Source organism: Galleria mellonella, unplaced genomic scaffold, assembly GCF_026898425.1.
Source record: "Galleria mellonella isolate WM207_F2 unplaced genomic scaffold, CSIRO_AGI_GalMel_v1 utg33, whole genome shotgun sequence".
NCBI classification, from domain to species: Eukaryota; Metazoa; Arthropoda; class Insecta; order Lepidoptera; family Pyralidae; genus Galleria; species Galleria mellonella.
The window spans coordinates 4,156,544-4,228,632 of NW_026442079.1; the positions used below are offsets into that span (position 1 = coordinate 4,156,544).

A 72,089-nucleotide genomic window follows, 5' to 3' on the forward strand; every position below is an offset into this window, starting at 1 on the left:
TATGACCATCATTATCATTATTTTCTCCATGGTCAGGCTCAGAATCTGAATTGATACTCACAGTATCCTCAGCTCTTTGTTCATGGGATATTTCAGATTCTCCTTCATCTGAGGAATCCTCTTCAGAATCAAGTTCATCAGTGTCCTGAAATCAAACATAAAAAATTGTAATGGTAAACAATAAGAAAATGTAATATATCATTATCAATTTCATTTTTATATGTCCAACTGTAATGTAAACTTAATACATAAAATGGATAATAGTCTGCATTAATAAAACTATGAGACAAAAATATAATAATATAGTGGTAAGAAAATATATTTTTCATTTTACTAAACATATAGCTGCTTCAACAATGACAAAATTAATGTGAAACTAACACAAGAGTACCATTTACTTCCAATGAAATATAATGGAAATGATGAATTTGAGTTCAAAATTGATCCACATATACAATGTTATGTAAAGATATGAGATAGATTTTATATCATCCTAGAAGGATAGTCAGAATCATTAATTTAACTGTTATAGTTGTATTTACAATATGTTCACATTTCACTAAACAAATTTAAAACTATATAACTACATAAAGCAATCTTGATGTAATTTTTTTTCAATTTGGCCTCAATAGTCTTGAATATTATTTGAGTTTTCAAGTTTAAAAAAATTAAGGTTAAACCATTTTAAAAATAAAAACAGAACTTTTATTTAAAAAAAAAAAAGATGTATAGATGTCATTATAAATTATGAAATATTATGTTTATTTATAAGTTATAACCATGTAGTTGGTACAATATGCATAATGACATCATAAAAGAGATTAAAATTCTCAACTGATAAAATTCCTATATAGTATTATCAGTTCAATTTTGAAATTGAAATATACTGGACATAAAAAACCATGGCCAAGTTCTGACAAACAGTATATATATATATATATATTCTTTCAGGGATTACAAACATAGTATGCATTACATTTACTGTCTCCAAATAGGCTATAATTTTATTTGTCCACAGGAATAAACAGGTTTATAATATAAAAATAGATATCATTTACAATTATTATTTAAATTATAAAAAATAATAATAATAACAATAAATAAAAATAAAAATAGCAATAAATAAAAATAATAAATAAATATAACAATAAATAAAAATAATAAATATAATAACAATAAATAAAAATAATAAATAAATATAACAATAAATAAAAATAATAAATATAATAACAATAAATAAAAATAATAACAATAAATAAAAATAATGACAATAAATACAAAAAAGGAAAAATAATTACAATTAATAAAAAATAAATAAAATCCGAAATAAAAAAACAACAGGAATTCTATATTTTCTAAGTTATGAAAAAAAAAAACAATATTAAATATATGGTAGTTATCTAATAACATTTAAATATCTAACCTTTATATTTAAAAATTATAAAAGTTAATCACAAAAATAATGTTCTGAAATTGTAATAAGCTGTTAAATGAAAATAATTTTACATATCAAAAAAAAAAAATTACAAAAGAATTATGAAGATGAAGATTTATAATAATGAGTTGAATATGAAATTTTGTTTTGGTTGATTGTTCACAATCATGAGAATATTTCCCTTTTTTATTTTATATTAACTAAATAAATAACAAAAATACCTCTTGATTTGTATCTGTGCTTCTAGTATACACTTTTTCAATACTCTCCTGTTTACTGTTTTCATCCATGGTTTGTAAATTCTCCTGCCCAACTGTCTCAGACTTAGTCTGAGAACTAGATACAGAATCTGGGTATGATTCATTGCTGTTCACATTATGATTCTCAATAGGAATATTATTGCTGTTTTCCCTTACAGGCACATTTAATAAGCTTCCAGTAGTGCAGTTGTTTGTCTGGGCATTGCCACTATCATTACTATTGTCATTTTCCAAATACTCAATATTACTACTACCCACTGCACCTTGACTGGATTCACTATCTACATGATTACTGCTCTCTGTATTATTGCTATTCTCACAATGGTTTGAAATATCATCACAGTCCTCAGAGGTAACTTTCACATGGTTATGTTTGTTTACTGGAGAGTTGGGTAGAGATGTCTCAATGGGCTCTTCCATAGTGCCATTCATACTGAACCAGTGCTACATTCCATGTGTTACACCTGCCAAAACAATACAATCTTATTTAGGTTATATTTCTAATACTATCACAATCATGAGAGTAAGATAGGTACCAAGTGTCTGAGCGTCACATTTTTTATAGTGAACACTCCCCGCCCCCTCCCGCCTGCCCTCTTCCCCCTGGCAAGGCGCTAGCAATCAAAATGGCGGTTCCATGGTACCGCACTGAGGAGCTACGTGTACACTAAATACCTACTACTATCACGAAGGTCAAATATGCATAACACAATTAGTGGATTATAAAAATAAACTATAAATATTATGTCTTGCAACTTTGTTTACGTACTGACGTCGCTTAAGCGAAATCAACATGTAGATTCAAACTTTCGCTATAAATTGAGAAAAAAGTGTAGTCTAATTTGCATCTTACCGTAATAAAGTTTATCGAAAATAGAAAGTTACAACGTTAAAAAATTGGGGCATCCGAACACAAAATTTTACACTAGAATATGATAATTTTATTCTGTAAACAACCAAAGCCGGTATAGTATTCATTTCCACTAACAAATCATAATGTAGAGGTTTTAAAGTATTTTTGTTTAGAAGAAATAAATCAGACACTTCACCCGCTCCAGTATGAAGTGCGTTGTCGCGCTGAACCGCTTTCTGGTTCTCGTTCACTACTTGGTTAATTCAATGGTGGACTCCCAAAACAATTTTCTTCTTTAAATTTGTATATACCATTCACTCGATCAAAATTATTATTAGTAAATACAAAAGCACAATATTTAAAATAACAATTAATAGGCAACCATGGGAATTTTATAATTCTAATCATCTAATTACTATAAAAAAGCTATACGACAAAATTAAGGTCTTTATAGAAGAAATGCAACATGGCGGCTAAGAGTTAGTCACGTGACACATTCAGAAGGCGCGGGTAGGGGAACAAATGTTACCAACTTAAATATTTTTCTCCTGTATTTAGCGGTAATTAGTGAAGGATTTACAGAAGATACGCTAAGAAGGTTGGAGCCTAGACAGATTTTAAGGGCTACAAGTTTGGTGCGGATTTTGATTATCCATAAACTTACAATTTCATTGTAAGCAAAAATTTGTAAACAAAAAATTGCAATTAATGTGATTATTATTAAAGTTGATAACAGAAAGTTATAAAAAATATTAAAATACGTATATTATGCAGAACAAAATGTTACAGCAAACACAAGATACTTAGCCATCTGACTGTCTTAACGACGTGTATTCTTTTATATAGAAATTATTATGAGATATAAATATCGTACTAACGAATTCTTAACGCAAATTGTTTTTATACGGATCTCATAAAATTTATATTAGACAGTAAAAAACCTGTAAAAAATCTTTGGCATTGTTATAATATTCTCTACTACTACGGTTCATCGACAAGCTTGAAATTGACAGCAAGTTTACATAAATATCAAATAGACAAGCAAGTTCTTATTTGTTAGTTTTTTTTTTTTTTTATTTTTGAGTACTTCTTTCCTTAAAAATCCACAAGTCGGGTGGGCCCGGCACTATACCTCCAATGGTACTTAAGATGTGCGCACCAGAGTTGGATCCAGTCCTCACGCGACTTTTTCGATTTGGTTACTCATCAGGAGAAGTTTCACACTTTTGTAAGACTGCTATAGTATATCCAATACCCAAAAAGGAAAACTAATTAGATTAGTCTAATAGCTAACTATTGCTATGGGACATAGCTATTACTTTCTTATTATCGAATGTTATGGTGTTCATCGTCAATTATCAACTCCGGTACCAAAAAGAGCACTGACTGATCGTTAACGTGATATATCGATGAACAGTGGCAGTCGAGTCGTAAGGAAAAAGTCCAAATTGCTAGGCTGGAAATTGTGAAAAGTGTTCGATCAGGTATGGTATAAAACTTTGCTTTCAAAACTACTTTCATTGGAGTATTTGCAAGATTGGGCAGTTTAGTGGCCAATTTTTCTCACCAGGCGAAACATTAAGGTCGTAGTCGACAGAACAAACTCAAATTTAAAACCTGTAAGCGCTGGTTAATTGCATGGCTGTGTACTATCTCTACGATTTTTTTTTTCTTTTGCATATCTACAACATATTGGAGTACAATAATGGATATCACTGATCTGTAACATATTACAGATCATTAATATCAAATGTGAAACGTCACGAATTATAGTATACGGAATACAATATAAACCAGTGAAGCAAAAAATTCAGGGGCACATACCAATGAGTGTCAGAACAGTCTTGTATTTAAAATTGAAACGTCGTTTGTTATATCACCTCAGTTTCAAAACACTCCTCTTGATTTAAGTTAAGCCTGAGGATCGTTTGCGTTGATATATCCAGAGGCGTCCAGTTTTGCGATCACTTAAAAAATTGGGAGTGCTTAATAGAATGAGACGGTATTTCACGCCGACGCATCATTTGTCGTTAACATCATCGTCATCATTTCAGCCATTATCCGTCCACTGTTGGACAATAAAAATGATAATAAATGGTGCATTGATAGTGGGTGCACATCCCACATGTGCAACCATAAAACTCTTTTAAACTCATAAAACTAATCTAAAATCAAATCAAATGGACGTCACTACAGCGTATCTTAATAGAGAGCTACTTAGAAAAATATGTAATGGGAATTATGGTTGACGAAAGTAGTCAAAATGACATTCTTTAATAAGGCTAAACAGATGCTAGAAGATATTAGAAATATTAAAGAAGAAAAGGTTTGCAAGCTTCATGAAGCTTTATACGGATTAATAATAATAATAATAATAGTCAGAAAATTCTTAGATATAGATGAGGATGAAGTAGCCACCCGACATACACAAACATAACCTTCCATTCAAACATACACACTGCACTTACTTGGTCACGTACCCGTAAGTGTAGTATAATTACCAGCGCTAAAAGCTGAGAAATAAACAATTCAATGTAAATAATAATAATAATATTTATTAGGTCAAAAATACATGTTTCAATTTTATATTTGTTCCCAAAACTTCACGCTAGGATTCCCTGTGTCGTGAAGTCTTGGGCCCTCTTCTACTTACAAAACTTATTAACTAATATATAAACTTTAGATACATAAACAATTTAGATTTATACACATTTTTACATATATATTTTGTTACATATATATATATACACATACACACATGCATATACATACACATACACACATACACACATACATACATACATATTTACACATAAATATAATGGTAATACATAAAAAATAAAACTTAAAGGAACGTATAACATCGGTAAGTACTTCATTCAAATTTCGATTCAAAGACAGTAGGGATGACAATGATTGGATAAAGTGATATGGGTTATAAATTCGTAAACTTGGCCAACCCAAAGCGATTTATAGTTGCTCGTGATGCGATATTTAATGAAAAAATAACAGAGTTCTATAGGTCGAGAAAATAAAAATCCTTTTAAATTTGGTCCAATAACATTAGATGTAGTGGCGGTTCCATGTGAAAATAAAATACTTCGAAATCTTGATAATATAATTATATGTGCCTATTGACATTACAAAGGTCACACAACAATTACACACAGAACCTGTACGCCAAGATGTTTCAAGCACAACAGACGTGGATGAGGTATTCCATGATTCTATTTGTACTGAACCAGGTGAAATTATGGTTGACTCTACAGAATCAGCTGAAAGAGATATAAATAATCAAAATAATATACAAGAGGTGGTGACTCAAGAAAGAAGATATCCATTGAGAGATAGACATTCGACTAGAGATCCAGATATGGTCTATAACTTTTATATGTCTGATGGTACTGACCTTGTGTCTGTACAAGATGCTGAACAATGTTCAGATAGAGAGCTGTGGCGAAAAGTCATGGAAGACGAATACTCAAAGGTACCATAGATGCGAGGCTCACTTTCAAGAAAAGCAAAAGCGAGTTAGTTGCTATGCAGATGCTGACTGGGGTATTAACGCTGATGGACATTCTTTTACTGGCTACACGTTAATTTATCCAAGTGGTAATTTCATGACAGGCTTGTAAACAACGGTGTGTAGCACTAAGGACTGCAGAGGCTGAATACATTGTGAACTGTTAAGCAGCTAAAGAAGTTTTCAACTAGCAATAATCGCACCTCGGGAGACCCTCATCGGTTACGATATTGCCACTGCGCAAAGTTCAGCTAAAGATGTTATGTTCATTAAAGATCTATATGGACAGTTAACTGGTCATGTAGGATTATTTTTAGTGACAAAGTGCCAGATTATTGATATATTCCCCGGTAATTGGTAAACGGTTTAAACACATAAATATTAAGTTTCATTATGTTAGAGAGTTAGCCGAAGGTAAGGACATTAAAGTTGAATATTGCGATACAGGCTCTATGCCTGCTGATGTTCTGACTAAATCCCTTGGTGCTATTAAACACAGTTATTGTGTACAACGCATGGGACTCCAGTGGGGGTGTTGAAGTAGGTTTTATGTGTTATGTTGGTCTCTGGAGCCCGCGCGTTGCTAGGTTACCTTTTTACTGTTACTTTCAATCTAAAGTTAAATAAAATATAATACGCTATATAGATTTCCCTTATTTTATTTCATCATAATTTATTACAAAACATAATAATTTGACGAAATTACAGAACAATTGTTTTTTTTCTATCGAGGCAATTTTGTTATATATGCTGGCAAACTATAAGAAAGAGACAGCATATTCACATTAGATCTCTTTCAACCGTCACGCATTTATAAATTTAATTAAAATTGCCCTGTAACGTTTGACGATAAGATTCAATTTTTTTTATATTCATTTTCGTGTGCGCTTCCAGAGTAATGTACTCTCTTCAATGTAATTCTTTGTCTTGTAGTCTTGTTGTCAACTAATGTCAATAAAATAAAGTCAACCAGGTCCAAGTGTCATGGTGGGATGTTGAAGACTAGAACTAGAAGACACATCATACTTAGTAACCAGAAAAGCAATAGTTTTCACTTTCATATTGTAATGTTATCTATAACTATAGTTGAACTTTTTAAATGCACCTACATTGTAATTTTTTTTAAACATAGGTTAATTTATACAGTTTTCACATTAGTTATTTATTATCCATAAGCTTGTGTTGTTTGATAGTTGAAAACATTGTGATATGTTGATAATAATGGCATATCGAGTTTTGTTAGTTTTTATTTATGCGATATGTGTAAAAACAGAGGAAGAAACATTAACCTCACGTATGTCCAAATCTGAGAGACTGAGCTTGAGGTGAGTATTGAATAAATACAATTATTCAGAAATAGGCGGAAATAAAATCTCAATAGATAAGGCTCGTAATGTAGATAGCATTTAATTTTTTTGCTTAACAAATAATACACTGTATGTTTATTTGCCACCTTCCTGATGTGACAAAAATATGGTGTGGTTTCCTGCAATATTAGAGGTTTCTAATAATAACAATGCTCTATAATTAATTACTTAGCATTATTTTATTCTATGGATACTGTTAATATTTGTTATATTCAGTCAGTAGGTGGATATAATTCTACATAATAAATGGAAGAAAACAGATTCAATGTAAAAATTTGGAATTAAACTAGCAATATTCACAGTCTTTCATTCCACTAATTCATCCATTGCTATTAATAGGTTTTTGACTGGAGAACGTCCATACAGAGCTTAGTTGCTCCAAAATGTATTTGCCTGACTTTGTTCTTACTGTATCAGGTTGCTACACACAGGGCTTTATTTCCAATTGATTACCTTTTTACCTATGTGGCTAGCCTACTATCACTTTAGCTTGCTAATTTCTTAGTATAGATCTTAACAAAAAATTTATGTGTTGTATCATTCTATCTGCAAACCTGAATCAAGTGAATATAACATTAATTTTTACACACTTTTTTCAAACTTACTTGCTTTTTCACCTGAGAAAATATATTTTATTTTCGGCATATATTAGTCTGATTTTCACAATTAAAATGTTATTTTAATTGATCACATTTATCTTACATTATACTTGGTACCAATAGAGAAATAGGCTAGCGGTACCCAAGTACTAGATTAGACTTCTCTAATTTATTGTATAGTATATAAGAGATTGGAATTAATATCCTGGTGGCAAAACAATGTATATGCTATGTCACAAGGTGACTACTAAGCTATATACTATACTATTATATACTGCCTTACATTACATCATAATTGTTTTATTTTCCTACTGATGTAGTCCCTGCAAAACTATGACTATAATTAAGAAATTGAAATGGTTAATTTACCAATTTGTAACATAACTATTTATGTAATATTATATTTGCTTCTCAGGGAGGAAGCTAGGCAAATGTTCTATCATGCATATGATGCATATATGGATAATGCATATCCTGCTGATGAGTTGATGCCTCTCAGTTGCAAAGGAAGATGGAGAGGCATTACACCAAGTCGTGGCGATATGGATGATGTTCTTGGCAAGTAAGTATACTACATTTACAATTATTGTAGTAAAAATTACACTCTATTTAGGGTATAAAATCTTCATCATAGGGGGATGGACTAATATCATAAATTTAAAAGTGAGTTTGTTTGTTTTTAATGTTAATAAACAACTAAATAGTTTTGTTTGTTATTTCTTGGCATCTTAATTGCTCAAATTATCATGATATTTGGGAGTACACATGGTATTAAAGATAGATCCCCAATGAGCAATATATCTCTGTTACTCAAATTAGTTGAGTGGATGGGTATATTTTTTTAAACAGGGAGCAAATGAGTATGTGGTACACTTGATGTTGAGTGATTACAGCCATTTATAAGCACCCACATATTTGTTTTAATATAGGAAGTATTAATAAATACATAACTGAATTAATATAATAAAATTGTACTTGAATCACTGACTTGAGTCACTGAATTACGTGTACATGAATGGACAAAAGGACTGAAATGTTATTATTTATAAAATGGAAGAATAATGATAATAAAGTCTTGTATTGTTTATTTTATACTAAAATTTAACTTTTATAAAAAAAAAAAACTTTATAATAAAAAAAATTGTGAAGTAAATTATGTATATTTTACAAGTTGCTTACACTGGATTCACACAGGTGTACAAATGAAGGAAATTAGACCAAATCCTTTCTTTTGCTTTACTTTTTTATATGATTTCTTTACCTAAATATTTCACTATTTTTCAAATAATTGCCTTCATATTAACCTTGTTCTGACAATTATAAATACAACAAAAATAATTAGCTAAGTAGGTACAGCAGTTCTGAAATGTTGCAGTTACATATATTCGGCGGTTTAAATAAGGTGTCATAATTTTTTTTTTGTATGAACTAAGATTATACATATATATTTATATTGACAAATTAAATTTTTTCAATTTTTTGTGTATTTATATAACTGAGAGCACCAGAAAAAATAAATGTTAATTTAAATAAAAAAGAATATCAGAACTGGACCCTTACATTCTAGTCAGTTGCTCAAGTTCATCTGCTTTGTCTTGATTATAAAAAGAGACTTTATTAAGTTTTCTGGCTTAATCTTATAAAAAAATATGGCTAATATGTTATTCATTAGCAAATGATAAATTTACTATAGTTTTGTTTTACAAACTCATGTTTGAATAGGTGATAACAATGATTAGTCACAAGGTCGCCTTCACAACACTAAAAGTTTGTTTTATTCATTTAAATTGATGATTTTTATTTTATAAAGAACTATTTACTTATATACGAACGAAAGAAAAAAAACTAATTCACTTTCAAATTTATAAAATTGGTAAGAATACATTTTGTATATTAATAATGTTGTTTACGATGACATATGTTTATCATATGATAAATATTACTTTGTTTTAAGACTAAAATAAATTGAACCCGCACCTCTTACTATGCGGGTGCCAAATGCCTTCCAATTTGTCAATCATGATTATGTATGCCCCTTAGCTTGACACTATTCCAGAGACGTATTATGTACTTATCTATGGATGATATTATCCACCTTGGGACTATTCAATTGGAGTGAGATCGACACAAACTCCTAAGAACTATGTTAGACTATAACATATGGTTATCTAAGAAAATATGTGCAGCTAAGTCTAAAGCGACCATATTACCATGTTGTAATAAAATATATTATGAATATGAAAGAAATTACATACTAATACTTATAAAATTAATATGAATTAACAGCACATCTGTCAATTCATATTAATTTTTTTAATGCTAATGTCTGCATGTCTCATCTCAAAATATTATAGATATCTTATTATTTGTCTATATGCTTTGAAAATCGCACTTCAATGTATATAGGCAATAACAGTAGGTCAATAAAACGGCGTAGATCGTGATGATATTGTTAGGCATTTATGTAACATAACATTTGTTAATATATTTTCAGCTTCTCTCTCACCCTTGTGGACAGTTTAGACACATTAGTAGTGATGGGCGACTTTTCCGAGTTCAATCACGCTATCAAACTCGTCATTAGAGACGTAACATTCGATCATGACATTGTGGTTTCGGTTTTTGAAACCAACATACGAATGCTTGGGTAAGATTAATTATATTTACATTAACAACAAGAACCATTATCTTATACAAATTGACTATAAATTTTTAAAATATAAGTATAAATAATGCACAATAAGAAATATGCATATAATTTAAATTTGACTGAAATATTTTTTCTGGTTATCTATTGTTCCGACATTACTTATACAACATTTTTTATTATTATTAAGTCTATATTTAATTGTACATAATTTAAGATCTTGTACATAAAATGAACACTGACTTCAATAATCGCCAAACCAGTTATTTTGATTTAAAAAACTAACTACTAAACTTATTTTGATAAAATCTCTATGGTTCTAATCTGGAAGTATATACTGTAAAATAAAAAAAACAATTTTCTAAATTTGTTTTTAAAAACAGAGTTCTGAGGTAACAAACTTAAAAAAAATATTGGAACTGTCTCCTGAAGTCGGTTAAAAAGATTATACAAAAAACGCAAAATAATATCAGGAAATCGAAATACTTAAAACTTTCCGCTATTTATCGAAGCGAAATGTAACGTCACATACTGCGCATCGGTTTTATCGGTTTCGATTTTCATGTGTAAATAGTGTTTGAGAGAATATTCGTTATAAATCGTGTTTTTCTAATGATTTTCATTAGCTGGTATTAAGTATTCCTATTGAGATTGGTAATCACCTACAACTGTGTCTGAAAATGGTTTACCGATTCAAAGTATTGAACAATCTACAAAAGTCCTTGCCACTCCATTGTCAAACTTGTGATACCATCGATGATGTGCATCATATTCTATTAGAGTGTCGTATTAACACGAAGAAAAGAGAAGAATTCATGCGCCACTTTAACTTAAATAAATTTAATGTTGGTTGGTTGGTTGTTTATTCAATCAATATTAGCTAAACCTAAACCAGAAAAATTTTAACATCTCTGTAAATTATTGATGCCCATTAATTCTTCTCTTTCTGATGAAATTTTCTAAATGCTTATTGTTTGCCCTAACTTGTTAGACAGGCTACTGGATATTTTTTATTACTATAAGATAATACATGAGTCAGGTACGTGATGGACGTAACAACTTTTGTCGGGTCAGAGTGTATATACAATAAATATCCATATATTAGAACCATATATTATGGCCGTGTGGTCCCGGCATAGAATAGGCCACCCCCTCCTTTCCCATGGATATCGTAAAAGGCGAATAAAAGAGGGCGAGAAATGGGCAGCAGCGTCCCTCTTAAAACATCTTTAAAGCCCTGACTGCGGTTGTCAATCCGCCTGCCAAGCGTGGCAGCTACTACTTAATAAATAATCGTTGGTAATTAAACTCTTCTACGTCTATATTATGATATTTTAAAATATTTACGTACTTTTATTTACGTTTACTAAAGTGTATACATCAAAGTTTGACATGAATTATTAAAATAATAGTCTTATTGCATCTAAGCACAAGACAGATCTATAAAAAAATTTTTAGTTGGTCTGTATAGCAATTAAACGTAAAAATCTATTCGAAATAACTGGAATGCCTATAATATATAATAAACACAGCACACGAGATCTTAGTCATCCAAAGCTTGACAAAATGGCGCCGTTTAAACTAATTGAATTTGTAAATGACAGTTAATAATGTTATTTTAATTTGGACATTTCCAAGAGTATTTACATGTTTTAGTATGTTATAACGATGTAAAGAATGAATAGAAAATATAAATATGTGCATGCATATTCCTTATTGCCTAGTTAACATGTCTGTAATTTATGCTATATTGGTGACCGCAATACAATAAATAATAAAATAGTAAATTGTATAATATAATAAGTAACTAATATGAAAGTATGAACGAGAGAAAAGTACTGAGTGGAAGATTATAAGTGAAGCAAATTTAAACATATTTTAAATTATGGCTGTAAAAGCGTGATTCTTTAAGATGTTTGTAGAATATTTAATAAATTAATTAATATCGTATTACACTATAAACACTATTTATTTTAGTGGTTTACTGTCAGCGCACGTTCTAGCAACGGCTTTAAGAATGGAAGTATCAGCACTGCATTGGTATAATGGCGAGTTGTTGAATATGGCGGAAGATTTAGGAAGAAGACTTCTACCAGCCTTTAATACATCCACAGGAATCCCTCACGGAAGAGTAATTATTTTATAGTTATTATTAAATCACCATAATAATAAACATATTAGTAATGTGTTTAATATTTGCGTAGATTAACATAATATTTTTTTATAATTAAACAATCCGATTAAATTTTTCAAACACCGACATAATTTTATTGCAGTCAGTACGTTCCACTCCAGTATGTATTTAAGTGTATGTATATAATATTATGAGCAATCAGATTGTCACATTCTATTTAGTTTTATTGTGAGTAGATTAGCATTATTATATAATATCCAAATAAATATAATTTTTCTATTATAAATATTTCCATTTTTTTTCTATTTAATACATGCCATTTGAAATAATAATAAATGAATTTATTTAGGTGAATCTTCGCCATGGTATCAGAGGGTTATCAGAGTCAAGAGAGACTTGCACTGCATGTGCAGGTACCATGATACTCGAAATGGCTGCGCTATCACGTCTTGTTGGCAACCCCATATATGAACAAAAAGCGCATAAAGCTATGGACAGATTGTGGAAAATCAGACACAGGTAAGTTAATACTTCTTAGTATTGTATGCTAAAGTCTGCAACCTACATTCGCGAGTAACCAAATCGAATCAACCCTTGACGACGCACATATGCATTGATTTTACTAAAACGACAAATGTCAATTATAAAAATGATATGGTATTCAAAAGCTTAAAATGTCAGCTTTAATTCAATATGATTATCATTGAAATCCATCAATTATTTCTTAAGTAAATGATGTCTGAACGTAAGAGTAGGAAAAATAGGAATTTAGGAAAAGAGTCTCGTATTTTGGAAATTAAACAAAAAATGGTAAAAATAAAAAATAAAATATTAAATCAATAATTCGTATTGCCCCTTCTAGTTCTTATTACAGCCTGCAGTCTGTTTTTCATTGATTTTATCAATTTTTTGACATTTTCTTAAGGAATGCCACTCTTCTAATAATGCTGCCTTTAGCTCGTCTACGCTTGAAGAGACTGGATTCCTGGCCCGAACTCTTAAGCTCGTTCCATAAGTGCTCGATGGGATTCGTATCTGGGCTGAGCGCAGGCCAGTCCATCGTGTGCAATTCGACCTCTTCAAGAAACTGCCGAGTGACTCGTGCCGTGTGACAGTGGGCATTGTCGTGCATTAACACAGTCTTCGCTGACAAACCCTGCGTAGGGCACGATGTCGATGATGTACCGATCAGCTGTTAACCCGCCCCCTCAGCCGCCCCCAGGCACCAAAACAAGCTCAGTTTTTCCCTCTAAGGAAATACCAGCCCACGTCATGCAGGAACTGCCGCCATACGCCACTGTTTCAGCAAAACAGGATTGGGAAAATCGTTCCCCCGGACGCCTGTAAACTCGGCCTCTCCTGTCACTGCCATGCAGACACATTCTGCACTCATCAGTAAACAGTACCGACCGCCAATGCGCAACGCTCCAATTGAGATGCTCTCGAGCAAATTGAAGGCGCGCTTGTCGGTGGCTTGCAATCAATTTGAGCCACCCCTCGTACACGTCTCAGTTCCTGCTGCACATCAACACCCGTAAGGTGTCGATTGCGCAGCGAGGTTGAGACAATGAAGCAGTCGTCTCTCTTTGAAGTGCACCGGTAGCGGTGATTCTTCAGCTTTCGAATGACATATCATTTTTATAATTGACATTTGTTCTTTTAGTAAAATCAATGCATATGTGCACCGTCAAGGGTTGAGTCGATTTGGTTGCTCGCGAGTGTCTATTATTATGGTAGGACTAGCCCCTAAATAAGGTGCATAGACATAACATAAAAGCGTATTACGCGTTCCTGAAATTAGTTTTAAATATAAGGAAGCTTTGCTCATGAAATAAATTTTTATGTTTTTACAAACAAAATAATTTAATGAAATAAATACCTGTTTGTAATTATTGTTGATGTAGTTCTGGAGAATTCTGTTATAATTAATATATGATTTCAATATTATGAAGGCAGTATCAATCGTCTTATTATACAATAGATATTAATTTAACAGATGGACGTAACAACGAGCGACACACAGAACTATTCTTTACAAAAGATAAACCTCACAACTTGAAAAATAGTACCAGCATTTTTAATATTTTATCTTAATGTAGCTCTCTAATGTATTTTTAAATAGAATGATAATACTAATTTCTACGGCGCTTAACCTTAATTGGAATGTATATTACATTAGTTTATTGACCCAAACAAACTTCAAATTTCCTAGATCTAGACAACGATAATTTCATAACTGCTTATTACATTTCCAGAACATCAGATCTTATGGGTACAGTTATAAATATTCACTCTGGGGATTGGGTTCGCAAGGACTCTGGAGTGGGTGCGGGAATCGATTCTTACTACGAATATTGTCTAAAAGCTTATATACTTCTTGGAGACGAAAAGTACTTAGCCAGGTTTAACAGACATTACAATGCAGTCATGAAGTACATCAGCAGAGGTCCAGTAATGTTGGCAGTTCACATGCACAGGTAATGTTATTAATATTAGTTATAATGATCATGTTTTTAATAGACATTTTAAAAGTATCATCCAGTACGGCTTCGAGTATTCTATATTTTTTGGTTGTATATTAAACATTGATCAATTTTGAATTAAAACTAACATTTGTTTATTATATTTATAGTAGTAACAAAACATTTTTAGTTTTTAAATGGTTTGTAAATTCCTATTATGTGTTCATGAATGGCATTCACACAGTATAATCGTAAACGTATCCAATAGGAATTTATATAGAAATACGTATTTGTAAAGCTTAAGTGGCAGTGGAAGGCACATTATATGTTATATAAAAAAAGTTGTTTTGTCTATGATCATAGGCCACACTTGCAATCGCGCAACTTTATGGACGCCTTGCTAGCATTCTGGCCTGGCCTCCAGGTTCTCCTCGGCGACGTGCGCCCTGCTGTCGAAACACATGAAATGCTGTATCAAGTCATGCAGAGACACACATTCATACCAGAAGCGTTCACATCAGACTTTCAGGTATTTAATAATTATCTATTTGGTAGTGTAGCAGTATAGTATTTTTTTTTAATGGATAACCATGGATTGATAACGCCGCCTGCGCTATTGCAGTGGAACCGCATGAAGGTCGACCTGATAGGGAATCGGTCTGATACTGCCTCACACTGATATCTGCGGGTTCGATCTCTGCACAATACAATAATTTGGATTCTTGTATGCCTGTTTATTTTTGCCTGTGTTTTTCTATATATGTACACATTAAAAAAAAAGGTATAACTATTTTGATGCCCTTCGTCTAGGGCATTTATTTTTATTATCCAATCAATTTTCAAGTTCCTCGCCCAAAAGTTATTATTATTTTATTTCGAGAAAATTAATCGAAAGATAAAACGTAATAATTTAATTATACCATCGTTATCTATCAGGAATTATTTCTATAATAATAATATTGTTACCCATATAAAAATCTGATTTATAATACAATTTAATAAAGCAGTAGGTAAGATATTCATTTGGGTACATAAATTTTTTTCTTAATTTTAAATTTACCTTAATGAAAGTTGCTTAAATAATTAATAGGCAAATCTCTTTAAATTAATGATTAATTAGATATATTGGTTAGTAGACTTAGGCTGTGCAAAATGAGAAATTTTGTCTAACAGAAGCACATAGAAGCTTCCCTTAGACAAAATTAGTATTTTCTAAGGTTCATTGGGGTCAACATCCTCTACGGCCAGAGTTCCTAGAATCTACATATTTCCTTCACCGAGCTACAGGCGACGATCATTATCTTAACGTCGGCAAAACTGTTTTGAAAGCATTACAACAATATACCAGAGTTCCTTGTGGGTATGCCGCCGTGAACGACGTGAGGACTCGGCTGCATGAAGACAGGATGGACTCGTTCGTTCTCGCTGAGACTTTCAAATACCTGTATATGCTTTTTGGAGAAGATAAAGATTTGCCCGTGAAATTAGAAGATTACGTTTTGACTACGGAAGCTCATTTTTTGCCACTGTCTTTAGCAACGTCGGGCCGGAATACGTCATATTTCACTCTCAAAATTGATGATGAAGATGAAGATAAATATAGAAAGTGAGTATTTTGGTACCGTAATATCTTGTGCGATGGGTTTAAAAAAAGTAGATTTAAAATAAGTAGATTAAAAGTAATACTGTGTATTATTGTTTACAGCAATGGTAACAAACAGCTTCACTGCATATACAAATTATGTTTGTTCTTGTTAAAATACGAAACTTCGAAATTTATCTATGCAAAACGTTACGAAAGTGGCTCGAGTTAAAGTTGTATGTAAGGATACGAGTGTAAACTATTACTAAAAGTAAACAAAGAGCTGCTTACTTTTATAGTGAGCTAGTGTGAATGTCAATATCAATTACGCCTGATGACGTTATATCAAAATCGGTTGCTTATCTAAATATCTGAATTTTAGCTGATTAAAGAAATATTATAATCTACTGATTATAATTTATTTAGTAGTAGATTATAATGATTATTAATAAATTATGAAGTCCGTTTAAAGTTTACACATTAAACTTTAAACGGATTTCACATTATTTATTCATACTACTCATTGTCATTGCACGAATACTATTTAATAAAAACATTATATAAAAATAGAGCTGTTAACAATTTAAAACGTACTACAAGGAGATTGTCTATAAAAGGTGTCTAAATGGGATACAACATAAATACACACAGAGATGAACCTCTGCAACACTAGTGTGTCTGCCGCCGAACATCTGTTTACTTGGTTATATGTTGATTTACAGAGTGGGATACAGCAATCAAATTACAGATATATAGCATAGCAACACACCGTAGACTGTGGTACCATGGGTATCACAGTCTACGGTGCTGTTCATGTCTTTAGGCGACGGTAACGTTTCCATAACGTTTCCTGAGGGGTCAGTTGGATTGCCATTTGCAGTTACATAGAAAAAATGAATAGACACAAGGCATATTCATTTACTTCAGAACGTGTCCAAACACGGCATCGCTGATCGCTGAGAAGGTCCGACAGCCGCTACGTCAGTTGCTGGGGTCGACGGCGGCGCGCCCCCCGGCCCGTCTGCGTCCTCTTAACGACCCTCGTCAGATACACGCCCTTTCCGATATGGGTATATCTGTCCTTACGTTGCCAGATGGAAGAGTACAATTACTCTATACTACTTCGACGGTAAGCTTAAAAGTTTATTATAATTCCTTCAGGAGCTTGTACCGCGGAGACTTTATTTACAACCAACTAAAATGAAGAAGTATTAAATTTAACTGTGTTCATTTTTAATATTTATAATTTAGCTCGCAAATTAATATAAACTGATTTTGATGATTACCTATTAAAACTTTTACTCTACACGTTGGTTCCATGTTTGATACTAATTTTAAAAAATTTATGATTGTATTTTACAAGAAGTAACCTGTGGAATGCAATCTTAAAATTATTGCAATTTTTACTATATTTTTGTGAATACAGACGATTATTTAGATCCACTTGATAAACTGGTGATTAAATCTTAGACTAGACTAGAGTACTAGCACTTTAAGTGTATAATTGTTTATGTTTTAGTTGTAATTGTTATTGATATGCGACAAACAAATATTTTTCTTTCTTTAATTAATCTTTACCTATAAAATTGAACAAAATAGCATTGATACCCAATATTTTTTGTGCCCTCTATGTTGCTGAGAAGTTTTATTATCTTATTTATACTATTGAAAATGGTATACAAGCTGCTAGATCAGTTGACGCTTGCTTATAAAGCGCTTATATAAAGTGAAATAGAAAAATCGAGTCAAACAAAAGTTTTCTAATTCTGTCATTTTGGTTATTTATGGTGTTATTTTTCAGGCTAAATCAGCAAAAGATGCAGCAGAAGGTTTAACGTTCATGCGCGAAATGTCCAAGTGGAATTCCTTGAGCGATATAGAAAATGGTGTAGTACCTGCGGGCGTGAAAGTGAATGATAAAATACTCCCTGCTGGGCCCGGACACTTCGGGAAAGATATTACAGGAGATGACCGCCATTCAGGTACCATTGCACTGGCTACGCCAAAGGATGCCTGTACTACAATATTAAACACAGCTGAGGTCGAAGGAAAATTCGCTATTGCCAGGCGAGGTCACTGTACTTTTGCACAAAAAGTTCGCAACATGCAGGCCGCCAACGTAAAACTTGCAATCATAATTGATAACGTGCCAGATTCAACGCAAGAAAATACCGCATTATTCGCGATGTCCGGTGACGGGAAAGATGATATCGAGATCCCAGCCGTGTTTTTGTTCTCGCAGGAGGGTCAATATTTATTAGACACATACAGTAATAACCCTGAAATTGTAGTCACCGTCGGTGAACTAAAATCTTTAAAAAGACAATATGAAAATATTTGCGAGGATGGCAACTGTGATTCGGTACTCGACTCCCCTGACGTGCCTACGGACAAGGAAAATTTTGATCATTTAAAGAAAGTGCTAAGTCAGTTAGTCACACAGTTCGAGTTAACACTTTCAAATGAAGAACAAGCAATCCAAAGGACTTGTAGTGAGGAGTCTGAGGATGTTTACGTATCAAAAGATAAATTTGTGAGCAATGATAACCAGGTGGAGGGCCCACCAAATGTTTGTGCGATAAAAAATGAACAAAAAAAAGCTGTAATAAAGAAAATAGAGTCATTAATAAAGGAACCGGGCGAGTTTTGACATCACTCTTGTTATGATTGTAAATAATATAAACATTGTATAATACTACCAGTAATATTTTTTTTCTTAGTAAGCGTATTTAGTAAATAATTTTAAGATTTATTTTTCTCAGAAATAGTAATATAAATATATAACTTAGATGGATAATTAAATCATTAACAGTGTATTATTATCCTTAAAGCTTTATTTAATTGTATGAAACAAAATTAAAACAATATATTTTATAAAAAAATATTACTGATATATAATTATATATAGTCAATGCCTTACTTAAAAGTATATTACGTTTATGTTAATTATATTTATTTTGTTAAAAAAAAATAAAACAAATTGTTTACTAAATACGCCATGTAAGAAAAATCGGAATATATAAATATGTATAATAAAGTGTACATATTGGATATAAGAAAAATTAATAAATTTTGTGCCTTTTATTGTTTGTTACTGGGTTTATTTAGTTCATAACTTTATAAAATATGGAAATAACATGTTACCTATGTTTTCAATTACCCACAAAATGTGAATCCATAATCATTTATTTGTAATTTTGTAATCTTGCTAAATATTGCAAAAAATCGCATTAGATTTGTGTATATGTGTATACGTTTATGACATAAATTATGTACATAAAATTAATGCAATTTCCTGAAATATTTATTTATAAAAATTAAGAGTATTTTTTTCAATGAGCTGTGTGTAAATAGACTAATTATTGTAAGTAAAAGTTCAAAACGTGTTCCATTTTTCCGGCTGGCCAGATAAACCATTGATTATGGGAGAATCCCTAAACATATTTTACATAGTTTAATAATAAAAAAATATGAACGAATTTATATAATTTTATTTTAATAAGTAGTCGTATTAAATCATTGCATGCTTAAATAACATTTAAAATAATTATATAATTATTTTAAATGTAATATAAACAAAGATCAATAGTTGAGTTGTATTGCTCTATGTATATTATATCTGACGTATATTTTTACATAAAAAAGTATCACAAAAGTAACAAATCATTATAAAAGTATACATGTTACATGTAGGACGATTTGAGAGCAGATTTCAGCCGTCGAGGCGCCTCGGGACTATAGTCTGGCGCGGGAACAGGCGGCTGCCAAACATCACGGTCGCGTTGCCATTGAGAGATACCGTTCATAGGCGAGCTTGTAAGGTTTGATTCTTCCAAGTAAGAAAACGGTCGAGGCGTCATCGTCAACGACTGGTTTGAGTACGTACGATCGAACGCAGTGCTGTAAAAAGATGTCATAATATCAGTTTTGTCCGAGTCTTAAGTGGTTCATTTCACAATTAATTCTAAATTAGGAAGCATTAGTGATAATCTTCATTATGAGTGGCCACAATAGAACATATAAAATTGCATGCTTTTTTTATAACACAGGGGGGCAAACGAGCATGCGGCTCACCTAATAGTAAGTGACTACCGTTACCCATGATCACCCACTACATCAAAGGCATTGCAGATGTGCTGCTAGCCTTTTAAAAAGGAATATGCTCTTGAAGGATATGATGTCGTATCAGTTCGGAAATACTGCTGCTGGAAGTTGATTGCAAAGAGTGGTAGTGCGTCGAAGAAATTGCCTTGAAAAGCGCACGGTGGAAGATCGCCACTTGTCCAGATGGTTGGGATAGAACTTTAGTTTAAGGCGGATTGTATGGTGGTGAAAGTCAGCAGCGGGTATCAATCTGAATAATCCTCAGAGCACTCCCCATGATAAATTCGGTAGAAGATGCACAGAGATGCAACATCTCTATGCAATTTCAGTGGTTCGAGTTGAACAGTAAGGTGCTGATCATTAATAATTCGTGCCGCTCGACTTTGAATGCGGTCTAACGGAAGGAGCTTGTATTGTAACGCTCCCGCCCATAGGTGATTGTATTCCACATGTAGTATTCCATATGTAGCCCTAATTTGAGCTTTATTCAATTTCAACTAGTGTTCATGAAATACCGTCTCACTCTATTTTTTTTTATGGGTGATAATGTAATAGTAACCCCACCCGCGCTATTGGTATACACCAGCGGGGCACCAGTGAAGGATGATAGATGAGGATGAAGTAGGTCAGTTAGCCCATCGTGATGAATTCAAAAAGAATTGTTTACGATGGTTTCCAGGGTGAACCATGTGGAGGTCGACCTGATAGGGCATATTGCTAGCAATGGGGTTGTCAAACTCCATTGCTAACAATCCCTTTCCCTCCATCTCACTTTGTTAGACATTCCTAACTTTTTGGAAGCCATCTTAGCCTTTTCAACATATATATGTATATCAACGCCAAGGACTCCTAGATTCGACTTATTATCAAGGGAAGTGCACTGCAACTAAGGAGATACGACAAACTGCGTCTTTTTTGCGGTGAACGCGCAGACTTGTGTCTTCTGAGGGTTGAATTGGACAATTGTGTTGGCCTCAGCTCAAAACTTGATCGAGTGAATTTTGGATTTCAGATACAAGTGAAAATTGGCGACCAAACTGTATAATCTTGCAAGCAACCCAAACGAAGGTAGTTTTGAAATCAGCGCTTTATGCTACATCCTATCAAAGGCTTTCGCAATATCCAGACTAACAACTAAGGTCTCTCCCTTATTCTGGACTGCCACTGCCCATCGGTGTGTTAAATAAACCAAAAGATCACTGGCCAAGCGCCCCTGTCGAAAGCCGTACTGGCGGTTACAGATCAGGTTCTAGGTACCGGAGCAGTTGATGGTTAATGATAGATTCTATGACTTTTGAAAATAAGGTAGTGAGAGCTATAGGCCTATAGTTAGCTAACTATAGGCCATAGGATCTGAGCGATTTTTCTTTTTAGAGATAGGATGTACCAGGGTAATCTTCCAAATCTTAAAAAAAAGGACTATACCTATAAGCAACAGAGCCGAAAAAGACGCGTAAGAAGCCAACTCTGGTGCGCACGTCCTAAGTACAAAAAGAGGAATACCATCGCGCCCACTCGACTTATGGATTTCAAGAGAGAGAAGTGCTCTACGCATTGTGCTTTGCATGAATTTAATATCAGGCATAGAGCTCTTACAACACGGGATGGTCAGCGGTGGTTTCTTCCCGTCATCCAACGTCGAGTTTGATGCAAAGAAGGATACAAGTAGATCGGATCAGAAGGACCAGCAGTGAAGGCGAATAGTCCACCACATCAGGTATTCGCGTAGGCGAGGAAACAAGCTGCGTCAGACTATAAGCCAAAGCAAGGTCATGAACAGATCTTCCCGCATAGTCGGTTGTACGCGAACCAAGCCATTTGGCACGGTGGGCATTAAAGTCCCCTAGAATTACGACTTCAGCTGAAGCAACCAGTTCGAGCAGGGAATCTGTAGACATTTGGGCGTGCTAAATGAGTTGGTCGATTTCGATGATATCGCTGTGGGACCTGTATAGGCATGCATAGATGCGAGAATGGTCATTGCAGTCTACACGCAGCCATTGAATGGACAGGTCCGTAACTTCAAGTGTTCCAAGGTGGCGACAAAGTGGGTCCTCTCTGACATACGTGCATACGCCGGCACGCGAAACAAAACGTTCTAGCTTATAGCCTAAGTAGGTAAGGTATAAGGTTTCGTTTGGAAAGGATATCTGTGTCTCCGTGAGAAAGAGCAATGCCGACCGCGCTATTTCTAGGTGATGGTGGATAGCACCCACGTTGGAGTGTTGCAGAAGCTTAGTTTTGGAACAGAAGTAGAGTTTTGGAACCAAATTTTGCCCCCCCCCCCCTCATTCGGAATTCGCAGGGCAGCTCGAGCGTAGTTGCTCGAGGGAGGATTCTCCTGCAACATGGTTACTGGTACCTCCCTGGAGTATATTATTTTTTCTAAATGCCACTGCTATGGTAGTATTAAAAGATGAGGGACCGGGTTGGGGGAAGGATTTTAGGATTAGGAAAGGAATGAGTATATGATGGGCTTCCGGACTCCCTCATTCACCATACGGAATGTGGTTGCACAAAATGTGCGGCCACTCAGCGTCTGTATTTTGTGAGGGTGGTACTTCCCCGGTCGAGCCGGCCCATTCATGCTGCAATGCCATACAGGATTACAGCGTGGTTCTACCACAGTAAATGCTATAATCATGTCCGTGTTCTACAAATATGGTTACAAACTTTTACATTTTTAATATCAATAGAATATAATACTTACTTCATGTAATCTGATCGTGGAGTGTCACGATTTGGACTGCGATGTTCTTCATCATTAACGAATAAAGGGTTTGTATGATTGCTGTAAATTTAAAGTTATATGTATTATTTATTATATCGGCCGTTAACTGTCCGCTGCTGAACATTGTCCTTCCCAATAGTAGAGGACGAGGAGGGGCTTCAGTAATTTATACGCTTGTTCACATTTATGTTTTTGATGAGATTCGCTTTTACCCGATGTTTAATATAAACAGATTTGAATAAATTTAAAACTATTATTTCTTTCAAGGAATAATACAGATTACAAAGATTAATAATATGTATACATACATAAAAAAAATATTATAAGAACTTACAAACAGTGCGTAAATCTATAGATTCGTGGCCAGACAGATTAAAAGCCTGTATAAAAGCCAAAGGTGTCCATATCGAATAGAATACTATTTTAATTTTTACTGAGACTTTAATAAATATGTAGGTATAAATTTTGCTTTTTCATTTGTAACAGAACTTATGGCCGAATTAGGGAGAATGAGTAACCTTATCCCTAAATGTCGATATTCTGCAGGTAATAAACAAACAAACTCACTTTCTATATCTGTAATGTGAGTAGGGTTGTTTTGAAATACTGACAGATAACTTCGGTACAAACAGTATTAATGAGAAGGAGGCACTCAAATCGACTGTATTGTTTGTGTACTACTTTGTGTTTATCTTACAAATCCCCCAACTTCTTTATTCCATATACTATTCCAAATTTTATAATACATGTATATTAAAAGTAACTTACTTTTTGTAAGACAAGAACATTGTTTCAGGTTGTTGTTGCGGTGGATCTTCATTACCCTTTTGTTGCCTGTAATTCAAACTTTAGTTTTTCTTTTTACATAAATCAGTAAGTATAAAGTAAATCTGACCCGTTTCTTTTTTATATGGGCTATCTAATTTAAAAAAAAAAATACTGTAGAAATCATAATACGGTTTTTATTAACCTGATTTAATTTATAAATTTATGTACATATTTTATATATTTATATTAGCCAACCTGTTAAGTCGGAAAAAGCATGTTTAGAAATGATTTATCACGTATGCTGCTTAAATAGTTTTTTTCACATCTGCTGGTATTCTATGCATAATACTTGCATATTATATGTATAAAATATAATGGGCATATATTTACAGTACAAAATATATCTGTCAAGTCCCTAGTTTCCATTATATACCTAAGCTTTCTTTTGTACAATATTACTTAGTTGGAGCTATATAAAATGACCAATAGTTTATGTATTTTAAATAATGATTGTAGGTTATCACCTATCATCATCATATCAGCCGTTAACTTTCTAATGCTGAACAAAGACCATAAGACTAGTTTTGCCAATGCTGCCACGCTTGGCAGACGGGTTGGAAACTGCAGTTAGGTTTTTGTGATGTTTTAAGAGGGACGCTACTGCCCATCTTTGATTCTAAGGGTTTTAAAACTTATTCATTTTTTATACATTTAGTACATATAATTTTATATATAGGTATATATAATTAAAAAACGATAATATAATGAACTTCTTATTGTACTCATTCTGAAAGGGGGGAAAGGGATTGTTAGTAATAAGGTCTAACTGACCCATTGCCGGCAATACACCCTATCAGGTCGACCTCCACGTGGTTCCCCCTAGAAACCATTGTGGTTAATTCTAGTGGAATACGTCACGGTGGGCTGACTGACCTGCTTTCATCCTCACCTATCACATTTCACTGGTGTATACCGCCAGCGTATACCGATAGTGCAGGCGGGATTACTATTCTATTATCACCGCTAAAAAAACTCATTCTGAAAACAATCGGAAGAAATTGAAACAATTGTCAGTTACTAATAAGTAATGTAGTTCTTTAATTTCCTGTTTTTCCTACTATGTTCTATTTTGTGAGGGTGTTTGGATATTTGTGACTCATTCATGCGAAAACTACTAAACAAATGTAAATAAAATTTGGTACATGTATAGTTTATATCCCAACTTAACTCATAGAATATTCTAACTAAGCTTTATTTACTGAAACACGCAGGCTATGCAGTAGAATACAGCAAGATAATCATATGTAAATACTAGCTGTATCCCGTGACTGCGTACCTCAGTACAGTATAAATTGTTCTATATCCCATGTTTTAAATCCGTTCAACTGTTTAAGTATGATCGAGTAAGAAAAATACAAACTTCATAAACTTTCACATTTATAAGTTGGCTTTGCATGAAATTTCTCAAGTTTCTCAAGTCAAGAAAATAAACAATAACGTTTTAAAATTTACAAATACTTACTCAAATGCATGTAGAGCGCCCATTTTATGAAAAGCATGCTGAAAAAGAACACGTACGTATATAAAATGGTTATTGTGCTTACAAATTATAGTACTTAATGTTCTAAAAACTAGAATTTGCTAGTATAATAATACAAAAGAAATCCTAGTCAACTTTAACTGGATAATATATAGATCATAGCTGCTGCTGCTAAAATGCATCGATTGAGAAATGCTAATGCTATACCTCAATATTTGGTGTGTTAGGTACCTGCTTCTTATAAATAACCAATATTATGTTGCTTTTTTTGTTGTTGTATTTTATCACAGAAAAAAATTGAGAACTTGATCTTCATTTCATGATAAGTTGTACAAAAGTCGATTGCTTGGGTACCTCTGTCCCATTCGTATTTCAACTGTGAAGCAGTTGTGTTTGTATGGCTGTGTTTCAGTTTGAAGGGTGGGATATGGCGTGAATTTACTGGGTACAGAGGTATAACACTTGAGTCCTCAGGAATGGCAACGCATGGGGGGTATCATGGGCGAAACTGTATACTCTGTTATGTCCATGGTACTGCTTATATCTATAGGCGACGGTTACCATTTTTCATCAGGTGGGCCGTCAGCTTGTTTGTCATTCTAAATCGTATAAAAAAAAGCTAATTAATATGATAATCGCTATTATCCTGTCTATTCTTTCATTATACCTTAAATAAGATATAATAAGTTTCAACATAAATAAAAGTATAAAAATATAGGTACTTACTATGTTACTCTTTGAATGTTTTCTGTGTTCGACTAAATAGAATATAATTAAGATGAGAAACAAGATATTGATGCCGTGGTAAACGAATCCTTTTAATGATATCGCCATTAGCAACAAAGAGCCAAGACTTAACAACTGCTGCGTATAGGTGTTCAAGATATGCTCAATCTGTAAAAAAATCTTTAATTATTTGGTACTAATTATAAGTAACTTAACTATATATTGTTTGAATTGTAAGAATGACTTATCTGTACTTAAAAAGTCGTTTGTTCTGCATGACTGATTATCAACGTACATGCAAAACTACTAAGTGTAATAACTTTAAATTTGGAACGTAGATTTATATATGAACCAAGAAAGGATTTCTGAAAATTTGAACTGAAAGAGAAACACAACATCGAGCGTGCAAAGCCGCGGTAACAGATTTTTTTATACAACTTAGAATGGTAAACAAGCTTATGGCCTACCTGATAGAAAGTGGTAACCGTCGACTATAGACATGAAAAATACCATAGACAACAGAATATATTGTGTCGCCCATAATATCATTCTTGAAGACTAAGATGTTATGCCTCTGTTCCCTGTCATTTCATTACCATATCACACCCTTCAAAGTGAAACACAGGCGTGCAAACACAACTGCTTCACGGAATACGAATAGGATAGAGGTACTTTTTTTCAATGGATGATAATGAAATGGTATGGCCTGCGCTAACGGCATACGCTGGCGGGGCAGTTGGAGTGGAGTTTGTTCAGAGCATAATGCGTGCTTCTCATGTCTAAATTGCTTTCTATTTAAGTTTAGTTATAATTATAATAGTAGATAACCTGTTTAGATTTTATGGGATTGACATGTTAAAAATATAAAGATCCCAAATTAAACGTAGATTAAAAAAATACAATTGACGGTATTCACGTATTTATTATAGATATTCATTATAGAGAATATATATATATATATATATATATATATATATATATATATATATATATATATATATATATATATATATATATATATATATATATATATATATATATACATAATAGACAACGACATATTAGATAACATATAATATACATTATATATATATATATATATAAAATCTCTGGAGTAATAAATAGTAAGAATGATCTCACCGATTCTGCGTTGAGTTCATTTATGGTGGTATAATCCATTCCAAATAATGTAGCTGTGACCAGATCCACGACCAGTGATATTACGGATACTATGATATATGTGTATCCAGCTACTTGTACGTACTGTGACATTTTCTTTACATTTAGAACTGAAAACATAAACATGCTAGTATGAATATTTCTATCTTTATGCCAAGTCTCTTAGGTACAGTGTAGACATAGCATCATCCAATCTCTTGATACCTGATCCTCTTTTATTGATTAACATAAATAGTGCTCCCATCTGACAACTAACAGTGGAACGAAGCTTGCTTCAGGTAAGGAAACACGGTCTACTACATAATGTGGACTTTTTATTTTACCATTCCGCGTATAAAGGAACATTTGCCATTAATATGAGCATGAATAAATGACGATTAGTAAATATATAGAATCCTGACTAATATTGTACCTAAATATTTGTAAATACTTTTGAATGTGTGTTACTTAATCAGAGTTAAACAGTTGAATAGATTTGAATGAAATTTTGAATTCAGATGGAGCATCTTCTAAAAAAACACATATGATACTTTTTATCATAATTCACGGTAAACAAGCGATTGGCCATATGGTTAAGGTTAGGGTAAACATATAATTAATATTATTTTGATAAAGTCAAATATTTAACTGAACTGAAATGGTTACTGAACCATTGTATAGGTACTTATTTGCTGATGAAATCATACTACATACCTGTGATACAAATTATGGCTGTTATTAAATTGAGGATACTGAAAATCAAAATTAGAGCCACTAATATGAAAACGGTCTGTTCTTTGATAACATTTTCAATTAATAAGGCATGATGGCAATTTTCCTCTGAAACACAAAAATCGCTAAAATTGAGCATTGGTAGCTGGGTACACGTTTTGAACTATTGATTAAACAGTAGTTACAGACACCTGCATAGACAAGTATCTACATATCTATTCAGAAATTAAAGATAATACGCATACTTTTAAAAGCCACAATACTAGTTATCATAAATTAAATTACTTTTAATCATACATAGATTACGTGAAATTTTTACACCGGCATTAGTTGAGTGAAAGTATAAGCGAAAATGGGAATTATTGTTGAGGAACAAAACTAATGGGTGATGAAAACAAAATTGTTCTATGTAATGGACAGATTTGGTTTAGCAGGAAACCGACTTTTAAAAGCGTCTTATTCTAAACATATAAACATATATCCAAAGCATATTTGTCTATATAAATTTTATATTAGTTAATATTGTTAACAGACTTCGGAAAGAAGGAGGTTCTCAATTAGGTTATATAATTGTTTAGTTTCTTACCTCATAACTCTATCAGTTGTAAACTGATGGCAAATTCCTTTTTATCTGAAATGGCTTATAGATTGAAACAATAGAAATTTATTAAAATCAGTTCAGTGGCTTAGTTTTTAAATTAAAATAACTAATTTTGTCACGATTGAAGTTGTTTTATTTTTGTGGAACACAATTATTAATAAATATTGTGATAGATAGATATAATTACCTATTTATAAAAAAAAAAAACATTCTGTTCAGTTGACAAATATTTATACTTATAAATAACTGGAGACTTATTTATATTATTTCCGCCTTTAATGTATTAACTTCTTATAGATAGCATAATAGATAACATAAATAATAGATAGTATCTATCTATTGCCATGAGTTCGAATATGACCAACATTGTTTTATGTGCCACTAATTCCAGATTCTTTGAGGTGGTGATAGACTAGCCTGCTGCTTTGGATTTCATTATATTGAAAATGTCAGCCATGTAACGTTTACCACAATGATAATAGTAGTCATAGTAGAGCATATTGCCTCTGACTACAGAACTAGTAGGATTGTGTCATATAAGATTGCTTATTTATTAACTTATTACCTCAAGTGACTCATCAGAATACTCTCAATCCTAGAATACATAATGGTATACTTTGCTACTAATCGGTTTACATATGTATTTACTTGTGTTTAATTGTATCCACGACTTTACGTTGTAGTCTAAATATTCCAAATTAATTTATAGACACGATGTTAATATTAGATACCTACTATTTTGTTATTAGATATTATTTGATACTAGGGCAGTGGAACCAAAACTTAAGCTAATTTTCAAATAATAGATTATTTACAATCTATTTTTCTGTTACAAGTTTTATATGCAACAGAAGTTTTAACTGAAGTAAAATTTCAGTTGTATTTCCCATATTGTGAATATGGATTTGAAAAATCGCCCCGTTCATCTATAAGTCAAAATATATAATTTTTTTAAAAATATCTTTTTTATAAAAAGCTATTTATTAAGCTTTAATTAATATGAGTCAATTCTTAAGTATATTTATTTTTATTAAAAAATATAGACAACCAAAATCTGTGAAAAAGTGATTCAAGCTTAAATGTTCGTGGTCGTTCGTGGTTCGGGGTCGTGTAATTATTGGTTCCACCACACTACTGTAGACTTTATGGAACATCCAAAAGAAATCTATATTACACCTACATGATTTCATTAAAATGTAGATTCACATTGCATCTTATGACTCGAATCATCGTTTCTAATAAAAGACGCGTTAAGTAGGTATGTGTAAAATATTATTTAAATCCGTTCAGCTTAGGTTATTTCCGTATGATTTTATAATTCTGTTTAACCCAGCCTCACGAATATAGATAATGGTATATAGAAATTAAAATAATGAATATAATAAAATAATAAAACTTACGCTTAAAGTAAACTCGAAGAAATAATTCTATAAAATAGTACTTATATGAGGAAGATAATATACCAGCATTACAGTTGATGTGGTAATATATAGCTAATGCGCATAGCACTATATACACGATGGCACTTGTCTGAGAAGTAATAAAAAGTTATCCTTCAATAAAACTAATAATATATAGGTATATATACCTACATAAATAAAGATCGCATCATTTCAGATCAGCTGCACGCACCTACTTGACTAATTATTATTTTGTTGTGTTTGTAACGGTCAGGATAAGATTTGTGCTACAAAAATTACAAAGTAACTAGTATTTAATAAAGTTCACTATAAATATGTGATAAGTAAAAAATGTTTATTCGTTTGTTTACATTATTCAACATTATTGGCAAAAAAGGTTATAATCCTTAAATCTAATAAAATAACATTAGGAAACATTCACTCATAAGCAAATATAACAATAATACTGTAATAAGAATCATTTCAATTGAAACTCATAGATACCATCTACAACTATTGATCACCGCTAAAATATAACGAAGAACACAAATCAATAAAGTGCTTATACTGATATAGATATATATAGGTTTGTTGTACTTACAATTGTCAATCCACAGGATAGTCGAAGGGTTAAAGCTAGATTCGATGCTATTTTTTTATTAAAATTTTTATCCATCTTTTAACGTTATCTTTTAACATTTACTAGCGTTCAAATGAAAATATGTCATACCTACTTATTGTACGATTATGAAATGACTGCTATTAGTATCGATGTACAATCGAATCGTGATAATTGTTATCGACAAGAATTAATGTATACACTATCTATGTATGTACCTGTGCTTCAGTGAGTCGTCAGTCATCACCGACCATGGGGAAATGGGCTTTATTTTAATGTATTATAGATAAATTGTGTGTTTACCTATTTTTTTTAATGAATGATAATAGAATGATAAGCCCGCCTAAGCTATCGGTATACACTGACGGGGCACCAGTGAGTGATGATAGGAGGGGATGAAGTAGGTCTGTTAGCCCATCGTGACGAATTCACTAATAATTATCCGCGATGGTTTCCAGGAGAAACCACGTGGAGGTGGAAATTTAATGAGTGGATAATTTAATTTATGATGCTGTACCATCATTAAATTTAGGTTATAATGCTATAACTGAACTTTTTTATTTATTTTATGTGTCATGATTATTTAATACGTAAAATGATATTTCAACCAGGGTTGTATCTAATATATATTTAAAACTGAAATAATTTGGATTTATAGTAGACTGTATCCAGAAAATTCGCTGGCGTTAATCAGTAAATTCATAAAGTATCCTATGTACTAAATTAGGATACAACCTACACATGTATCAAATTTCATTAAAATCCGTTTAGTAATTTTTGCTTGAAAGAATATTATCCAATCATTCACCCATGCTTACAAACTATCAAATTTATATTATTATCAGGATATTGATTCACAAAAAGTGAAACACCGTCAAGCGTCAATACCAGTTATTGTGATTTAAAAATTAAACTTTTAAACCGATGTTGATAAAATTCCTTTAGAACCAATCCGAGAGAACCTGATAATATCATTTCAGATAAAGAATGACTATTATACATATTGGTTTACAAATGTCGTAATTCTAAGGTAACAAACAGATAAAACCGAATAAGAAACTATCTCTCATTTAGAAGTCGGTTGAATATAAACACGTCAAAAAAGTCTAAGCACATACTATTTCAAATTATTAATCAATTATTATATCATTTCTTACCAAGTAGGTAATACCTATGGAAACTTTTTAGATCTAGAGGACATACTAGCTGGTTGTAAAAAAAATCGAGTATTGTTTTTTTTTTTTACAAATTCCAAAGCGAATGCATTTGTTCGAATTTTATAGAGTTTTCTTTGCTTATTAAAATTTAGTATTCTATATCAATTTTATAATTTATTTTAATTATTTATAATTTTTGTTTATTTATTATTTAAATTTTTTTTTTAACAAATTTGCATTTTGAGATATTTTTTACGTAATGGTGCGACGTCATTTGAACGCAGAATAGAATAGAATAGAATAGAATAGAAATCATTTATTCAAACAAAAACTTACATTGAAGCACTTTTGAAAAGTCATTACATTTTTTTTAATTTACCGCTCGTTCGGATGAAATGCAAAGAGCTGTAGGAATGTTGCAAGCGGGAAGAAGTCAATCTCAGGTATCTCGTATATTTTGGTGTCAACAGAAGCGTTATTTGACGTCTTCATCAGCGTTACACTAATACTATAATAGATTAAATATAACTATAATAGATTAAATAAACTAAATATAACTAATATAGTGTTGTTGTTAGCTGCCAAACTGTGCGAAATCGGCTGCATGAGTATGGCTTACAAGCACGACGGCTAATTAGGTGCCCACAGATACGTCACGGGAATCGCGCTCATCGAAATGAATTATGTAGGGAACATAAATGGTCACATGAACGCTGTAAATTACGTTGAGAATGTTCTAAGGCCTTACGTCAATCCATTCGTACAAACGCTTGGCTCCGATTTCACGTTGATGGATGACAATGCGCGTTCGCATGCAGCTTTGCACACACGGGAGTACTTGGCAAGGGAAAACATCCTGGTATTGCCTTAGCCTGCATAATTAATGGCGTGAATTTACTGGGTACAGAGGAATAACACCTGAGTCCTCAGGAATGGCAACGCATGGGGGGTATCATGGGCGAAACAGTATACCTTATTATGTCCATGGTACTGCTCATGTTTATAGGCGACGGTTACCACTTTCGGTGGACTGTCAGCTTGTTTGCCACTCTAAGTTGTATAAAAAAAAATCGCCAGACCTCTACGCCATCGAGCATGCATGGGATTTGCTCCAGAGACGTGTTTTAAAGGACTTGGATGGAGTGACAACAACCAAACAATTGATGGAGTTACTAAAATTTCATTGGAAGCAATTGCCGCAGGATAACATTAACAGTCTCATCGATTCTATGAATAATCGGTGCCAGTAAGTTCTCCATAACAGAGGAGGCCACACTTTGTATTTTTGTATAACCATTTAATTTTAGCTTAAGTTTAGTTACCTTACTTTGTACAACGTACATACAGTACTTACTCGTAATTATTGTTAATTAAGATTATTAATAAAATAACAATTGTTGTTTAATATCAAAAAGTATTAAAAAATAATATAAATAAGAAAATACTAAGGATTTAATGCGAAAACACATTGCAAAATTGAAATTTGTATGTGTTGCTTAGACTTTTTTGATGTGTGTATTTACAAACAATATAGTTAATTTTTTTTGTCTAAATAAAAGCTTTTAATACGGAACTAATTACAAATTTTAATCATTATCTACTATTTATTGCTGAGCCGTTTCTTTGTAAAGGTAGTTTGACAAACAAGTTGTCCACAGACAACTAAATAGTAAGTAGACAATAGTGTCCGAAAAAACAAAAAAAAATATTGAAAATAATACTTTTTATCGATTTTATTATTACGAGTACCATAACCAAATAAAAATATTGACAATTTCACTTTATCGACAGCAACAATCAATATCCTTTTTACACGCAATCTATACACTAGCTTGCTATGAATTAGAACAGCAACTAATGGTATATCTGTGAGGGTTTTCCTACGTGAAAATAACGTCTAGCTTAGCAAGTATGTAAACTGGATTTATTAATATGTACAACAGTGAAATAAGGAAACGAAAAACAATGAACATTGACATGACATTATTTCAAATACGACAATGTGCTGTGCCAGTTCTAACACTCCTTTTTACGGCACTGGTCCTGTCATGTTTAACCAAGTGCCAAGCTGCTTCGCAAATTCTTCAACCGCGGACCAGCTAACGCTTTTATCAGCATACCTTCCTCCATCTCTTCGGTTCGCAGATATTTGACTTCTATTATTCCTTCTTGTATACAGTTTCTGATGAAATGTATTTTTAGGTCAATATGCTTGGAAGTCACCATAGCATTTTGGCTAAATTTGAGGGCGGCTTGATTATCATTCTTTATAATAATACTTTTACAGCTGGTTTCCAGATCCTTATAGATATTCTTCAAATGAATGGCTTCTTTAGTAGCTTCAGTTAGAGTTACGTATTCTGCCTCTGCTGTTGACAAAACCACACTTCTCTGTTTCTTTGACACCTAACTTATAGTCGTTCCAGCATAATTGAAACAGTAGCCTCAAAAAGACTTACATGCACCCCAATCTGCCTCTGCCATGCCATACAGATCTTCTCCGGTTTTTCTGAAGATCAGACTAGCACTCATCGTTTCTTTCAAGTAACGAATTACTCTTTTTGTTCTTTTGAAATATTCATCTCCATGACAGTCATTGAATTGAGATAGATAGCTGATAGCGAACATGATATCAGGTCGAGTAGCTACTGCTAAGTACATAAAGGAACCAATATTTCGAATATATTTAAGTTGTCGAACTCTCCGTCGTTATCGCTGAATAGTTCCTTGACTGTATGTCCTACTGTCTTAGCTTCAGCTAGCATATCCTCTAATTTCCGGTATACTTCTGACTTCTTGCGTAGAAAGTGAACATAGCGAAATCGTGTGTAGTCGTTCTTAAATAAAACAAAATACTTATATTTTGATGTAGAACTTGGGATGGGTCTATAAACATCTGTGTGAATAAGTTGTCCAGGTGCAGTTGCTCTTTCACGTACACCAAACTTCCGTCTATGTGCTTTTCCGAAAATACAGCCTTCACAGACTTTTTTATTAGACCAGTTTGTTTTAATTCCCAACTCATGTTCGATTACACCCTTTACGTGTTTTTTACTCTGATGACCTAATCTCTCATGGTATAGTTGCAATTTATCTGTCTTGTCTACCAGATTCACCCAAGCTACAGGCTAGTGATGGGACTCGAGTGATTTTTTTTCACTCGAGTCACTCGGTACTGATAACTTACTCACACGAATGCGACTCGAGTGAAGATAAAACTCGAGTGATTTTTATTGACTCGAGTCACTCGGAATATAAAACTCGAGTGACCAAAATTTTAAAACGAATAAAATAATATTAATTTTACATAGAATACGTGTATTCATTTTCTCAACAAAAAAAAAATTGTATTGTTTCGTCATGATAATAGCCGAGGCTAATGATGTTTGATTTGAAGTACGTTCCGAAAGTTTTGCTTCAAAATACTCTCATAAATCATTTACGTCAAATTTTAAATTATAAATGAAATGTATTGTAATAGTTAGGTATGCTTTATTATTGTCAGAAGTCCATAAATCTTTTGTAGCAGCCGTATATTCAACTAAATGTTGAATATCTACAATTACAGTGTGTGCGGCATGATAAGCATCAGGAAGAATTTTCTCTCTTTAAAGTTTCCTGCTACAGCGGGTAAACTTGTCACAATTTGAATTTCTTACTCCGCTCAGTATAAACCACTCGAGTGGTACGAGTCAACTCGAGTCACTCGTAATTCGAGTCGCCTCGAGTCACTCGAAACTCGAGTTGTCAAAAATTTAACTCGAGTGCAAGTAATATAAAAACTACTCGAGTCACTCGAGTGAAAATCAATTCGAGTCCCGTCACTAACTACAGGCATACAAATTTAAATTTCAACTTATATAAGCCACCATACCTTTCTCTGATTCCTTTTATGGCAATGTTTCCGTCGATTTGGACATTACAATATGTTATACGGGACTCAAACAGACTATCAGGATTTCTGTCCTGAGCCGATAGAACCGAAAATAAATTCTTACTAATTTGAAGTACATACCAGACATTTTGAAGATATATATTCTAAAGCAATAGTTCAACACGACACATGCAAGGACAAGTATTCAATAACAAAGGAAGCACAAGAGATAGAACTAGATCTGAATTTACTACAAGCAAACGTATACCGATAAAGAGATAAAAGAAGCAATAGTAAAAAATCATAATAAAATATGGAAAAATAAACAACTACATGGTCAGTTTCCTAAAGACGTACTAGATAGAGCTAACATAGACGGTGAACTTTCATTTAACTGGATTAAAAAACAGCAAATATTCCCAACTATAGAGCCGTCAATATTTGCCATACAAGATCAAATTGTAATGACACGACAACATCAACGTGACATACTACAACAACCTGTAGACGGAAAGTGCCGCTTACGTGTTTATAAAGATGAAACCACATAACACATCATATCGGGGTGCGAGAAACAGGCGGGGACCTATTATGTCAAAAGACACAATAACCCTGTTCAGTATATCTACTGGTGTATGGCCAAAAACACAATATACAGGTTTCTGATCTCTGGTGGAAAGAAACTCTCACCTAACCCCATGTTAACGAAAACGAGTCTGCTAAGATCCTGTGGGAAATGCTCGTTCAAACTGATGTCACCGTTACACATAATAGACCAGACTTAATATATATAGACAAAAATAAGAATAAAACATATTTAATAGATATAACTGTACCATCTGATTACAATATAGGGGCTAAGGAAATTGAAAACCTAAGTAAATACCACCTTCTGAAAACTGAAGTCAGTCATTTGTAAAACACATAAACGATTATCATCCCGATAGTAATAGGCGCAACAGGAATAGTAGCTAAAAATATTAAAAACTACATAAATAAGCTAAATGCTAAAATTGACATCACAGTCTTGCAAAAACAAGCAGCCATTCACACATCAACCATACTCAGCGAAGTATTAGGAGATACCGTATTCGTACAAAATACACAAAATCATCACACTCAAGACACACACCAGTCACCAACCACCCAACAGGCAATTAACACACAACACTCAACAAACATACCAGAGCCACCTAACACAATTCATACACCAAACACACAATCTCTCACAAATTCAGTATACACTCAAAAGAGAAGGCGAGGTAGAAGATGGACATAAAAAAAAACTGGGGCATATGTACCTTTTTTCCTATGGGTTACAGGACGGGGTATGTTTTTAAGACGACATAAGTCGAGAAGGTGAAAACCAAAAATAACATAATATAATATGTGTTAATAATATAATATGTGATCATGCCGTAATGAATATTTTTTATAATAGTGGTCGCTATGTACTTGCATAGCTGTGTTTTGGTTTAAAGGACATATATTTCTATGACAGTCAGGAGTTATGGTGGCATAGAACCATTGTATTCAGAAAAGGCAATACATAGGAATAGCATGAGCATCACAATTTATTCTATTCATATTCATAAGCGACAGTTTCATTTTGCATCAGGTCATTTGTCAGCTTGTCCGCTGTTTTAGGTTGCAAAAAATATTTTTTTTTGATTATTTTTCATTACGAGGTGGGTTTGCGCTTGATCTTACTTCAACTGATGGTAAATGATATCTCAATGTATCGACGACAAGGGCATTACATATATTTTTATAATTATTAATTCGTATATATGTCAATCGTCTCGACATTTAAGATGCACATGAAATTGTAGACACGAGGATGAAATTCATTGGGCATTCAGTTCCAGCTAGTTAAACATGAGAGATCGCATCATAGCATGGCCCACAAATAGCTAGACTACCGCCTGCCTCTGCGTGATGTTTCTTACGATATTACGAATAGTAAATCGTTACTACTAATTAGTCGACTGTTGCGGATATCATCTTTGGTCTGTGTCTTAAGTTTAAAGTTAATACCTATTACACTCCATTTGCCTCTTTTCAAACTAGTTGGGTATTAATGTAATAAAAATCTACATTAACCAACAAAAGACCAAGATCTAGTAGATAAGGATATCTGCAAGACTACAGGTATGCCTATTATGAGAGTAAATAAAATACGTCAAATAAAAAATATTGTATAATTATTAGTAGTAATAATAATAAAAAAGGATTGTTGAGACGGATGAAAGTTATACAATTAAGTTGCTATTATAAATTACAATGCTTATCGCCATCTCAAAAGAGAATGAGATCCGAAAGCATTGTATTAGATTACATGGTTGCTATATACATGTAAAAGGTGAAATAACAAATTCAATTTCAGTCTACACACAGGCCGAAATATAAAAATGGTTTCTGAAACCGTGCAATTACATGGTAATTTAAGTGGAATGGAAATTCTTTTTATATTTCGACTCATGTTCCTTAAAGAAAATTGTTCAACTTTGTAGATACTCTCTGAGTTTGTACTTATTAATAAAAAACAGTACATGATATAAATTATATCCGTCTCTTACTTTAAAACTAGAAAGTAAAGTTGCCAATACAATTGTCCTGACAATTGTATGTAACAGAATTTGGTACATTATCATAATCTAATATTCACTTAGCCTAAACAAGATAAATATTGTAAACAATATTTACAAAATGAAAAGTAGGAAATGCAGTCAGAATCAAAACTATAATTTTAAAAACTAATACTTTGATAAACTTTAACACTATTTAATACTATTGATGTTATTTCAATATCATTTGTACGTTACGTAAATAATATTTTGGATACGATTTAGTTATGTCATAGATTCCATTAAATTTTGACAGTATCACGTAAAGTAGTATGCACTTACATATAACGTAAGTTTGCTTTTGGTTTTACGGTAATAAAATTATAGTTAATCTTCATAAGTACTAAATTTTCTTCAAACAAATGGCATAAAAAACTATCGGTAAATAAGATTTTGTTACCGCGTGCATGAGATAGAACAAGACACTGTTTTCGTCTCATTCTATGTCATGTATACAGAAATGAAAGGTAACCTGTATTATATTGATAGATTTTGTTCATCTAAATATAACTACCTATAATTTAAAGCATGTTTACAAACATTTACATTGTCAATTAATATCATAAAAAACACTTCATCATACCATACGTACACGTACATTATTGAAAACTTTCAATTTTTCACGCTATTATAAAAACTCTTTTTTGACATCATACATGATTTTGACAAAATTATTTCTTCTTTAATATAATACATCTGATTGAGTTATTGTTGCTGAAAGAAAAAAAAAATATTTGCAATAGCAATTTAATCTTTAAGAGTCGTAAAGGTTGACTAGGGTGGACTTGTATTAATACACACAATCAAATAAGATAAATAATTCCTAAAAAGACAATAATTATAAGCATATTTATCCCAATTACTCGGAGATCCTTGGACCAATTCAGAAATTCATTCTTATTTTATTTGAAAGTTTATAAAAAACTATCAAAATCGGCTCAGTAGTTTAGTTTTTAAATAACTTTTTAACAAACTTCCTACATTTTTTAAATTAATATATTTAATTTTGCTACGACTGAAGTTAGTTTTTATTTTTGAAGACCACAATCTTAAATTACCATTTCGAATGATTGGTTTTCATGATTCTTCTTGTAATTAATGGGATTTATTTTCGTATTCCTAGATAAGTTTAGTGAGTAAAACAGAACATTTCGTGCAAAAATGATCGATTTTTCGAAAAGCGGGTTAATATATAATCTCAGTTCTTCAACTCATTAAACAGCTATCCTTTTCTCCCCATATTTTAGCATCATGCGTGAGGATGTTCTCAAAATGCTCAAACATATACTAAGCTCTCTTTTTAATATGCTAGTCGGCTAGTCCCTTAGTTTTATATCACATGCTGAATATGGTTTTTAAACTTTCATCTATTTTCATATATTGTATTACAGTCTTAATATTACGATATTATAATCGTTTGCTATTTACGAACTCCAGTGATGATGAATCAGGGCTTATCCATTTATTTGTAATATTAGGGTTGATTCTGGAGCGTTATTTCTATAAATATATCTTTAAAATTAAAATTTCAATTTGATATCACAGAGAATTTTTTATTGTAAAGACTAATATGAACTAATCTTCTAATAGATTTAAATCAAATTTAACATAACTTTATTATAGTCTATAAAATAGTAATGCAATGAAAATATAAAATTAAAAAAAATCGATAAAATGATAAATTGGGAAAAAGAGTAACAGAATTGATTCCAGTCTACTCATATAATTTTTTTTTTATACAACTTAGAATGGCAAACAAGCTGACGGCCCATCTAATGTAAAGTAGTAACCGTCGCCTATAGACATGAGCAATACCATGGACATTACTGTTTCGCCCACGATACCCCCCCATGCGTTGTTATTTCTGAGGATTCGAGTGTTATTCTTCTATACCCTGTAAATTCGCCCTTCAAACCATAATAATTCATCAGAATACTTACGACGTGATTGTACTAAGGCTTCCCTTTTTTGTATCAATGAACTTAAGCTAGACGCAGCACGGTGGACAGCTGAAATGAAAATTAGCACTTACTTAAAGTATTGAGTGTATTCTATATAGATAAATATTAAAATTCATTAATTCAATATATGCATAAAACCAACCAAGATACTGACATCGCCGGCTAAATTCTTTCTTCTTAGTTTTAGGTACTATGGAATTCAAAATGACAAAATGAATATTTTAATGAACAGTTATCATAATTAACAATATCGAATTGTTTGTATAATACAGAGATTGGCGAATTTAAACAAGATAAAAATACATATCAGAGCAGGCAAAAGCGATGTATAAGTATGTGAATATTATGAATATATGTGAATATTACTTATATGAACTGTGGAAATTATTTATTTCAAAATAAAAATACTTACATGCCTTTCTGAACGGTTGTATCGCTGTATAATCTGGTAGCGGTACTGGAGGTAGATCTTCATCGGGCGGAAGCTGATCTCGCATACGATGTGCAGACGACGGGATATACGCCCATGGCAACTGGCCTTGTAGTTCAGCGGCTGTTCCTCTTCTTCTACACACAATACACGTGATATTTTGTATACAAATAAAGTAAAACTATTCTTCAAATTATAATGGAATAATATCTTTCATTGTATGCGGGCGCCGGGCGTATAGTAGAAGTTAATAAACGGCATTCCCGCAGTAGCTTGCAAAATTTGAACAAAGAAGCAGTTGTCATTTTTCTAATGGTTCTCACTTATGAAAATATTGCACATCTTTCTTACCTTAGCAATTATTTTATAACACATTGCGATTCATATTAAACTTGTAATTCTTCGAAATTATTTCAAATTTTCAACTGACTTAAAAAAAGGAAGGTTTTCAATTCGGTTGTATTTTTTTCATGTTTTTACCTCATAACTCCATCAGTTATAACCGATTTGGATTATTTTATCTTACAGATTAGTGCCATAGGCATTTTATCAAAATCAGCCCAATAGTTTAGATCTTAAATCAAGATATCTGGTTTTGCCACAATTGAAGTCGATTTTTTTGTGGAACACAATTAGTTATAAAATTAGATGTAGGTACAGCACGTGTTTGTGAATGTGACTATACTGTAAAATATAAATGTTATATCATAAGGTTTTACCCTCGCGAATCTTGTTCTGAAGCCGTGTTAAGCTGTGGCATTGATTGCGAAATTCGCGGCGGACTGCGTCGTCCAGAAGTGTCTATGACCGCCGTGTCTAGCCGGCGCTGCTGCTCCGCTATTAAATTCTCCAATCGTTGTGGTAATGATAACAAGTTCTCTGGGAAATTCACTGTTCGTTTCTTATCAGTTTCCCCAAGTTGAGTATGAGTCGACCTGAATATTTCAATCACATGAAAATCTTAATCATATTTATATTTTTCAACCGAGTTAAAAAAGGAGGAGCTGTATATATATTTTTTTTTATTACTTCATAACTTTGCATTTCTAAAACGATTTTGAAAAATCTTTTTTATTTGAATGATCTGAATGGTTAATGAAAATTTACAAATGGATATCATAGAAATTTTATCGAAAACGGTATAGTAGTTTAGTTTTTAAATTGAAATAACTTGTTTTGTCACAATTCAAGTCAGTATTTTGTGGGACACAATCTTTAAATTTAGCAGTCATAATTTAAAACGTTTCCGGTGTGAAGCAACAATACATATGATTGTTTCTTCACACTGGAGACAGGTAAATGTTTAGGTTTGCATAGATATTTTAGTTTAAAGAGGTATAGTATATTCTAGAATATGTTTATATAACGTATATAGGTATAAACGAAGTTTAACAGTTTTTATCAAATGAGTTGTTAGCTCGTTTGTTACAATACGTGATAATAAATAGAAGCTTCCATTGATTTAACGAACAGTCGGTAGTATTCACCTCTACATGATACCCCTGGATACCATCATCGTCAACTTCATCATCACTTGTCAAATTTCACTGGCATATCACTGGTACGCACTCAATACCCATACAAGCCGTTCTAGTACGTCTTGCTCGCACATTCAGTCATCTTCTGTGCTGCTTCTGAGAGACTCACGCGCACGACAAAGATCTTATAAAACAAAACGTCATTTAACATTGACGTTTTATTTCGTTTATACCTTATATACTTAAATTATTTAGAAAACCTGAGATCACAACATCCTTAGAAGCTGCTATTGTTTGTATGAGAAAAAAAAGTGCTACATCACATTTAACCGGACCCGGGATACGTGCTTGGCTTTTATAACACTATAAAAAAAATATTTCAATTTTGATTTTGTAATAAACGAAAGAAGTATGAATTCACCTCAGAGGGGAACTGTTCAATGTTTCTGAATTAGAACGTGCCGTTGGCGGAGACGGTTTTCCAAACAGGAGTTCTTTCATTCTACGAAACGATTGGCTTAGTCCTGGTCTAGGGATTCTGGTGTTGCGACTGGGCAAACTAGAAGTTTCTGTATCCTTATTACTAGTTGCATCATCTGCCATAGTCGGGGCTTCCACTTGCTAAAATGACATGGCCAAAATAAGTTTAAATAAATCACTATTACACAGAGAGGTTTACTACGTGCAGTTAAAACAAAATACAGATAAAAATTAAATTAAATATAATGCGATTAAATTGAATATTGTTATACAATCCTCAGAGATGGACAAATGTCCCTCAGTGTAGATTACTAATTTCTTATATCTAAATCACGTACGTGTCGATTAAATAGTAAGTGATCTAACGTGAAACAGCGTCTCAAACAATATAACTACATCAAAATTATGATATTATAAAAACAGGACATAAGCATTGATTGTACTTACAACAGCAGCGTGGACATCAATACGACGAATAGCATTACCATCGATGATCACTGATATAATAAAAAACATATTGACAAAGAAGAAAACAACAAATCTTGAATATAATATGACCATCACCCAAGACGCCCATGATGTATCCAAATCCATGCCACCCGTACCGCTGGCAATTCCATTGATATATTCCATTATATCCGACAACGTCTGTATAAAAAGAAAAGTTAAAATAGGTAGGTATACAGCACAATTAATTTGAAATTTTTATATATGTATACATATCACATTGACAAATAAAGATGGTAATATGTGTATTCTTCAGTATGAATGAATCGTTATTTCGTAATTCAGAATAAAATTCAAAGTGTTTCATCATATGTATGTTTGACTTCAAAATGTCAGTATTAGGTTTCGTACCACAAAACTTTATATTTACTGAACATGTCACACAGAAATACTACTTCAACTACACACCGAGGTTATTAACTAATAAAATATAAAGTATTCAGAGGTATTTGTCTACTGTTACTATTATAATTATAATATTAGGTATCTAGGTAGATATCATAAATCCCATGTGGCAGGGAGCAAGTCTATTGCCGTCTCTCGGAATCATTTGTTTGTTTACGATGTTTTACTTTACCAGAGAGTTAATAGGAACTCCAAATAATAGAATTTTATACACACCCTAGTATGGAATGAGTCATTAGCGTATATGACAGTAGCCACCAAATCTACTCCACATACTGCCACAGTAACAGTGATCCACGGCCAGCGCATTCCCTTCGATTGCTTATTCTTTGCTCCACCGACTGTAAGAAATTTTAAATTAAAATAACTTTAATAGTACTTATCTATTATAAATTTGAGGGGAAGGAATAGTGAATAATGGAATCAAACAGCCCCATTCCTAGCAATAAACAGGTCGGTTTCCCCTAAAAACCATGGTAGTTAATTCTAGTTGAATTCATTAGGATGGGTTAACTGATTTGCTTTTATCCTTACCTTTCATTTATCATCGGTGACTTGCCATTGTATACCGTAGCGCAGGTAGTTACCATTTTATTCACCCATTAAAAAAAAACTATTAATCTAAGTCTAATTAACTAAACCGTGACTAGCTCGATAACTTTAAGATTATATTTAAGGTAGTGAATCGACAACCTTGTCATAATGTAATAGAAAGAAAATAGGACACAATGAAAAATAGCAGAACGACAAATGAAGTGAAACATTAATACAGAGAAAATAGAAATAAAAAGATGAAGAATGTGTTGAATGAAAGAGATTTATAAGAAAGTAACAAGAAAAAGTATGTCTAGCCAAGGCAAAAAAATGGTTTATGATAAAGATTTAATATCCAATGGCAAGTGTGATTTCGTTATTAAAAAAATATTTCCAATGGAAAACATATGCTACTTTTTGTCTTGTTCAATTAACATTTCCCAGGAGTGAGGACGAGTCACGAGTACAGCTAATATATTTAAAGAAAAGATAAAAATGCAGGATAAGGATAAGAATGGAAGGTATTTGAAAGGTATAATAATATATAATAATACAGAGCCTTGATTACTACTTACTTATGATAATAACGCTTGCGATCATCCATAAAATACTAAGCCCGAAGCTTGTGAAATTTATTACAAACGTCCGAAATGTAGTTAATGGTTCTTGATTTAATGACACGAATGCTTGATTTATCATGCCATCAATCGCATGACCAATATTGATACGGACACCACAGTATTCAGGGTCTGCAGAATAAATAGGAATGTAATTGTGACTTCTTAATAAATATGTGAAAGATTTTGTAAAGATGTTTGAATGTTTATGTTACATACGTACAGAAAGCAAGGTTTAATTTATTTCTAATAAAATCCTTTAGCAACCAAACCCTAATAATATCTCTTTTTTTTTTCTAAGACGTTTAAAAACAACAATTTATTTTCTACTATTAAAAATTAAATTTTATAATGTTTTGTGACCAGTGGGTGTGTATTAGGTACTCACTGTGAAAATATAATATTCGTATGTAGATAACTAGTGGTAGTTCTTTCAGAAAGTCAATTAGACAAAAGTACTGTGCAAGACCCAATCCGGTGAGGATCATTTGCGTTACAGCTTGCAACTGGAAAAAATTTATGATAAAATTAAATAAATAACTTGGTTCTAAGCCAGATAGGCAGAGATACAAATTCGCATCCATTAAAATTCATATTTAAAATGGGAGTAGTAAACCCAGTAAATCTAGTCTAGACAATTAACGTCTTGAAGTAGTATTATTATTGAGCCTGTTATTATTATTGACGGAAAATTGCGTTGTGACATGTTTATACAACAAAAAATTATAAAAAAGCTCAATCGGTTTTTTAGAGATATTAGACAATTAATAACTTAGAACAGTTAAATATAATTCAGAAAATTTCATTTACTAAATTGGGCCGACTGGAAGTTAAACCCGGTACCTTAATTATGTAGAGCAACGGTATTCGAGTGTTTTTACTAAACAGCTATAGAACATAAATATTAAACCACACGATATGAATTTATTGAATTCGGTATTGATTAGCTTGTGAATGGTCACTTTATCTCTACTGAAACAAGTTATTTCGTAATAGGGAATACGTAGATATCAAAGAGTTGAACGAAATATTTCGTCTACTATGACGAATCAGAGATAAGATAAATAGAATATAATCATATAAAAATACATGCATACGATGTTTGTACATGAGGGACAATCTTTTGGACATGTCTCGGTATTTAATTCTAAGTATTTTGAGAGGTAAATACCCATAAATATTGAGTAAAGTTTCGGATTGAAATTTAGAAATGTACGATAAAACACGTTTACATTAGAATTCAGAATTTGCGTTCATCACGTGGAAGGCGGTCACGCGTATAAATTAAACCTACGCGGCTAAAGGGGCAATGGCAAAAATAAAGATGGCGGATAATAATAACGGAGAGAGTATAGGGTCGCTGCCCGGGGGTCGCCGGGGCGCGTCTACAACTGGCGGTAGGCGCGGCAGAATGCGAGCCAGCCGACCGGCCCCACCACCTGGCCGGTCCGACCCCTCGCCATCGACATCAGCTGGCTTGGCGCCGGCAGGGCCGTCACAGGCCCAGCAATCGGTGCCCGCCACTGGTGGTACACGTCGCATGAGGTGGACAAGAGCCATGAATGAGGACCTCATGCGTGCGTTCTTCAGGGCTACAGGGACAGAAACAGGCAGAACAGGATACCGGGCAGTAATGCACCGCGAGTTTCTGCGTCTTTTACCGGATCTAACCGTCTCGGAACAGAACCTAGCCGACAGAGTTCGGTACATACAGCGCTCTGGTATGTTTAGCGCGACCGAACTCGAACGATTGCGAAGTGAAGTTGTTCCAGAAGCAAATTCCGCGACCGTAGAGCAACCCATCTCAGACGTGCTACCTAGCGTAGAGGTGGTTGCCGAAACGCTTTCAGAAGCGGATGCGGACGGAACAACTTCCCAGGATATAGAGCATATGAGGAGCATACTAGAGGAGGCGATTCTAGAGATCCGAAGAACTCCCCTCGAAGAGAGACCGAAGCTTCCCCGGATATATCCAAATGTGGCGACGCGGGATGCCATTGAGGCCACAAATGGACTGCTGCCTCAGTACCTTGAGGGCAGCGGTGACCTGGGAGAGACGAGTTCAATCCTGTTTGGCGCTGCGTTGGCAGTATGCCGATATACCGGCGCAAAAATGCCCCGGGCTGGACGTAATATCCAAAGGGATAATATGAAACCAGCCTGGAAAAGAAGGATTGAACGACGGATCGCCCAGGCCAGAGTCCTCATTGGTAGACTGCTCTGCTTCAGGGAGGGCAACACACGCCCGAGAATTATGCGCTCCGTAAAAGAGGCCTTTGCTGGGACAGGTGTACGTCTGTTCCAGCCGGACTTCGGGCACAAACTTACGGAGCGCATAGATGAACTGAAGCAGAAGATCGCTGCATGGGGGAAGCGACTCCGACGGTACTCTGAGAGGGTTGAGAGGTATCAACAGAATCGCCTCTTTATGAGTGATCAACGGAAGTTTTATAGGAACTTGGAGCGCCCAAAACTACAGCCCACAGGACAAAGACCCGAAACAGCCAATTTCGTCGCCTTCTGGAGACAGCTGTGGTCTGAACCTGTGGAACATGAGGAGGGCGCATGGATGCACGATGTTGAGGAAGCATGTGCTCGAATAACGCCGATGAACGCCATTGCCATTACGGAGGAAGACGTGGTTGCCGCGATCCGTCGGGCTCCGAACTGGAAAAGTCCGGGGATCGACGGATTGCAGCACTACTGGTTAAAGGCGTTCTCGGCCAGCCATGCGACCTTAGCCGTGCAATTCCAGAGTGCCCTCGAAAACAGGGCGCTCCCGAACTTCCTTACAACCGGGATCACTCATTTAACTCCTAAGACGGACGATACCGCGGATCCATCTAAATATCGCCCCATCACTTGTCTTACGACAATATATAAGACGTTAACATCCGTTCTGAGCGCTAAGATCTCTCGTCATGTGTACGAGAATAAGATCCTATCTAGCGCTCAGAACGGATGCAGGGGCGGTAGCCGCGGATCGAAGGAGCTGCTCCTCATTGATGCTGTCGCTGGGCACGTGGTCAAGCGGAACCGTCGGAATTTCTCCGCCGCCTGGATAGATTATAAAAAGGCGTTCGATTCCGTGCCCCATTCATGGCTCCGGAGGATACTCGAGCTGTACAAGATCGACGGTACAGTTCGAGTGTTCTTGGAGGCATGCATGAGGCAGTGGACGACGATCCTGACTATCCAGGGCGAGCGATTGACGGATACCGCTGACCGGATAGAGATAAAGAGAGGAATATTCCAGGGCGATTGTTTGAGTCCACTTTGGTTTTGCCTGTCCCTGAATCCACTCAGTACTTTACTGGAGAATTCGGGGACTGGATTTCAGTATCGGAGAGGAGGTACACGAGTGTCTCACCTTCTGTACATGGATGACTTGAAACTGCTAGCTCCGAGCGTCGAACGCCTGACGGAGCTGCTAAATATCGTAAACGATTATAGCAGCTCTATTAGGATGGCGCTCGGAATAGACAAGTGCGCGGTCCTCCATGTGCAGAGGGGACGGGTCACTCAAACTGAAGGGATCGCCACAGATCTCTCTAATATTAAAACCCTCTCCGAGGCTGAAACATACCGGTATCTGGGCATGTCACAAAACATTGGTGTGAAGGAGACGGATATGAAACAGTCAGTCCGCGAGGAATTTTTTGCGCGCCTTACAAGAGTACTGAAAAGTTCTTTGTCGGGCGCCAATAAAATCCGAGCTTATAACGGCTGGGTCATACCCGTACTCCTTTACACTTTTGGCGTGCTCAGATGGTCTCAAACCGAACTCGAAGCCCTGGATCGGAAAGTCCGCACAACTATGACCCTCCATAGAATGCATCACCCGAAATCGTCAGTCATGAGGCTGTATATCCCGCGGAAAGCTGGTGGTCGAGGCTTGTTAAGCGTTAAGACCATGCACAACCGCGAGATTGACAGCCTCAGGACATATTTTCTGGAGAAAAGAGACGAGGGTTTGCATAGAGAGGTCATAGAATGTGACAAAGGATTCACCCCTCTTTCTCTGGCTAAAGAGGACTGGCGAAAACCCGAAGTTTTGAGTACCTCTCAGCGGGAGGCCGTATGGAAAGAGAAGGAGTTGCACGGAAGGTTCTTCAAAGCCCTTCACGGGCCGTACGTAAACACGAAGACCTCCGTGCACTGGCTACAGTTCGGTGATCTCTTCGGAGAGACCGAAGGTTTTGTCTGTGCAATACAGGATCAGGTGGTTAAGACGAACAATTACCGAAAGCACATTCTGAAGGATGGCACTGAGGACATCTGTCGAGCATGTCGCCATCCTGGAGAGTCACTCAGACATGTGCTTTCGGGTTGTTCAGCTCTTGCCAACACAGAGTACTTGCACAGGCACAACCAGGTAGCCAAAATACTCCATCAAGAGCTAGCTCTGAAGTACGGCCTCGCGAATGAGAGGTTGCCGTACTATAAGTACGAGCCACAGCCGGTCCTCGAAAGCGACAGCGTCAGGCTCTACTGGGACCGATCCATCATCACGGACAGGACTGTTCTTGCGAACAAACCTGATATCGTGGTGATGGACCGGGCACTTTCGAGGGTGTTTTTGGTGGATGTCACCATACCGCATGACGAGAACCTCGTGAAAGCCGAAACCGAGAAGAAGAGAAAATATCTCGACCTGGCTCACGAGGTGACCGAAATGTGGGGGGTGACATCTACCGAAATCATCCCAATCGTTATGTCGGTGAACGGTCTTATCCCAACCAGTCTGGAACAACATCTCAGACGGTTGGGATTCCGAGTCGGCTCACTCCCGGGAAAGATGCAGAAAGCGGTGCTCTTAGATTCTGCCCGCATTGTACGCCTGTTTCTCTCCCTGGGGCCCTGAACCCCGGCCGACTGTGCTTCTACCGGGGGTTAGTTGCCATCTCCTCTCCTTAAGAGGGGAGATGAGAATTTTGGTAAAATTTAAAAATAATAATAATTCATTTGGAAGCCATTACAGTAAATAAATAAAATATATAAGAATAATAATAATAATGCATTCGAAGCTTGGAATAAAATTGATTCTTTCAGTAACTAGATGTTTTTGTGCAATAATAATAGATTTCTTAAAATAAATAAAAATATTTGTATAATCACAACTATAATTCTTAATTAGGTAATCATAAGTTCATAATTGCTGTTTTTCATCACTGGAGAGTTAGTGGGGAAAAGTTTTTGTATCGGTCAAGTTCGATTTTACGATCTTTGCGGTCTAGAAGTTGGAACATTCATCGGAACCATGACGCTTTTGCACTTAATAATAATATTAGGATAAGTAAAAGATTTATACATAGTAACTGATTCCGTGTGTACGACTATCATAACGTGTATGATGGTATTATTATCTTTATCAGTGACATGAGAATTTTTTACTGATAAATAAGCATTTCTTACTATTTATGATGCTAGCAAGACATCCTATCCAAAGATATATTAATACAAAGATATCATATAAATGTTTGTTCTTTAAAACAGGTAACATTTACATTACTATTTAAATTACTTAAAAAGGTTACTTTAAAATCTACTAAAGATGTAGCAACTATTTCGTATTTTGCTTATGAAGTTTCCAAACATTTTTTCAACATGAAGTTTTAGTTTCTTTTTTATAGTTTAGGATTGATAAGAATCTTAATTGTGCATAATCTTTCATTGTTTTAGCTCGCTATAGCTCTTGTTAAATATTGTTGTGAAATAGTTGAACTAACAGGTTATAAATAATACATAATTTTTATTGTAGAAGCAAGCAGAGCAAGGGGAAGAGCAATATATACCTCATTATGTCAAACAAAAGAAATATTAGGTGTCATGTCGCAGAGTAAATTATATGATCTAGGATAGAGCTCATTAGAGAAAGTTATTTAAAACAATTCCCGCCAAGAGACAACTCTTAAATTGCGAAGTAGAAAGTTATTGTTACGTTAGGTATAAACCCTCTTAATTCGTTAACTATCGACGTCATATTTAAAATTATGTTAATATATGCAATAATCATGTAGCTATGTTTATCATAACCAAAAAAAGAGTGAGTAGTTTAAATATAAAAATTGCGCTAGTTATAACTTTATAACATTATTACAAAGTAAAATCGAGAGCAATGTAGGCGTGATTATTCTGCATAAACGTGGTAGGTATAAAATACATTCGCTTTGCAGCAATCTCATAGCATTAGATATTTATGTAGTAATTACATAGTATATTAATACTTCAGATTATACTAATTACCATTTTGTATTACTATAACCTAAAGAGCAGAATTAATGTTCGCCAGCCAAAGTAATAAATAGGTAATAATAGTACATATGTAAAAGGTTACTTATTGTGAAAGAAATTTTAAAAGTATATATGGAGTTATATACATACATTTGCACATAAGTTACAGTGAAATATTACACCCTTGAATATTAAAATACTTGACCCTTTACATAGAAACTTTATTAATATTTCTTTAATTACATTGCATTAGTATACTGTATAAATGAAGACTTACCAGAGTCACTACGCCGGCGGTAATCATAAGCTTGTTCATAGACATCATTTGGATGGATCACTTAAATCTCACACAATAGAAGCTAAAATAGAATTCAACAAATCCCGGAGGCAAACCTCTGGAAGCGCTAGCGCGCTGACCCTTTATCCCGCGTCGCACACTCACACTACACCTACGTTATTACTCACAACAGCATCCACTGAAACTTGAAGCATCCGAAAAAAAACGCCGTTTGATTGTCTGATAAGTGATAAGTCACCTCAGATTATTATTACACGTCCGGAATTCTATTATTCTCGTATGTGAATTTCGTTCAACATAGATACAATCAAATTTTATATTGGATAGTATAGATATAAATAAAGTTTTAAATTAAGTATTTAACGGTTTTTTTTGAAGTTTCATGTAAACATACGTAGATACAGCAAATGATATTAAGTGTCAATAATTTACCCGCGACGGAACAGTGAAAGTTTACCTATGCGTTTGTGGTTCTCGTCAGCGCACGTTCTTATTTTTTAATAATGGTGGGGCAATTGCTTCGTTTGCGAGCAGGTGAGTTTATAATTATTATTTATTTATTGATGAAAGCATCCTAATCCTCAGGAATAGCTACATTACTAAGGATGCAATAATAGGCAACCATTATTACTATTTTCAAAAATGGGATAATTCTTCTTAATTAAATAAAAAAATAATAATCACATACGTCTCTATCTCATTCATTATTTGCCTTAATTTGTTTGTCTTTATAGCAAATCTTCATAATTAAATCAAAATTCATTAAGTATAAATAGAGTAAAAGTCACTAGTTATTTTATATTATATTATACACTGTTATAATAATTTTACTTGAATTATTATTAAAGTGTATAAACGAATTTTTATTTTGCTCTTCCGTCCTAAATTTGCTTAAAGATATTTAGAGGTTCATTATTCGACCATGCTTAAAAAGGTGAACAGGCTTGAGTGAAATTTGATGCGCAGATAGTCCTGACCTTGAATTACATTTTATCATAATTCAAGCGGGCGAAACCCCGGGAACACGTATATTTTTTTATAGCACAAAGGCATACTGCCCGTCTGATGCTAAACAGTTACTGTAGCCTCCATAGGCTACAGTGACTGTTTAGCATCAGACGGGCGTCCATACGCCTGTGATACTAGGGATCACGTGCGTGTTGTCTACCCTTAAGAAACCTTAATAGACCCTCTTTGAAGAACCCCTACTATACTGTAGTCTATAGGAAAACTCCAGCAGAGAGCTCATTCCACAGCCTTAGCGTTCGCAGGAGACAATTTATAAAATTTATTTATTTATAATAACATATTATAAACTGCACTGTACGTGACCATTTAGGTTCAAGCGTGTGATAGTGTATTTCCTATCAGTAAGTATATCCTACTTGTAAGTATATCCTATTAAAATTAATAGTATAAATACAAAAGTTTGTTAGGGTGGATGAACATTTGTTACTCTTTTACGCAAAAGCTATTGGACAGATTTATACTGATTAATACTGGAAAAGCCGCGGGAAATAGCTAGTCTTATATATAGTCTGATGCGCAAAACAATGGCAAGATGAATATTTTACTAGTTTTGTTTTATTTCCTTATTCTATTAAGTATGTTGTGTTATTTATGTATTGAATTAGAATAATCAGCGATAGATGATTCTACCATTAAAGAAAGAACATCCTATGTAGGCATATAATATTTAATGTGTATGATTTATTGTTGTGGTATTTATACCTCCATCTGCAGTATACTATTAGATATTATTAGACTTATCTGCGTGGCTTCAAAACAGTCTTTGTGATATTATTCATCAAGTTATTCTGAGTCGAACAAAGATATTAGTCAGAATTACTTGGTTGTCTCTTTCAAAATATATGTATTTTATTTAATTATTATTAAAATGTTCACTACTTAAAAACATAGTTTTAAATAAAAGTAATGAACATTGGTGAGCTATTGTTTTTGAATCTCCACAAATAGACTTAGGTACTTCTTTTAGATCGTTGCGAAGATGTTCTAATTTGAAATGTTCAATACAAAAGGGTGGCTTAATTATTCAGTCAATCATAGATAGTTATGAAAATATTTTAGAACATAAAGTAATAAACTGTACTTATATTACGTTTTTATGTATTTTTCTATATACCTTATAAATTAGTTAAAACAAAAATGATCTCTCCGTTATTAAACAGATTTTTAGGGTTCTATACAAAGAAAGCCTTGGTTTATGTCAACTCAGACAGATGATGAAAAATTTAATTTCCTCTTTTCAACAGGCCTTGACTACAAATAATTCGCGGGGTGATTTTGGACGCAACCTAACTGGGATACGTAGATGTTCGTTGTCAATTCATTATATCACAATGAATACTCTATTCAAACAATAATTTATAAATAGATATTTGTTATAAATTAATATACTTTTAGTTATTTAGTTATCGAATTATTTTTTATAATAAATGAATATTTCTTAAAAGTATAAAACAAAATATTTGTCCGGGCTTGTTTTTATTTCAACTTACTTCAATTTATTATTCTTTTGATATTTTTTCAGTACATTTTGTATAATAAATACAGTATAGTTTGTACCCGGGGCAATCTCATTTTAGCCCGAAGCGGATGGCTAATATTGTCCTAATAGCATAATTAATTATAAGAAACAATTAACCTTCGTAAGCACATAACGTAATGTAGAATGTACTTATAATCAATAAATATCTAAATATTTTGTAATACACTAAATACAGTTGAATTGTGCAATATGAATTTTATTTATTTCCCTCTTATTAATAAAAATGCAGCATTTTATTATAAATACGACATAAAATGATACTACTGTGACTGCATTTAAGTATAATAATTTTAATTTATATTATATTCTTTCTTTACATAACTCCATAAAATATCATTATATGACATGATGTTAAAATAATATTAAAATATACCGGTATGTACTAAGGGCGCATGTGCAATCTACCTGTTTCACGCATGCGCCACTAAGAGGTTAATGATTAGATTTACATTAGACTCGCCCTGATGTAATTCTATAGTATATGACTAAAATGCTCTTTATACTTTTCATAACCCTTATTGTTAGTGGTAAATTAAAAAAATGAAGCGAGCATATTTATATTAAAAGTCATCTTAAAAATCTATATAACAATGAGTTCACCAAAACTAAACGAAAGGTGTCCGAGCAGCTTAAGCAATGGCAAAAAATTACTCAGCAATGATTCGAAAGAAGATTCTTTGGATAATTCCGTAAGTATTTATTACTTAGCCATATTAGTGTTTGTAATCTTCAGTAGTTTATAATAAATAACATTTATACAGTAATTAATAACATATAGTTTTATATCGTATTGTAGATAAGGGAACCGGGAAAATCTGATAGACCTGGAGGAAAGGGTGAGGAAGATTGGCGAAGACGTACTATTATAGTTGAAAAGAAGAATGGAAACTACGGGTTCACACTACAAAGTTATGGCATACATTACAAAAAGGTTTTTATAAAGTATTGATTAAAGTAGTATATTATAATCACCTGACATTGGTGAGGGATAAATTGAGGTGGAACTAATTTAACCATTATAACCCATACAATGACTGCAAATATCTAAAATAAAATATTTGCAGTATGTAACCCGCCACAAACTAAAGTCCTAACCATTTGGATAAGTGGTGGTCCTTAACTGTGTGTTTTCAAGGCACGCACGATCACTTTCTTTGGAATCAATTTTCAACAGTAGTATTTCCAAACCGATACGACATCATAACCGTAAAAAAAGAGTCTACTCTTTTTTAAAAGGCTAGCAGCACACTTGTAATGTTTCTGGTATTGTGAGTGCTGATGAGTTGCGGTAGTCACTTACCATCAGGTTTGCCTCCTGTTTTATAAACTAAAAGATCACTGACCGACAGTCCCTGCTGAAAGCCGTACTGGCGATTACAGACCAGCTTGTGCTCCTCTAGGTACCGAAACAACTGACAGAGTGATAAAAATGTATATAGTAGTAGTATAGTTCTATAATCGTCAATTTACCGAGCCGATTTCTTTTAAAACAGATATTAATCCCGTTTAGCAACATTAATTTTGTATGAAAATTATTATATGTATCGTTTTATACCTATATTTTATATTTAATAAAAAATGTAAGTATAAATTATGAATCGGTTAAAAAAATTATAAAGCAAAGTTTTTTTTTTTTTTGGGTCAATTAAATTATGTCGTTAAAAGGGTGTCCAGACATTATCAATGTCAACAAATCAACGGCAGTTTGGATTTGCAATTATTTGGTAACGAAAATAATATAGTGACCTTATAGATAACATTAGAAGTGGACCAAATTTTATGTATAATAAACGTATTATAGGTTTTATTAAGTTGTTACTATATATACAATATTTTTCAGGAACAAGAGATAGAAGTGATTACATATGTCGATCATGTGGAAGCTGACGGTCCAGCTGCAGCAGCGGGTATGCGAGAAGGTGACGTTATATTATCAATCAACGGCGCAGACGTAGAACGAGCTGATCATGCTGTCATTGTCGATGCTATCAATGCCTGTGACTCGCGTATGCGGATGGTAGTAATTTTTGAAGATTGTGTGCGTAAAGTTGAGTTACATCTTAAATATATCAACCTTCAAAGAGCGATTCAATCCAAAATGCGAGAACTCGACCAGCTAACTGTACGTGAGAGACAACTTTTTGATACTAATTGGAAAACTCATAGCTTACCTTCGCAAAAGAAGAAGAACTCCCCGGCGGATGTTATTTCTGATAGTGAAGAAAACAATATCGGAGATAATATAAATAATCCTTATTGTAGACCTACATTGTCAAGCGAAAATGTTACGGCCGCTAAACCACCGCAGACTAATGTATTTATGTATCAATATCTTGATCCACGTTATGGAACATGTCTAATACAGCCAAATATACACACAGGCAGCTTTGTCATTACCGTAGGCTCCCCACGGAATAGACGTGATTGCCATCATTACGTAGTAAAAACTCCAGGAGAGTGTCACCGTGCACCTGATGGCCACAAAGCTAGTAGCGGAAAGCATACAAAGGGCCACAGAAGTAATCATAGTCACAGTTGTACGCCTTGTGTACCAAATTATAACAATCAAGATGCTAATAGTCTAGAAGCTTATGACCTTGCTAGTCCTTGCTGTGACCCTCATTGTGTGCCGAATACCCGAAAGAAAATTAGACGAAAAAAAGAATGCTCTAAAGAGCATAAAAGAAAAGACAAATGTCAACAAGTTGATAAATCCACACAAAAACCTGACAATTGCTCTCATACTAGAACCAAAAAAGTGTGTCCTTCAGGACATTGCTCAAGTCGTTACCGATACTTAGCAACAGAGTCTACTCAAACAAGTCAGTGTAGTCTGCAATCCTATGCAACTAGTAACGCTACAGTACCTTGCGATAATTCAGCCTCAAGTTACAGTACTTCGTTAAGTAGTGATACATTGTTTTGGGATAATGATCGTACCGAAAATAAATCATCACCAAAAATACAGTATCAGAGTTCACATCAACATGTCAAACCAAAGTCTTGGGACAATTTAACAACTAAAGCATTTGGCGGTTATGGTTTTGGATATGGTTATTTAGACACAAGTACAAAACATTCAAATCGGTCAAAAAGTCACGGGCGAAGTCACAGCGGGCGCAGTACTCAAAGTCATCATGAATATCAGCATCATTCACAGGAGAAGCATTCCCATCGACAAAGTGCAACACCACACCACTACTCTGTTTACAGCAGAGGCCATAGTACTCGATGCGCACCCACTAAGTCCACAGAGAGTTTAATCGTGGTACCCAAATATCAGTTGGAAAGTAGTGGTTCTGAAAGCAGATTAGCATGCGATTGTACTGAAACAATAGAATATTATCGCAGAATTAGCATCAACAAAAATCCAGGCGACGCCCATTCTACCAGTTACTACTCTCAACACTTTATATATCCCACGCATTCTTATAAAAAAAAAGATTCGAATGTTAGTTCTGAAATAACAAGGTTATAAGCAAATTTTATCATTGTTCTATTCAATGCTCAATTCTAGGCCTAAATAGGTTATTTATTATACCTATCTGAGTAATCATTATTAAGTAGGCATATTACATTACCTAATCTTATGTAGAAATATTAGTGCGTGATTTAAACTGCTTTGTACCTATTTGTTCGTTTAAAAAATTGTAATAATAAATGGAATTTTTAATCGCTTTTTAGAACTTTCTATTTTTATACGTTCTATTTTAATTCTGTAGCTTTATCTGTGTAGTATCCGGTATCTTCTATTCTTTATTTCCAGAAAACTAAGTAAAGATATAGAGTGTTTTTTTTTGGTTTTCTTTTTAAACGATATCCAATAAATAATATATACACCTTTCTAATTAGATGGTTAGTTTCCGTCATATACATCTCCTCATATATTAAAACAAAATTTCAATTTTCTAGACGAGTGGGGTGCGTATTAGTAAAAATATTTACTTAAAAGAATTTATAATAAATAAATTTTCAGTTTATTTTCACGCCATATTCTTTGTGGGGTAGGTCGAGAGATTTTTTTATTGTAATTATTCTCATATGAATTAAAACTACTTAATCATTTAGCTTGCGTAAAAATAACGTCATACGATCCAACAAATTCGAGATGGGTTTTATCAGTGTTTAGGTAATTATTATAATAATGATACTGCCTATGAATGTATGTCAAATGTAGTACAAGTATTTGGAATAAACGGTACAGTTTGGACTGAGAAGATATATATATATATATATATATATATATATATATATATATATATATATATATATATATATTTCCTTTTGTGAAGAGAAAATAAACCGTTCATTCATTCATTCATTCATTCATTCATTCATATATCGGATTATTTAGGTTATAAATAGTTATTAGTGTTTACTATCCCAAGAAAGTAAATGGAAATAAGTTTTTATAATGGCGCAAAACTAGTGAGTTTTGATATATGATATTGTTTTGACTTAATAGTCACATACATCATTGAAAACTCTTTAATTAAGGTAAGTAGAATTATTTTTAGGTTAAATATCTCCTAATAAGTAATCATGGTATGAGCTTGTCGTCTCATCCGCTTATCTAAGTGCCTATTGCGTTATTAATTATATAGGTACATATTTTAAACATAAAATTATTGACATACAGTGGAATCGCGTACTTTAGACATTGTTTTAGATTATTATAAATGGAATTAAAAAACACTTTTTATTTCATTCTCCTATGTACAGTGAATATTCAGATCGTACCCAAAATACTTTTCATAGTAGGCAAGTATATTAAAATATAACGGTAAAATCAATGTCTTAATCTGAATCTGATAATGTAACCGACTTCCTACGTACGAATTAAGTGTGACAAATTCATACACTATCGCTAAAACTGGGTGGGTGAACTTATATCTAATACGGGTTCATCTTGGGTTGCGAACGGGCGAGGGTCAGATGGCGGACAGTGCGCCTGCGACGTCCGCACTTCGGCAGACCGTCGCCGGGCAGCACCCTATCGGCATGCGTCGAGTTTTAGCGCGTCCAGGGCCGAAGCCCGCGCCGACGCCGTTGCGGTTACTATCTATCTCCGTTATCTTACTTATATTTGTGGCACTTACATTGAACATACCTTTAAGCGTTTATGCACTCCAAGCAAGACAGGTAAGAAATGTAACAAAATTTTCATATATCTTATAGACTGAAAAACGGAGAAACTAATTTTCAGACGAAACTAATATTTAAACAATGCCTATTTATATTTCTGAAAACTTAACCAGTTTAATAGATTTTTCTTATTTTCAGCAGTATATTGTATGTAAAAATCTCGATTCGCAAATGTGTGTTACATGGCTATTTAAATTCGAAAATGAGAAGGATATGTACGACGTTTTATCTCCATTGGCTATTACAAATCAATTTTGCGGTTTTAGCGCTCTAAAACCAATTCATCCTCACCGAAGACTTATTATGGTAAGCATTGACATGTTTCTAGTTACACAAAAAACACACACACACACAAAAGTTTGTGTTCTGACAACGACATAAATATTATATATATTAAAATATATATTGTTGTGAAATAATATACATTCTGATCTAACTATATACAAATAAAAACTGCTAAATATTAAATGAAATTTTAATATTTTTACTTTATATTTTTATATCAAGACACTAATAATGACATTATATTTATTTACTACTACTACTACTATTAATAAATTTGTGAATTAATATTTTCATTTAAAATTAATAAATTTGCTTTGCGAATTTATGTAAAAAATGCTTAGCGAAATATAATTAGTTACGTTTAGGTAATTTTATGGTTTGTCACTTTTGCTCTATTTATACTTAATATCATAATCTCAACACTTGTGTTGGTGACCTAATTTGAATACGATAAACAAGTATCGTCTTTTATGAAGCTAATGTAGAACATGAAAATGTAAGGTAATAATATGCATGTTTCGTAACATCCGTTTACCATATTTGTTGGTTTATAATAACTTTTTCATAGCCCGATCTAGATGTAATGATGACCGAATAAAAGCTAAAAAAAATTGAATTTTATTTTAGCGGGCTTCAACAAACTGATTATGGTTTGAATCGGAGATATTGTGCTATATATTAATGGCGATTTTATTTGAAAAATATATCTCTAAAATTTCTATAAAATTAATTTCTCGATGAAAGATTTAATTTAAAATAAAAAGAGATATATTATTGCTGTATAATATTATATACGTAATGCACTCTATACTAAATTTAAAAAAAAATTCTATGTAAACACCACATTATATGATCAGCAGATATTATATACCTAAGTAATTCCTCTTGTCAGAACACATCTTTTAATAAATCTATAAACAAAAGCATGATTAATTAGAATCAACCATCTAGAATCTTACTACTTAATATAATCAAATTACGATTAGACCCAGTCTGCATACGGGAAATATTTAAGAAAAAAAAAACTATATATACGGCCTTAATATAACCAAAATTTGCCAAATTAATAAGTTTCAGAAATTTTATGTATTCTAAAATTATCAGAATTATCAGAAATGGGTGAGGTTTTAATTTTTGTACCAGTAAAGAAATATCTTAAAAATCGGTGTATGTTTCATTTTGATGCATCATCTAAAATTTGTCTAATTCGTTGATGTCCACGCGTACAAAGTAACGGGCAAAAGCTTGTACAATGTAAAAAAAAACAGCTCCATTTATTTTGTATCCAATATAAATTATGTGTACCTAGTTAATTTATTGTAGGTGAACCATAACAAATATTATTAGATACTTTACTGTAGACCTATAATCTTATGATATCATACATAGATCAATATGTAATTATTAGACCAACAGTCACGAATATCAAAGATTAGCAGAGCTGAATTGAATAAGCTGTACCCCGCGTGATACAATACATAAAGCATTCTATATGCTAAGTTATAATATAAACTATCCGTGTACCAAATTTTATTTAAATCCGTTTAGTAGTTTTTGCGTCAAAAAGTAAGAAATATTCATCCATCCATTGTTACAAGCTTTCGCGTTTATTATATTCAAAGAATTTACATGAAAAGGCATTTTTTTCATAACTTAATTAATCCAATCTAAATAATTAAGCACGCATATGACTATATTATTATTATATAGAAAATGCATATAGCTACATATATTAATAGTAATATTCATTGCTATGCAGACGACAGTACAGGAGATACATTATATACCGGTCATGCAAAGATCTCGCGGGCACATACCGATGAGTGCCGGAATAGACTTGTGTCTGAAATCGAAACTTCACTCCATCAAGTTTCGATCTGGGGTGAACAAAATCTTGTCCCATTTTAACCCTAAAAAGACACAAGTCTACGCGTTTACCGCAAAAAAAAAACGCCGTTTGTCGTATCTCCTCACTTTCAGGGCACTTCCCTTGATAAAAAGTCGAGTCTAGGAATTCTGGGCGTTGATATATCTTGCGACGTCCAGTTTTGCGGTCATCTGGAGGAGAAGGCTAAGATAGCTTCCAAAAAATTAGGAGTACTCAATAGGGTGAGACGGTATTTCATGCCAGAACACCGCCTGAAATTATATAAAGCCCAAGTCAGGCTGCATATAGAATACTGTTCTCACCTGTGGGCAGGAGCGCCACAGTACCAACTCCTTCCATTAGACCGCATTCAAAGTCGGGCGGCTCGAATTATCGATAGTCAACGCCTTACTGTCCGACTTGACACACTGAAACTGCGCAGAGATGTTGCATCTCTGTGCATCTTCTACCGAATTTATCATGGGGAGTGTTCTGAGGAATTGTTCGGATTGATACCTGCTGCTGATTTTCACCACCGTACAACCCGCCACAAACTAAAGTTTCATCCCAATCATCTGGATGAGTGGCGGTCTTCCACCGTGCGTTTTTCAAGGCACTTTCTTCCACGCACAACCATTCTTTGGAATCAACTTCCAGCAGCAGTATTTCCGAACCGATACGACAACATAACCTTCAAGAAAAGAGTATATTCCTTTTTAAAAGACCGGCAGCACACCTGCAATGCCGCTGGTGTTGTGGGTGATCATGGGCGGCGGTAGTCACTTACCATCAGGTGAGCCGCATGCTCGTTTGCCCCCTGTGTTGTAAAAAAAAAACATATGTCCTCTAACCCGTCTTAACATGAAACCTTAAAGTCAGAATCTAAGATTTATATAATATATGAGTAAAAATATTCTACTGAATTGGATGTAACTTTACAGAAGACCGTCACTGCTTAGTTGATTAAAATTATTTTAATTCCGCTATCATTAGTATACGTGCGACTGCCAACATTCGAATACTGACTACTATTAATATTACCAAAAATTCTACAACCTGCCATATTAGTATATATTATATTGACAGTCGGAGATTGCTAATAATTAAACAAAATAATTATAATCAACTAAGTAGCTTAAGGTAAAGCTTATTTCTTTGCACTATGTTAGAAAAATATGTGTGTAATTAAAGAATACGCATCGTACAGGACCTATACAATAAATATTATATTTTTATGCAATATTACTATCGTTGTCCCACACCAATATAGATGATAACATAATTTGTCAAGGTTGAGTTTATTTCCTTGGCCTATTTTGTTGCACAATTTATTATCATATTTGGACCAAGAACTTAATTAAATGTGTCAAGGAAATATCGAATACCCATACGTATAATTCAGAAAATGACAATTCTCAATTATACAAATTCGTGACTATGCCTAGAACAGTCTAACTAATTATAATAATTATTATAATGTTGTAACAGGTAAAGCCGTTACATGGAAACCTAAAATCTAGACCCATATTCTGCAATACACTAATGGTTGTAACAAAAGAAGGATTTCACTTAACTGATAATACTGATGCATTCAGAAGCATATATAGAGAACGACGGCAGACTGGTTATAGTCCGAGGGGTCGATACCGGGGACAAACTCAATCGCAGTATCTAGCGATAGAAAGGGGTAACGGAAAAGATGAAGGCAAAGCTGAAGCACATTCTGCTGCAGATTCTTCAAGGGCTAGCGTTAGTAAGTATTATCGCTAATATGTTAACAGTTAACATAACGATACCACTAAAAGAGCGATTTTAATAGTGTAAATACGAAACCAATATGGGTCATGGGATTAAACCCTGTCTCTATCCATAGACAATTAATGCTAAATGGTCTTTACATTGGATAATATATATATTAACTATGGTGAAAAGCTATTATCATTTATTACGGGTAAGTTATCAGTAGAAATATGATGAATCCATATGTATATTATTTTTTAAAGATATCTTAGGTTTAGTTATACATGTTTATTAAAACATATCGATCAAAATAATTTTAAAGGAGTTCTTTGAATAGACTAAGTGATAAAATGTTACAGGTGGCAATAGCGGCATGGGGCAAGCTCAAAGTCAAACTATATATGATCCTAGTTGTGATGAATGCTATGGTCGTTCGGATATAGATGCTGCAAATTTAAGTCGAAGGCCTGGACAAACTGGTGAAAATGGATTAATATCTCAAGGTATTAAACCTGGTGGGAATGTACCAGCATCTAACCAAGGGAGTCCAGATAAAAACTTGATTCAGAATCAATATGGAAATCAAGGAGGCTCACCCAGTGGAGGCCATGGAGGATTTCATACGAATGGATCAAATCAAGGACGGAACAATGGCGAAGTACCAGCTAATACTTACACTCCTAATCAAATTATACCAGGAAGAACATATCCAACAAATCATATAAGAGCACCAGATGGAGGAGTTCAAGGAGTAACACCAGGGGGTGATTTTCATGGAAGTATGCGAGGAGTTATACCCAGTGATGGTTTGCAAATAGGAAAACCAGGAATTGGTTTTCAAGGCGCACCTGGAACTATTTCACAGGGTCAAATACCTGTTGGGGAATCTCAAAGGGGAAACAATGGTCTTCAAGGACAGGTTCCACAGTCTCAACCCGGATCTGTTTTACACGAAAGAATGCCCACTAATGTATTACATGGGATGACTCCTGGAGGAACTATTCCTGGAACAGATTCACAGAGAGGTCAGCCTGGTATCAGCTTACAAGGATTGACACCTGGAATTATCTCGCAAGGAGGGCAACCCAATATAGATTCCAGATCTGTACAAGGTTTGAGACCTGGAGGGAATTTACCTGGAACAGTGCCAAGCGGTCCCACTGCACAAGGTGGAATACCAAATAATATTCAAAACGGTCAACGGAATTTATTTTCTCAAACTACAGGAGGTTATATTCCTGGTGGTCCTTCAATACCCAGTGCTAATGGAAAGGGGCTTATAGGTAGTAATTGGCCTTTAGCTTCGGGTCCCATACAAGGCAGTGACGGTTCAATCTATTATTGTTGCATAGTTAATCCTAACTATGGTTCAGGGGGTTATAGTTTACAACCAAGTAGTCAAAATGGCCAACAAGGATTATACGATTCTCGCTTGAAGCCCTACGATGCTGGGATACAAAGTGTTAATGGGCCATATGGTTCTAGTACTATGGGACAACAAATACCTTATGGAACTACCAAACAGCAGATACCATTTGATGCTGAATCTAAGAGACAACAGATGCCATATGGAACCAGTGTTACTGGACAGCAGACACCGTATGTAACAGGTCCTACGGCACCATATGGAACAGGTTCTACGGTGCAGCAGGCACCATATGGAACAGGCACTACTGGACAACAAGCACCATATGGAACAGGTACAACTGGGCAGCAGGCGCCATATGGAACAGGCACCACCGGACAGCAGGTGCCATACGGACATGGGCATACAGCTCAACAGACACCATATGCGACTGATACCACTGGACAGCAAATACCATATGGGATTAGCACAACGGGTCAACAAACACCATATGGAACTAGCGTAACAAGTCAACAAATACCATATGGAAGTAGTACAACAGGACAAAATGTACCATATGGAACAGGTATTACAGGCCAACAAACACCATATGGAACTGGCACTACAGGTCAACGAGTGCCATATGGAACTGGTACTACAGATCAACAAACGCCATATGGAACAGGAATTTCAGGTCAACAAACGCCTTATGGAACGGGCCCTACAAGCCAACAAGCGCCATTTGGAACTGGCACTACAGGTCAACAAACACCGTATGGAACTGGCCCTACAGGTCAACAAACGCCTTATGGGACAGGCACGAGAGGTCAACAAATACCGTATGGAACTGACACTACAGGTCAACAAATACCGTATGGAACTGGCACTACAGGTCAACAAACACCATATGGAACAGGTACTACAGGCCAACGAACACCGTATGATACTGGCACTACAGGTCAACAAACGCCATATGGAACAGGTACTACAGGTCAACAAACACCGTATGGTACTGGCACTATAGATCAACAAATGCCATATGGAACAGGCACTACAGGCCAACAAACACCGTATGGAACTGGTACTACAGGCCAACAAATACCATATGGAACTGGCACTACAGGTCAACAAATGCCATATGGAACGGGCACTACAGATCAACAAACAGCGTTTGGAACTGGCACTATAGGTCAACAAGTACCTTATGGACCTGGAAATACAGGGCAACAAGCACCATACGGAACTGGCACAACAGGACAACAAATACCTTATGGAACAGGAACTACAGGACAGCAATTACCATACGACACTGGTTCGACGGGTACACTAACACAACAAATACCCTATGGAACTGGCGGTATAGGACAGCAAACACCATATAATAATGGAATGAGAGGGTCAACGGGGCAACAAATACCCAATGGACACAATGGTTATTCATATAACGAAGGAAATTCAGTTGGTCAAAATAATGTACAATATGGTCAAACTCAAGGAACAGGATACGACGACCAAAGGGTAAGAATTGTTATTATTTTTGGAATTGTAGCATTTAAAATAGATTATTAAATATAATCCTAATAAATAAAAGAAACAAAAACACTGATCTACGATCAAACCCCCCCAAAGTATCAATATTAATGCGATCAATTTAATGTTTCTGTAACGTAGCAAATTTTTAATGTACCGCGTATGCGTAAAGGGCATATTCGCACGGGGCCTGTTTTTTAAGTGACAGACATTAAATAATAATCCCTTCTGCGCTCTTAGTGATGCTGGCTGGGTACCAGTAAATTATTAAGTTCATACGAAATGTTTTTTTTTTACAACTTGGAATGGCAAACAAGCTAACGGCCCACCTGATGGAAAATGGTAACCGTCGCCTGTAGACATGAGTAGTACCAGGGACATAACGGAATATATTGTTTCACCCATGTTACCAATTACAATAGCATGGCAACGCATGGACGTTACCATTCCTGAGGACTCAAGTGTTATTCCTCTATACCCCGTAAATTGACTGTCATATCCCACCCTTCAATCCGAAACACAGCCTTGCAAACACAACTGTTTCACGATAGAAACACGAAAGGGACAGAGGTGCCCAAGCAACCGACTTTTGTATAAAGTCTCCCTCTAGTGAAGTTTAATTAATTGGCCAATTAAGATGAATTCTCCAACAATTAAGCTCAATTCTTTCCAGTCGTTACTAATAATCCTCGTCCTTTTCTATTTCTGACAAATAGTATTGATTAGTACCTGACCGTCCGTTATCGGTATACGTTGGCGGGACACCAGTGAGTAATAGGTGAGTATGAAAGCAAATTAGTTGGCCCATAGTGACGGTTTAATCACGATGATTTCTAAAGGGAACCGCGTGAAGATGAACCTGATAAGATGTATTGCTAGCTAGCAATACAACTTATCAGGTTCATCTCCTCCACTCCAAGGGTTCCTAGACCCCATTACTAGCAATTCATCCCCCCTTTAAGTATGATATGGCTAGTATTGCCAATACATATTATTACGTTATTTTATACTTAAATTATACATTCTTTTTATATTTTCAGAAGACGGGTCAGGGTGTAGATCTCACTGGTAAGTTTCGATAACTAAAAAATATTATACTATTTATGATGTACTAATACCCAATTCATCAATTAATAATTAATTAAAACTTGCATCATAGATAAAGAAAAATTGTTATGTTTAGGTTCAGACATTAGAAACGGACTATGTAAATAGATGAATCAAGAAATGTACGTAAAGGTAGAAACTATTTCCTGCTTATTCTCTCTAGATAGATGTAACTATATATAATATAATAATACTAACTACATTTGCACTTTTTCGCGTAGGGGGCATAAATTGAGAGTGCCTTAGCGGCTTAACCAACAGTTATGAAATTTAGTTTACATATACTAAATGAAATAGAGAAAGACATATGCTTGACGGTAAAAACCTAAGTTATTAATTCTAACTTTTTTTAACTAGATTTTAACATTTCTAAGCTATACACAGATAATTTGCGTATTGAAAATTTATATATGTAAAAATAAGTATATTTTTCTAAGGCGTACTGTCATTTATGGTGCTTTAAACTAATCCTTAGATAAATTTATATAAGTAGTCTATGTAAAAATATCCCAGTAAATAAACAAACAGTGAAAAAAATATTACATTAACCTAGTGATTGTTTGTTTCAGGAGAACCACAAAATGTCATAGATTCTAATTCCATACTAACAGACGGCGATGATTCACAAGCTGAAGCTAGTGTTTCACAAGGAGCAAATGGAACTGTTGCTACTGCATCTTCAAATGGTGGTAACGACAAAAGCCGCGCAGAAACTAATGTTCAAGGTACATACACGGGCACCGGATCTTTTTCAGCACAAGCTTCAATCAGCGATGATAATAAAGGAGCAGAAAGTCAAGTATCAGGCAGTAAAAGAGGAGCTTCTAGTAATGCTTCAGGCAGGGGTAAAAAGAATAAATCACAAGCTGCCGTTGAACTCGGTTCTGAAACGGGTTCTATACAGACAGATTCACAAAGTAGTGGAATCATGCATTCTTCTAATACTCAAGTGCAAGGCAGTCTAAAAGGAGGAGTCGCAGATGCACAAGCTCGAGGGCCTGGTAGTACTTCATCTCAGGCGCAAATTGGTTTCACACCTTATAAAGAAGGAGATAAGTCACACGATCTTATTACAAGACCTTTTGTAGGAGGTGGCACAGCTTCAGCACATTCAAGCGGTCGGATGGGCACATCACAATCACAATTAAGAGGTACTTTCAAGTATGGTATCACATACAACGGGGCCGCTCAGGCTGGAGCAAGTTTAGATAAGGATGCTGTATTTTCTAATCTACAGCCTTTCGATAAAATAGATGTTTATGATAAAAATAATACAAATATTAATGTTTATGATGCTGAAACAGATACTTTATCAACTACACCGTTTGACGTAGAATTGACGACAGAAAGAATTTATGAAGAACCTCTAAGACCGTCCGAAGAAAAAAATTCTGACCACACTCATTCTGATCATCATAAGTCATTGGAGCCATTAAACACTACTAATGTATCACCGATAGTTGGAAACAGACGTGCTTTTCCATCAGCTTATGGTAATAATGGCGATTATGAATACAACGTTGACGATAATCCCACAGAAGAATATGACTTAGAAGATGTTGCTGACGGAAATGATGCTGGTCAAACAGAACAAGGAGAATATAGTATTTACGATAACTACGCCCGCGAATCAGATGTAACTCATGAATCCCTTCATAGTCCGAGTCAAAAGGGTTTGGATGTTCGACAGACTACTGGCGGTAACACACAACATATATTAATAGGCTCACTAAAGAATCAAGATGCAAAAATTACACAAATAAAATCCGAACGTCCAGATGAAAGTAAAATATATCAACCTGGAGAACGAGTACCAGGTATGGGAGGATACGTAATTCCAGTAGGTTTTACAGGCAGTGTGAAATCCGTTGCATCTAAAGACAAAACTTATGTAGTAGGGTCAAGAGGTTCACCATCACAAGCTCAAACAGTAACTCTTACTCCAGGTACAGGTAAAATAAAATATATATATCCAGAGCGATACAGCAAAAGTGTACATCCTAAAGACTTAAGATCACTCTATAATTCTAAACCTGTCGATAACCGCTACGTCTCAGTTTCAAAGTCAGTAACACGTGATTTAGATAGTGAAAACAACATCCGTAAGCAATACTCACATACATATTATACAAAATCCTCATCTTGTGGATATTTTACTTTTACGTGTACAATGGTAAGCAGTTCAGAGGGTAAGAAAAAGGTGTGCAAGCCTAAAATACCTACAAATCCCGATGGGACGCCAATGAGGTGTTAATGTTTAAGTATTTTGTTTATTGTTAAATATAATAATCTACATTTACTATAGCAATTAAACTGTTATTGGTATATCTAAATAAAATTAGTTAGTTAATTGCCATTTGTTGTCAGTTTAACATAAAATTGTATATAAATGTTAAATAAAAACCAAAACTTCAATTTGTCTTTTTTTTTAATATATGTTATATAAAATGAAAAAATAATATATAAACCCCGCTTGCATAGTACCTGTATATGACGGAGCTATATTTTAAAGCATATATGTATCCAAACGAATAATAATAATAGGCATATCACTGAGCGCCATCTAGTCGCAAACTAAGCAAAGTTTGTACTATAGCTATCTATAAACATAGCACTTGGCATTAATACTTTTTACTATCATCATCATTTCAACCATTATCCGTCCACAGTTGGACATAAGCCTCCCCCATAGAAAAGGATCGGTCTTGAGCCACCCGCATCCAAACTCCCTGCTATGTATTGATGAGGTCATCACTCCATCTACTGGAGAGTCGTCCTACACTGCGTTTACCCTTACAGGGTCGCCACTCAAGAACCTTTTTTTCTCATCGGTTGTCGGTTCTTCCGAGTTATGTAATTAGTCCATTGCCACTTCAGCTTGCTTATCCTTCGGATTATGTCGGTTACTTTGGTTTTTTTGCGGATATCCTAGTTTCGGATTATATTTAAACACATTTTTTACTATGTAGTGAATTAATATTATAACAATGTATCAGTGAAAAAAAAATAAAATACGTAGTAGAATGATATATTTTAATGGAAATGACCAAGGTACATATCATTTTAAGTTACAATATAATCATCACATAGACAGATAAGAACGAACATTTAAATAAGTATTGCAAATTCTAAAATACTTTTTTAAAAAGAAAAAGGTGCTGTTTTTACAGATCTATAAGTATCTAATTATTATTATAAAGATGGTCACTGTTACGAAATAAATGTAGGTGTAAGGTAGGTAAATAGCACACAGTAAGAAAATCAACCACAATAACTAAATAGTAAAATCCAATAATTTTCAATAAGGATTTGCCTTTATATTTAATATATGATATTTAAAGCTTTCTCATTTACACGACTATTTTGGTTGCATTAAAAAAAAAAGGATAAGATGACCTACGAATAATAACAACATATTGCTGATAATTTTTTTTGTTCTTTAATTCAGTGACAATCTTTATAAAACAACAAAAATAACATTAAATTGTAAATACATATAAGAATTCATACATTGTTTTAAATGTAAAACTTAAGTACAGAGCACACTGTTTATTGACAATCATCATGGAAATAAACAGTCGGTGGGAATGTAAAATATCTTTTATTAATAGTAACATAATGTCTTAAACATATCCATCATCATTAAACCATAAATATAAAAAAGAAACAAGACGCCAAGCGCTGTTTCTAATTCATTGGTTCAACATATTCTACAACAGATAATCCGGTCATTATTCCATCCCTGAGATATAGTCATAGATTTTTATTATTTGCAAATTGGTAATAATAATACAAACATATCAACATTTTTTATATCAATTTTCAAGTTTTGTATCAAATAAAATATAAATTAAAAATTAAAAGAAGTCATTATAATCGTATAATAAATAATAGGTACGTATGTATTAAAAATATCATTATTTAAACTTAATTAAAAAACAATAAAGGCGGTAAGTTTATGTCCTGACTCTTGATGTAGATAATAACGCTCGGCGAAATGTAGCAACAATGGACAAAATGCAGCTCGAAAATCGTAATTCACATACGCCACTTCACTCCGATATCAAAACATTAATTAGTCAAAGCATGAGGTAATAACAACACAATATGTTATACTTATAACGTTAAATTGAGTAAGAAATCTAACTCAGCTGCGCCACTTTTTAGTAGCTTCCTGAAACATTATTATGCCAGTTACACCATTATTCCTTAAAAATATGCGATCAATTTCATGACAGAGCTTTTGGATACACATCTATACCTCTCTAAGTATGTATTTGACAAATCAAGTTGAAGGAATGATTTGAACGTGTAATATGTAGTATTATTAATTAATTGATGAACTGTTTTTGCAAAATAAACTTATTATTAGAAGTAGTGTTAAGAGGTATGAAACATACTGTAAGACTTTTATTTTCAAAGACACGTCATAGCCTTATAAATTCATTGAGTTCTATTAAGACAGATTATAGTTTTCTAGTTAAAATAGAAATAAATATTCACATAAGCAGATGAAATGATAAATGTTGAACGTGTAATATATTAGAATAAAAGCCAAGGATTGACAGGAACAACTGTTACTTTCGGCAAGATAGAAATGTGCAGAGCGAAAAATCGAATCATTGGGCGCTTGTTTCGTGGATTAAAGAAGAGTATTT

The 72,089-nt window shown here is 33.8% G+C and overlaps 6 protein-coding genes and 1 non-coding gene across 13 annotated transcripts in view; 3 read left to right on the top strand and 4 right to left on the bottom strand.

Moving 5' to 3' along the window:
- Window positions 1-3,039, bottom strand: part of LOC113517716 (MATH and LRR domain-containing protein PFE0570w-like) — a 12,918-nt gene extending 9,879 nt beyond the window's left edge. Inside the window, exons 1-3 of one of the 3 annotated variants that reach the window (XM_026902465.3) lie at window positions 2,745-3,039; window positions 1,657-2,159; window positions 1-145 (exon numbers count right to left, since the gene is read on the bottom strand). The exon at window positions 1-145 is cut by the window's left edge and continues 918 nt beyond it. In XM_026902465.3, coding sequence (XP_026758266.1) covers window positions 1-145; window positions 1,657-2,127 — 616 coding nt within the window. In that variant the 5' untranslated portion in view covers window positions 2,128-2,159; window positions 2,745-3,039. The other 2 variants (XM_052896726.1, XM_052896728.1) reach the window with 2 other exon arrangements.
- Window positions 3,040-6,240: 3,201 nt separating this feature from the next.
- On the bottom strand, window positions 6,241-6,319 carry LOC113521747 (U4 spliceosomal RNA). Its single transcript, XR_003402378.2, has one exon. It is a non-coding gene; the product is annotated as a U4 spliceosomal RNA (small nuclear RNA).
- Window positions 6,320-6,914: 595 nt separating this feature from the next.
- On the top strand, window positions 6,915-20,341 carry LOC113520246 (ER degradation-enhancing alpha-mannosidase-like protein 3). Its single transcript, XM_026905523.3, has 10 exons — window positions 6,915-7,396; window positions 8,453-8,599; window positions 10,532-10,684; window positions 12,662-12,815; window positions 13,168-13,337; window positions 15,074-15,295; window positions 15,644-15,809; window positions 16,498-16,886; window positions 17,790-17,991; window positions 18,664-20,341. Exons 1-10 carry the CDS (start codon window positions 7,281-7,283, stop codon window positions 19,510-19,512), a joined length of 2,568 nt encoding a protein of 855 aa, XP_026761324.1. The 5' UTR covers window positions 6,915-7,280; the 3' UTR covers window positions 19,513-20,341.
- Window positions 20,336-31,391, bottom strand: LOC113520815 (uncharacterized). Of its 2 annotated transcripts, none has more exons than XM_031911391.2 (9): window positions 31,224-31,391; window positions 30,623-30,752; window positions 28,604-28,729; window positions 27,872-28,020; window positions 26,732-26,899; window positions 25,988-26,025; window positions 24,466-24,543; window positions 23,677-23,757; window positions 20,336-20,762 (listed from the first exon to the last, which is right to left on the bottom strand). In XM_031911391.2, exons 1-9 carry the CDS (start codon window positions 31,296-31,298, stop codon window positions 20,546-20,548), a joined length of 1,062 nt encoding a protein of 353 aa, XP_031767251.2. In that variant the 5' UTR covers window positions 31,299-31,391; the 3' UTR covers window positions 20,336-20,545. The 2 variants fall into 2 exon arrangements, with proteins under 2 accessions (XP_031767251.2, XP_026762026.2); XM_026906225.3 differs by having other exon boundaries at window positions 24,466-24,531; window positions 31,224-31,389.
- A 7,074-nt stretch (window positions 31,392-38,465) lies between these two features.
- LOC113521361 (uncharacterized) lies at window positions 38,466-51,997 on the bottom strand. 3 transcript variants are annotated; one of them, XM_031911501.2, is made up of 10 exons: window positions 51,823-51,997; window positions 45,700-45,817; window positions 45,270-45,443; window positions 44,377-44,501; window positions 43,696-43,896; window positions 43,190-43,389; window positions 42,010-42,225; window positions 41,273-41,424; window positions 40,840-40,908; window positions 38,466-39,613 (listed from the first exon to the last, which is right to left on the bottom strand). In XM_031911501.2, exons 1-10 carry the CDS (start codon window positions 51,868-51,870, stop codon window positions 39,582-39,584), a joined length of 1,335 nt encoding a protein of 444 aa, XP_031767361.1. In that variant the 5' UTR covers window positions 51,871-51,997; the 3' UTR covers window positions 38,466-39,581. The 3 variants fall into 3 exon arrangements, with proteins under 3 accessions (XP_031767361.1, XP_031767362.1, XP_026762689.1); XM_031911502.2 differs by having other exon boundaries at window positions 41,277-41,427; XM_026906888.3 differs by having other exon boundaries at window positions 41,273-41,427.
- Window positions 51,998-54,859: 2,862 nt separating this feature from the next.
- LOC113521484 (uncharacterized) lies at window positions 54,860-58,204 on the top strand. The gene is made up of 3 exons (XM_026907015.3): window positions 54,860-55,101; window positions 55,209-55,343; window positions 56,253-58,204. Exons 1-3 carry the CDS (start codon window positions 55,003-55,005, stop codon window positions 57,888-57,890), a joined length of 1,872 nt encoding a protein of 623 aa, XP_026762816.1. The 5' UTR covers window positions 54,860-55,002; the 3' UTR covers window positions 57,891-58,204.
- Window positions 58,205-59,251: 1,047 nt separating this feature from the next.
- On the top strand, window positions 59,252-69,846 carry LOC113517748 (apomucin-like). 2 transcript variants are annotated; one of them, XM_052896667.1, is made up of 6 exons: window positions 59,252-59,554; window positions 59,696-59,863; window positions 63,198-63,462; window positions 63,809-66,312; window positions 67,365-67,392; window positions 68,001-69,846. In XM_052896667.1, exons 1-6 carry the CDS (start codon window positions 59,348-59,350, stop codon window positions 69,683-69,685), a joined length of 4,857 nt encoding a protein of 1,618 aa, XP_052752627.1. In that variant the 5' UTR covers window positions 59,252-59,347; the 3' UTR covers window positions 69,686-69,846. The 2 variants fall into 2 exon arrangements, with proteins under 2 accessions (XP_052752627.1, XP_052752628.1); XM_052896668.1 differs by having other exon boundaries at window positions 59,699-59,863.
- Window positions 69,847-72,089: the final 2,243 nt, after the last annotated feature.

Bases quoted from the DNA above. Each gene is read 5' to 3' on its own strand.
- LOC113520246 (XM_026905523.3), top strand. From the start codon at position 7,281: ATGTTGATAATAATGGCATATCGAGTTTTGTTAGTTTTTATTTATGCG. The intron at 8,600-10,531 runs GTAAGTATACTA...ATATATTTTCAG, and splicing joins ATGGATGATGTTCTTGGCAA to CTTCTCTCTCACCCTTGTGG. The intron at 15,296-15,643 runs GTAATGTTATTA...CTATGATCATAG, and splicing joins TTGGCAGTTCACATGCACAG to GCCACACTTGCAATCGCGCA.
- LOC113520815 (XM_031911391.2), bottom strand. From the start codon at position 31,298: ATGGATAAAAATTTTAATAAAAAAATAGCATCGAATCTAGCTTTAACC. The intron at 26,026-26,731 runs GTAAGTACCTAT...GTTCTTTTTCAG, and splicing joins AACATTCAAAGAGTAACATA to CATGCTTTTCATAAAATGGG. The intron at 24,544-25,987 runs GTAAGTATTTGT...GAAAAACTAAAG, and splicing joins GGCGCTCTACATGCATTTGA to TTTGAATTACAGGCAACAAA.
- LOC113521361 (XM_026906888.3), bottom strand. From the start codon at position 51,870: ATGATGTCTATGAACAAGCTTATGATTACCGCCGGCGTAGTGACTCTG. The intron at 41,428-42,009 runs GTAAAACCTTAT...TATTGTGTGTAG, and splicing joins TCAGAACAAGATTCGCGAGG to AAGAAGAGGAACAGCCGCTG. The intron at 40,909-41,272 runs GTAAGTATTTTT...TTTTCATTTCAG, and splicing joins ACAACCGTTCAGAAAGGCAT to CTGTCCACCGTGCTGCGTCT.
- LOC113521484 (XM_026907015.3), top strand. From the start codon at position 55,003: ATGAGTTCACCAAAACTAAACGAAAGGTGTCCGAGCAGCTTAAGCAAT. The intron at 55,102-55,208 runs GTAAGTATTTAT...ATCGTATTGTAG, and splicing joins AAGATTCTTTGGATAATTCC to ATAAGGGAACCGGGAAAATC. The intron at 55,344-56,252 runs GTTTTTATAAAG...AATATTTTTCAG, and splicing joins ATGGCATACATTACAAAAAG to GAACAAGAGATAGAAGTGAT.
- LOC113517748 (XM_052896667.1), top strand. From the start codon at position 59,348: ATGGCGGACAGTGCGCCTGCGACGTCCGCACTTCGGCAGACCGTCGCC. The intron at 59,555-59,695 runs GTAAGAAATGTA...TCTTATTTTCAG, and splicing joins ATGCACTCCAAGCAAGACAG to CAGTATATTGTATGTAAAAA. The intron at 59,864-63,197 runs GTAAGCATTGAC...ATGTTGTAACAG, and splicing joins CTCACCGAAGACTTATTATG to GTAAAGCCGTTACATGGAAA.